Source organism: Triticum aestivum, chromosome 7B (genome assembly GCF_018294505.1).
Source record: "Triticum aestivum cultivar Chinese Spring chromosome 7B, IWGSC CS RefSeq v2.1, whole genome shotgun sequence".
Classification (NCBI taxonomy): domain Eukaryota; kingdom Viridiplantae; phylum Streptophyta; class Magnoliopsida; order Poales; family Poaceae; genus Triticum; species Triticum aestivum.
This window is the reverse complement of record NC_057813.1, coordinates 444,375,848-444,429,836: the sequence shown is the minus strand read 5'-3', so window position 1 is coordinate 444,429,836 and position 53,989 is coordinate 444,375,848. Positions and strand designations below refer to the sequence as shown.

At 46.0% G+C, this 53,989-nt stretch overlaps 1 protein-coding gene and 1 pseudogene across 1 annotated transcript; one reads left to right on the top strand and one right to left on the bottom strand.

Annotated features, from left to right (window-relative positions):
* The first annotated feature begins 1,231 nt into the window (after window positions 1-1,231).
* Window positions 1,232-1,863, top strand: LOC123159025 (RING-H2 finger protein ATL17-like; annotated as a pseudogene).
* Window positions 1,864-32,837: 30,974 nt separating this feature from the next.
* LOC123160013 (RING-H2 finger protein ATL8-like) lies at window positions 32,838-34,130 on the bottom strand. Its single transcript, XM_044577830.1, has one exon. It carries the CDS (start codon window positions 33,661-33,663, stop codon window positions 33,061-33,063), a length of 603 nt encoding a protein of 200 aa, XP_044433765.1. The 5' UTR covers window positions 33,664-34,130; the 3' UTR covers window positions 32,838-33,060.
* Window positions 34,131-53,989: the final 19,859 nt, after the last annotated feature.

The following is a 53,989-nucleotide window of genomic DNA, read 5'->3' as shown; positions in this document are numbered from 1 at the left end:
AGTATTAGATATGTTGAACAAGTATTTGAATAATGTTGAAATGGGTATTAAAAAATGTTGAATGAGTATACGAAAAAAGTTGAACAACTATTTGAATATGTTTATTTTCATTTAAGTGAGCGAACAAACATTTTTAAAACTTGTGAACAAAATTCTGAAACTGAACAATTTCGAAACTCAAAAATGAAACTGTGCATATTTCTAAAAATTTGCGAGCAATTTATTTAAATTGGGAACATGTTTTGAACCGCCTGGACATTTTTGAAATTTGTGGAAAAAATATTGAAAACAGGAATATATTTTGAAACTCCGAACAAAATACAAAAGCACAAACATTTTTTGGATCTATGAACAAAATTTGAATACGGGAACATTTTTGGAAATTACAAACAGAATTTGAAAAAGCGGTTTGGGCCGAGCGAGCGATTACTTGTTGCTCAAACAGATGATATATCAGTGAAATACATGTAGATACGTCCATTTCAGTGACAAGTAATTTGGATCGGAGGCAGTATTTGATTTCAAAATATGTTCACCAGTTTGAAAAGGTTCCTGTATTTCAGAAAATCTACAAATTTTGGAAATTGTTGAACAATTTGAAAATAGCTCTTGTTTTTTCAAAAAAGTTCTAAAATTTTAAAATATATTATCAATTTTAAAATGTTCCCAAAATTTCGAAAGCATTCAAGAAATTAAAAATGGAAAAAATATTGAAGATAAAAACAGAAAATTAAAAATCTGGAAGATAATTGGTATGACCAGAAAAGAAAACACAGAAAAAAATAGAGGTGGCATCAAGCTTTGCTTATAATGCGCCGCATCTTGATGCAAGAGGAAGAAGCCTTCGGCGCTCCTACAAATCTGGATGTAATTTTTTTTAACAGTGTGTACGTATGGACTTGTGATACTCTTTTTGAGCCGCTACTTGTGATACTTAATATACCTTAGTCATTTTTGAAAGAAAAGAAAAAACAGGGCACCACAATCCTTGACGAGATATTATTTGCCTTTTACTGGCTGAAATGTCATGCCATACAATAAAATTGTGTCGCCCTGGTGGCTTCATCAGGACATGTACAATGCATAGCCCCGGGATGATGCCTCGCATGTCATGTATGATCGGATATCTGTAAAGTAGGTTCGGATAGGGAAACGAAATCCTCTATAGGAGGCGAGTGTTTGGAAAGAAGAAATGTGGTCCGGTGTTAAAAGCTAAAGACTTCGAACAGCGATGTCGTCGCTGTCGTCGTCAGCGGACCTCCCGTGGCAAGCGCGCGGCGGCGGTGCCTTCGACATGGGGCAGGGCAGCGCGATGGTGCTCGCGTCATACCCGGTGCTCCTGCTCCTCGTCCTCCTCTCCGCCTTCGTCAGGTACTCCCTCCGTTCCAATTTACTCGTCGTGGTTTTAGTTCAAATTTGAACTAAAACCACGACGAGTAAATCAAAACGGAGGGAGTACGCGTGGATCGCGCTCGCGCTCTACTGCACGATCCTGTTCCTGCTCTCCTGCATCGGCCCCTTGCTCGCCGGGCCGGTAGTGTGCAAGACGACACCACGGCGGCCGTCGAGCGGGGCGGCCTATCACAGGCGTCCATTACGGCCATCCCGGCATTCGTGTACGGCGCCGCAGCTTTAGCCGGTGCCGGCGATGGCGAGGCCCAGTGCGCGGTGTGCCTGAAGGCTCTATCCGGCGGGGAGAAGGCGCGACGGCTGCCGGTGTGCGCGCACACGTTCCACGTCGGGTGCATTGACATGTGGTTCCACTCGCACGCGACTTGGCCGCTCTGCCTATGCCATGTCGAGCCGCTGAAGGCAGGCAAGATGTGGTCGTTGCCGCCAGAGCCGCCTTTGCCGCCGGTGTAGTTGTTGGTGGCTGCACCGCAGCTGTGCAGGACGTAATATTGTATAGATTTAGATATTTTTTCCATGATAATACGTGTCCATTTATACTTTTTTAGAGAAAAGACATATGCCCGACTTTATAAATAAAGCCATAAGGCAGGTTGCAATAACATCGTAGGAAAGTAGCAAACACCCCAAGCCCCAACAGAGGGCATAACTTCATAAGATAAAGTCAGGTACATGGCACCCTTGCTAGTACACGGCACGCATGCCGGAAGAAAGATCAACCAACTACGAGAAAGCCAAGCAGCCAAACAAAAGCCCTTAATCATTTTATGCTTGTCTGCATAGAAGAGACGTCGTCGTTCGGATTTTGGAGGTCAGCACAGAGAACGCCTCATGGTCATCGTCCTTAGTCAATGATTTCCACTGCTGCAGGAGAGCACATGATTGAAATAAGCAGTCAGCAGGTTTAGCAGGAAACACGTGCTTAATAGTAAATTTGTTCCTAGTTGTCCAAAGGGACCAGCAAAGCGCTCCCAAGCCCACCCAAAAGATTCGCCTAGATACGCAAGTAAAATTGTGGGCCAAATTCCGCAACTCAGCAAAGGAGGCAGGGGCCCAAGAGACAGTTAACCATTCCCGAACGCAACTCCAAATGAGTTTAGCCAGGTGACAGTGGAAAAAAATATGTTCCATGTCCTCGACAGCACCGCAAAGGGCACAAAACTGGGAGCCCGAGCCATTTCTCTTACGAATTTGATCAGCCGAAGGCAACCGACGCTGGAAGGCTTGCCACAAGAAGATTTTAATCTTAGGAGGAATGCGAGCCTTCCAGATCTGGGAGAAACGATTAGTGGGCGTGCCCCCAACGAGCTTGGAGTAGAGAGATTTAACAGAGAAACAGCCAGAGGTAGACAGCGACCAGATCACCGAGTCCCAGACCGTCGAGAGCGAAGGGAAGAGGGCAGTAAGACGGTGCCAATCTTCGAACTCTACAGGTGACAAGGAGCGATGGAAGACCAGGTTCCACCCCTGGGAAGCTAACTTAGCAATAGAAATAGCAGGGTCTGAGCAATAAGAGAAAAGAGTAGGGAAGGTCACCGAGAGGGGTGAGTCTCCACACCACCAATCTAACCAAAACCTAATCGAGACGCCGTCCCCAATAACAAATTTAACGAAGGATTGAAAAATCGGGCTGGCTTTGACCAAAGACTTCCAGAACTGCGAGCCGCCACGCGGCAGGGCAAACATCGGGCTAGAGGACGGGAAATATTTAGCTTGCAGGATGTCCAGCCACAGGGGCTGGTCCTCAGCATCCATAATCTTCCACCACCATTTAATCAGTAAGCATTGGTTCATGATAGACGTATTAAGGATCCCTAACCCCCCAAGGTTTTTGGGCCTACACATCAGCTTCCATTTAACAAAGCAATATTTGCGGCGATTGTCCGCCGTATTCCAGTAGAAAGCCCCACGATGTTTATCAAAACCAGCATGAGTCCCGGCCGACAAGAGATAAAAGCCCATCAAGAACATGGGGAGGGAGGAGAGACATGCATTAATAAGAGCCACTTTACCCGCATTCATGTTATATCTGCCCCGCCAGGAAAGGACCCTGTTACCCACCTTTGTGACCACCGGGGCAAATTCTTTAGCATGAAGCACATCCGGGGAGATAGGAAGACCTAAGTATTTGAACGGGAAGGAGCCCAACTTACAATTAAGAAGGTGAGCCACTCGCATGGCTTCCGATTCGTCCACACCCGTAACAACCACTTCACTTTTGGCAAAATTAATCTTAAGTCCCAACATCGCCTCGAAGCAAAGAAGAATAAACTTTAGGTGCGCTAGGCAGGCGTCATTCAGCTCAACCATGATAATAGTGTCGTCCGCGTATTGGAGATGGGTTAGACCATAGGGTATAAGATGAGAACTAACAAGAGAGATATGCCCGGAGGTAGCTGCCCTAGAGAGCAAACGAGACAAAGCATCCGCCACGAAATTGAACAAGATAGGCGAGGCAGGGTCACCCTGCCGCAGGCCCCTACCATTGGCAAAGAACTTGCTAACCTGGCCGTTAACATTAATGGCAGTGTGGCCTCCCGAGACCAACTGCATAATTCTATGGACAAGGGGCCCCTCGAAACCTTTAACCAACAACACCCTACGCAAAAAAGGCCAGTTCACCGAATCGTAAGCCTTCTCAAAATCAAGTTTAAGAATCACCGCTTTCGTCTTGCGGATCTTAAGGTCATGAACGATCTCATGCAAGCACAGAACCCCGTCTAAAATGAAGCGACCTTTAATGAGAGCCGACTGAAAAGGGCTGATGGTGCGGTGGGCAATGGGAGAAAGGCGAGAAGCCAACCCTTTGGCCGGAAACTTGGCGAAATTATTAATAAGGGCAATCGGCCTAAATTGCGGGATCAGATCCGCGCCCTTGACTTTAGGAATAAGGGTAATGACAACATAATTAAGGCGAGAAACATCCACCGTACCCAACCAGAACCCTTGAATAACTTTACAGATGAGATCCCGCAGCTGCGACCAGAATTTTTTAAAGAAAGGGATAGAGAAACCATCAGGCCCGGAAGCAGTGTTCGTGTTAGCCGAGCTAATCACCTGCCAAATCTCCTCGTCAAATAAGGGAACCATCAGACCAAAGTTTTCGTCCGGAGAAATCCTAGACCCCGCATCCCAGAACCCAGAACAAAGATCAACCCCAGGATCATGCTTAGAACCGAGGAGATTGGAGTAAAATCTAAAAATGTGTTCCATAATGGTGGATTGATCCGAGATTCTAACGCCGTCAATTAACAGGGTGTCAATGAAGCATCTGCGGCGCCTGCCATTGGCGATCACAAAGAAGTAAGCCGTCATCGCATCCCCCTTCAAGGTCCAATTAAGGGGCCCTCGCTGGCGCCAGTAAATCTCCGACTGATGGTGAAGCATCAGCAAGGCATCTTCCAGGGCATAACGAGTGGCCCATTGAGAGGTGGAGAGACCAGATGAATCGGCAGCAAGATCAAGATCCTGGATTTGGGATTCAAGGGAGTCTTTGTCTTTACGAACCTCAGCCGCCCTATTTCGAGACCACCCCTTTAAGAACTTACGAATCTCATAGGAAAGTTTATGCCAATCATCTAGGGGACCAAAGGAGCGAAGAGGAGAAGAAAGAAAACTAGAAATCTTAAAACCCATCATATCACAAAAACCCTCGACCATAAGCCAAGACACATCAAACTGGAAATGGGAGGTCGAGGCGAGAGCAAGGATACCCGCGTCAAGGACAAGGGGAACATGGTCAGACCCAACCGCAGGCCTGGCCTTAAGCAGCGCGTGGGGAAATAGTGAATCCCATTGATCAGACACAAAGACCCTATCCAGCACCGACCGGACAGGGGAGGCTTGATGATTAGACCAAGTGAAACGCGCCCCCACCCTAGGAAGCTCACAAAGTGCGCAGTTACTAATGAAATCATTAAAAGCATTGGCGAGAGGCCAAGAGAAATTAGCATTGTTCTTGTCGGCCGGAGAGCGTAACAGATTAAAGTCCCCCCCCCCCCAATTAGAAGAGGGATATTGCAGGCCTCAATCTTGATCGAGAGTTCATCCAAAAAAAGAGGAGCAAGCGAATGATCCGCGGGCCCGTAAACTACATCATATTCAGTTGGCGATGATGAACTATGCAGCTCGCCCAAAAGATGCCATGATCAAAAGCAATGAAGTCAAACATGTCCCGTTTGGAGCCAATCAAGATGTGACGCCCGGATAATCAAGCTACAGTAAACCTTTGCTAATGATGCCACGTCACCACGATTACTGTTGCTAAACTCACATTGGTTCGAAACCGATTCAAATTCAAATTCAAAATAAAGTCAAACAGTTAAAGTTTTCAAAAGTCAAAACTAAAATGTTCTAAATGTAACAAATAATTCATAAGTAATGTTGGTGGAGGAACCACATTTTTATAAAATGTCTAAATGCATTCAAATAATTAAAACTATAGGTAAAACAAATAAATAAATGTGTTGGTATTTTATAAAATACTAAACTATATTATTTGGGGGTTAAACCTTTTTGTGGCAGAGGTATAATTAGTGTTACTATTTAAGATACAACTTTTATGTTTTATAAAACTAGAATAAAATAAAACAGTAAAAGAAAAGGAACAAAAAAAGAAAGACTAGAAATTATAGCCCCCCCTCGCTGGGCCTCGGCCCAGCTGGCCTCTGGGCCAACCAGGCCGGCCCAACCGCGCCCTCTACTTCCCCTTGGATGCCCGAAACCCTAGCCCACTCGCTCACTTCCCCCCCTCCCGCACGACGCCCACTCCGCTCGCTCTCCCCCCTCCTCCCCGATCCAGATCGGATCGGGGGAATGAACCCCGTCGCCCCCTGCGCCCCGACGCCATCCCGCCACACGCCGGACCGCCCCGCCGCCACACGACGCCGCCCCGTCCTCTCCTCCTCCCCGACCAGCCACCCAGGGCAACGGCGCCCCTCGCCACACGCGTGACGCGCCCGGAGCTCGTCCTCGCCGGAGCGCTCCATCGCCGGCCTGCCTCCCCGTCGCGCGTCGTCGCCGTCTCCCTCCTCAACCCCCCGCTGCCTAGACCCCACCATCCCATGGTGAGCTCCTGTGCCGAGCGCGCCACCCCTCTGTCCCGTGTCCGCTCCTCCCTCGCCTAGCCTGTGCGCCCCTCGCACCGTCCCGCCTCGCGCTCGTCGCCACGCCCAACCGTGGCCGACAGCGCCCACTCGTGCCCTCACCGGCCTCTGTGGCCGCGCACCGGCGCCCCCCCGCGAGGCCATGACCTCGCCTAGTGCCCCCCGGACAGCCGCCTCCTGCGACCTCTCCCTCCCCGCGCCCGCTGTCCGCTCCAGCGCCCGAACCCGCCGCCCCTCGTCTCCGTCCTGCCGGCCTCGAACACGGCCTCGCCGGAGCCCGGTCCGGCCACTGCGCCCCTGCCCCTTCCCTGTGTGCGTTCGTGCACAGGAGGGAGGTGGCCTGAGCCACTTACAGGTGGGGCCCTCCCCCTTGTAAATCAGAAAGAAGAAAAGAAAAAGGGAAAGAGGAGAAAAATGAAAATGAAAATGAAAATGAAAATAGTAAAAGAAATAATTAATTAATTAAATAATTAGTGAATTAATTAAGTTAATTAATTGGGTTTAACTAAATTAATTAGAATTAGTTAACCTAATCAAGTAATTAAGCTAATTAACCTGTTTAGTTAAACTCAGACAATGACAATTGGGACCCACCTGTCAGGTTGACCAGGTCAACGGTCAACGTTGACTGCTGACGTCATGCCGACGTCAGCGAACACTATTCTGGATAATGTTGATTTAATTAATAATTAATAAATTAGAAAATGATTTAAAACTTTAAAAATTAATATAAAATAATCCGTAACTCGGATGAAAATACTTTCTACATGAAAGTTGATCAGAACAACGAGACGAATCCGGATACGCGGTCCGTTCGTCCGCCACACACCCCTAACCTATCGAACCCGCAACTTTCCCCCTTCGGCTCCTCTGCCCGAAAACACGAAACACCGGGGATACTTTCCCGGGGGTTTTCCCCCCTTCACCGGTATCACCTACTACCGCGTTAGGGCACACCGAACACCGCGTATTGCCTTGATATATTTTGTGGTGCTTTGTTTGCTCTGTATTCATTATTTCTTCCCCCTCTTCTCTCCGGTAGACTACGAGACCGACGCTGCTGCTGACCAGTTCGACTACGGAGTTGACGTCCCCTCTCTCTTGCCAGAGCAACCAGGCAAGCCCCCCCCTTGATCACCAGATATCGCCTATTCTCCTCTATAGTGCTTGCATTAGAGTAGTGTAGCATGTTACTGCTTTCGTTAATCCTATTCTGATGCATAGCCTGACATTGTCGCTACATTTGTTGATACCTTACCTGCAATCCTAAATACTTAGTATAGGATGCTAGTTTATCATCATTGGCCCTACATTCTTGTCAGTCTGCCTTGCTATACTATCGGGCCGTGATCACTTGGGAGGTGATCACGGGTATATACTATACATACATACATACTATACAGATGGTGACTAAAGTCGGGTCAGCTCATTGAGTACCCGCAAGTGATTCTGACGAGGGGGCTGAAAGGACAGGTGGCTCCATCCCGGTAGAGGTGGGCCTGGGTTCCCGACGGCCCTCGACTGTTACTTTGTGGCGGAGCGGCAGGGCAGGTTGAGACCGCCTAGGAGAGAGGTGGGCCTGGCCCTGTTCGACGTTCGCGGATACTTAACACGCTTAACGAGATCTTGGTATTTGATCTGAGTCTGGCTACGAGCCTATACGCACTAACCATCTACGTGGGAGTAGTTATGGGTATCCCGACGTCGTGGTATCAGCCGAAGCACTTCAGACGTCAGCGACGGAGCGGCGCGCGCCGGATTGGAACGTAAGCCTGCTCTTGTATTAAGGGGGCTAGTTCTGCTTTCGGCCGCGTACGCAACGTGCAGGTGTGCTATGGGCGATGGGCCCAGACCCCTGTGCGCTTAGGTTTAGACCGGCGTGCTGGCCTCTCTGTTGAGCCTAGGTGGGGCTGCGACATGTTGATCTTCCGAGGCCGGGCATGACCCAGGAAAGTGTGTCCGGCCAAATGGGATCGAGCGTGTTGGGCTATGTGGTGCACCCCTGCAGGGAAGTTAATCTATTCGAATAGCCGTGATCTTCGGTAACAGGACGACTTGGAGTTGTACCTTGACCTTATGACAACTAGAACCGGATACTTAATAAAACACACCCTTCCAAGTTCCACAGACAACCCGGTGATCGCTTTTTCCGCAGGGCGACGAGGAGAGGATTGCCGGGTAGGATTATGCTATGCGATGCTACTGGAGATGCTGCTTGGAGATACTACTTGGAGATGCTACTTGGAGGACTACAATCTACTCTCTTCTATATGCTGCAAGACGGAGGCTACCAGAAGCGTAGTCTTCGACAGGATTAGCTATCCCCCTCTTATTCTGGCATTCTGCAGTTCAGTCCACCGATATGGCCTCCTTACACATATACCCATGCATATGTAGTATAGTTCCTTGCTAGCGAGTACTTTGGATGAGTACTCACGGTTGCTTTCTCCCCCTTTTTTCCCCTTTTCCTTTCTTTCTGGTTGTCGCAACCAGATGCTGGAGTTCAGGAGGCAGACGCCACCGTCGACGACGACCCCTACTACACCGGAGGTGCTCCTACTACGTGCAGCCCGCTGACAACGACCTGGAGTAGTTTAGGAGGATCCCAGGCAGGAGGCCTGCGCCTCTTTCGATCTGTATCCCAGTTTGTGCTAGCCTTCTTAAGGCAAACTTGTTTAACTTATGTCTGTACTCAGATATTGTTGCTTCCGCTGACTCGTCAATGATCGAGCACTTGTATTCGAGCCCTCGAGGCCCCTGGCTTGTATTATGATGCTTGTATGACTTATTTTATTTGTAGAGTTGTGTTGTGATATCTTCCCGTGAGTCCCTGATCTTGATCGTACACATTTGCGTGCATGATTAGTGTACGGTCAAATCGGGGGCGTCACAAGTTGGTATCAGAGCCGACTGCCTGTAGGAATCCCCCTTCCAACTCCTTGGCCGAAGTCGAGTCTAGACTTTACAAAACTTTTACTAACATGGCTGTGCGGCCCATGGGCCCACGTCGCCATTGGGTGGTATTAGGATCTTTTACTCCTCGACCTTTACTCTGGGATTCTGAACTCTCTTCTATTCGGGTTAAACGATTTTGCTAAAAACAAAACTAACTTTAGGTTCTCGCAAGTACTTTTTCCCGGAGAGCCCCTCACTTCAGATGATCGCCTGTTACATCAGAAGATTCCGAAGATACTCTCTGATGTTCTCTCGAGACTTTGTGCCCATCACTTTTGCTATTCCTGACCACCGATAAATCCGTATGGATAACTAGTTACACTTGCCATTCATACGATCATCCCCCATTGATCTTGTTATTACAAGATACCCCGAAGTTTCTTTACTGTTCCGAAAATACTTTGTGCCTACTGCCTAGCAGTTCTTTGCCACATGAATACCCCTTCAAATAAATCCTCGCACTTGTCGAGTATCCGCTCATCCCCAGTTGTTCATGTGTTTCACAAAAGTCTTCAATATACTATTCGATCTTCCGAAAATCCTCTGGAGCCTTTGGCTCTTGAAATTCTTGCTTGCTTGCATTATGGTTAAACCCATAAGTCTCGTAGTCTTATTGACATTCCTTGTCATTATCATTTTGAGTCTGTTGACTCAATATGTTTGCGAATGCCCGCAAACATCATTGATCCTTATAAATTACCTTTCCGGCTGAGCTTCCATTCTTCTAACTGGAATTGGTTCTCGGCTAATCCAATTGTCGTTGATTGTACCCTAAGGCTATTCAACTTATCCATCCCTAATCAGAGCATTGCTTTTGATCCCTTGATTTGGAAACCATAATTCCTTTGCATTTGACAATTGAGTTATTCAGTTGTTTCTATAATCTGATCTCCTTGCAATCTTCTTCCTCTAGTTGAGTACCGATACTCGTATCAGATCCGTTGTGGACCACCAAGTCCTTTGTTGGATTGTTATCCGACAGTGTCCTTCACATTTGATCACCTTGTGAGTTCTTCCCTTGATACATAATGCCTTTGTTAAGTTGTATCCTCTGCTTGGCCAACCATGCTCTGCTTTCGGGCTTGTGTTATTTACTCTTGAAACTTGTGGTATATGTTTCTAAGAAGCCCCTATGGGTTGAACATATGCCTTCTCTAAACCGTGTGAACCCGAAAGTTTTCACGAGTCATACTCTTCTGGTGTTTCACCAGATAAAATTTCAACACTGCAACTTCATCGAACGTGAGAAGTGAATGAAAACCTATGCATCGGAGAAGTGGGAGTCGACCTTGAACTTGTGTTCATGCCCATGGACACGATGTAGATCTTATCATTAGAGCTTCTCTTGAATTAATTATTCCCTTGGTATAAGTTTTTCTTATATCAGGGATCTGGCCTTTTGCATCCGTGGTTCCGACCATGTTTGTTCTTCTTTGATTCCATTTCTCGGACAAGTTAAACAATTGTCTTCTATGGATCAATACCCCAGTCCAACCTTTACTTTGATCTTCTGTCGAGTATTACCCCCCTGGTATCTCGAGATTATTATGGAACTGCATAACTTTTTTATGAGTTCATCAAGTACTACCTTCCCACTGATTCCATTTTTTTACGGGCTCTGAGTTATTAAACACTCAAAGACACCGATAACTGAACCGAGTCCGCACTACGGTTCAACAACTCTTGAGTAAGCTTCTATAACTACGAGTTTGTACCCGATCACGCCATTCCTAGCCTGTTTGGCTATATCATTGTCGTGACGATTCTACCTGTGCTACCTGGTCCTTATTCTCGGAGCACCAATTTGCGACGATAGCTAAGCTTACGTCGATTTTCCTCGTCATACCCTTTCACCTTAAACAACCAGCTTGAGTTCGAGTTTGTGTCGTAACTGTGGTTCCAATAACCTCTTGCTTCATCATTCCTCTGACTTGATGTCGTCACTGGTTGATTACATCTGCATGAAACCTCTCGACAAATGTGTCGTGATCATCATCAACCTTATGAGCTCTTCCAGGAATTCAATTGAATTCATGATGGGTAATACCATCCTTTCCCCTCGATGATTCCTGTTCCCATCGACCACTTTATTGCCTTCCGTTCAACACAACTTGTTCGTGTTTTGTGTAAACCTTGAGATCCCTGCTACCCAGCAGTTGATCTTCCTTACCTCGAGAGTATTACCATCTCTTTTTGTCAAGAATGTGGTGAGAATTTCACCACCTCTTAAGAATTCTTGATATCATAATACTTCTTGCCATCTTCGTTCATTCCTTGGTCCCCATATTGTTTTCAACCGGAATACTGACAATTGAGCTATGACGTGTGAATTCAAAACTTCTAGCAACCCTATCGCTTTGAAGTGAATGGGTGATAGATCATTCTAAGTCTTTCGATAATTGAAGCACCACTCTAACATTGGCTGTGCAACCCAACCTATATTTCGGGTGCATCGGTCAACCAATGTTTAATTATGTATGTTTTCCTTGAGCATACAACATTATATCATTTCAATCAACAAGTGTCATCTTCTTGTTCACATTATTGTGGAAATCCATCTTTTGAAAATCTCAATGAATTGTCGCTGAGTCAATCAGCCACCTCCTTACCTCTCCTTAGTTTAATGATGAACTATTGTTTCAGGAACTCGCTCCCATAGTTCATTTCCCGAGAATCTTGCAATGCCATTTCAACGATTTGTGTTGCGCCTTTTTCTTCTCAGACATCCTGAGTCTGAGGTATCATGACACCAATCGGATCTGAATCTTGGTCAGATATGATGGTTGGGACATATTTCCAAGAGTTATAACATTGGTATTTATATGACCCGGTAAGGTGGTGTCATGCCTAGTACACCTGGCCAGAGGACCTATTGTTATAGTTTCCTTGTCAGCAAGGCTATCGATTCTTCCATGAGAAAATTGTAAGACTTATTCTATAAGTTGTTCCTGATGGATCCTTTGTGAATCCAAAGTCCGACCTTTGCTTGAAGACCATGACAATGCTATCTCGAAGCATGTCTGTGGTACTCCGATTTTCAACAAGAACATTTAAAGCCCAATGCTAAATGTTTCTTGATCAATTATCCAAACACCGCTGTGTGGGTAATGTCATAAAAATTTTCTCCCCTACCTAAAGAGTTTTCTACATTATATCCTGACATGGATATCATGCTCTGCTTGTCCTTGGGAAGGATATACCCTTGAAATATGTGGTTAAACATAATTTCCTTTCCACTGTTCTGTTTAATCTGATGATCATATTTTCCTTCCATTGTTGGTTTAACCTTTCTTGTGAACTATATGATCTGAGCAGTAATATTCTCCTGCTGATGTAAACACCTCGTTGTACAATTCTGTCAGTAAGACCCTGTTACTTTTGTTGATGACATTCCGGTAACCACCGATGGACGAGAACTTCGCCTACTGGTCCGCCTCGTTCAACGAGTAGGAAAATGGTTCTCTTCGTCCCTCGCCCTTGGTATCGATGTTGTTGCCGACATATCTGACAGGCTACCCTTTGACACGCCTTACTATCATGACCGTGCAAAATGTCGCCCCCCTTCCTGCTTTCAACGACATGGTGGGCCCATAACCCACAGTTCCACAGGATCGAAACCTGACTCTCCTGCACCCCCTCTTCCCAAGGTTGTTCCTCGCGTGTGGCCTCGTATGTAATTCACGGGCCACCGTCCCAAGTGATCTATTTTGGTAACAGACGCAATACTCAATCTCATTGCTCTGGACCCCTTTCGCATGTTGTTTCAGACATCGAACAATGGCCTAACCGTTTGAAACTTCTCATGGTACCTTCTTACTTTACTCTCGAAATTTTCTTAAGCTCAATTCGAAGGTTACTTCCTACCCCATTCCCTGAGTTATGTACCAGATAGTCAACCTGATAAGGCCCGCCCTTCCCGAGTCTTCCCCCATATCCTTTTCGTAAGTACGATGAAGATCCCGAAGAAAGGATGACGACTTCATCATTTTGACCTGAAGCAGAAGTATGAAGGCATCAATATATTGGATTGACCTCTTCGATGAGAGCAAGCCAGGATGAGAAGACCCGCTATATTCGTTACCAAACCTTCCCCCCTTACTCCCCTCTTAAATCTCGGGACGAGATTTCTTGTAGTGGAGGAGAATTGTGACGCCCGGATAATCAAGCTACAGTAAACCTTTGCTAATGATGCCACGTCACCACGATTACTGTTGCTAAACTCACATTGGTTCGAAACCGATTCAAATTCAAATTCAAAATAAAGTCAAACAGTTAAAGTTTTCAAAAGTCAAAACTAAAATGTTCTAAATGTAACAAATAATTCATAAGTAATGTTGGTGGAGGAACCACATTTTTATAAAATGTCTAAATGCATTCAAATAATTAAAACTATAGGTAAAACAAATAAATAAATGTGTTGGTATTTTATAAAATACTAAACTATATTATTTGGGGGTTAAACCTTTTTGTGGCAGAGGTATAATTAGTGTTACTATTTAAGATACAACTTTTATGTTTTATAAAACTAGAATAAAATAAAACAGTAAAAGAAAAGGAACAAAAAAAGAAAGACTAGAAATTATAGCCCCCCCCTCGCTGGGCCTCGGCCCAGCTGGCCTCTGGGCCAACCAGGCCGGCCCAACCGCGCCCTCTACTTCCCCTTGGATGCCCGAAACCCTAGCCCACTCGCTCACTTCCCCCCCTCCCGCACGACGCCCACTCCGCTCGCTCTCCCCCCTCCTCCCCGATCCAGATCGGATCGGGGGAACGAACCCCGTCGCCCCCTGCGCCCCGACGCCATCCCGCCACATGCCGGACCGCCCCGCCGCCACACGACGCCGCCCCGTCCTCTCCTCCTCCCCGACCAGCCACCCAGGGCAACGGCGCCCCTCGCCGCACGCCTGACGCGCCCGGAGCTCGTCCTCGCCGGAGCGCTCCATCGCCGGCCTGCCTCCCCGTCGCGCGTCGTCGCCGTCTCCCTCCTCAACCCCCCGCTGCCTAGACCCCACCATCCCACGGTGAGCTCCTGTGCCGAGCGCGCCACCCCTCTGTCCCGTGTCCGCTCCTCCCTCGCCTAGCCTGTGCGCCCCTCGCACCGTACCGCCTCGCGCTCGTCGCCACGCCCAACCGTGGCCGACAGCGCCCACTCGTGCCCTCACCGGCCTCTGTGGCCGCGCGCCGGCGCCCCCCCGCGAGGCCATGACCTCGCCTAGTGCCCCCCCCGGACAGCCGCCTCCTGCGACCTCTCCCTCCCCGCGCCCGCTGTCCGCTCCAGCGCCCGAACCCGCCGCCCCTCGTCTCCGTCCTGCCGGCCTCGAACACGGCCTCGCCGGAGCCCGGTCCGGCCACCGCGCCCCTGCCCCTTCCCTGTGTGCGTTCGTGCACAGGAGGGAGGTGGCCTGAGCCACTTACAGGTGGGGCCCTCCCCCTTGTAAATCAGAAAGAAGAAAAGAAAAAGGGAAAGAGGAGAAAAATGAAAATGAAAATGAAAATGAAATTAGTAAAAGAATTAATTAATTAATTAAACAATTAGTGAATTAATTAAGTTAATTAATTGGGTTTAACTAAATTAATTAGAATTAGTTAACCTAATCAAGTAATTAAGCTAATTAACCTGTTTAGTTAAACTCAGACAATGACAATTGGGACCCACCTGTCAGGTTGACCAGGTCAACGGTCAACGTTGACTGCTGACGTCATGCCGACGTCAGCGAACACTATTCTGGATAATGTTGATTTAATTAATAATTAATAAATTAGAAAATGATTTAAAACTTTAAAAATTAATATAAAATAATCCGTAACTCGGATGAAAATACTTTCTACATGAAAGTTGATCAGAACAACGAGACGAATCCGGATACGCGGTCCGTTCGTCCGCCACACACCCCTAACCTATCGAACCCGCAACTTTCCCCCTTCGGCTCCTCTGCCCGAAAACACGAAACACCGGGGATACTTTCCCGGGGGTTTTCCCCCCTTCACCGGTATCACCTACTACCGCGTTAGGGCACACCGAACACCGCGTATTGCCTTGATATATTTTGTGGTGCTTTGTTTGCTCTGTATTCATTATTTCTTCCCCCTCTTCTCTCCGGTAGACTACGAGACCGACGCTGCTGCTGACCAGTTCGACTACGGAGTTGACGACCCCTCTCTCTTGCCAGAGCAACCAGGCAAGCCCCCCCTTGATCACCAGATATCGCCTATTCTCCTCTATACTGCTTGCATTAGAGTAGTGTAGCATGTTACTGCTTTCGTTAATCCTATTCTGATGCATAGCCTGACATTGTCGCTACATTTGTTGATACCTTACCTGCAATCCTAAATACTTAGTATATGATGCTAGTTTATCATCATTGGCCCTACATTCTTGTCAGTCTGCCTTGCTATACTATCGGGCCGTGATCACTTGGGAGGTGATCACGGGTATATACTATACATACATACATACTATACAGATGGTGACTAAAGTCGGGTCAGCTCATTGAGTACCCGCAAGTGATTCTGACGAGGGGGCTGAAAGGACAGGTGGCTCCATCCCGGTAGAGGTGGGCCTGGGTTCCCGACGGCCCTCGACTGTTACTTTGTGGCGGAGCGGCAGGGCAGGTTGAGACCGCCTAGGAGAGAGGTGGGCCTGGCCCTGTTCGACGTTCGCGGATACTTAACACGCTTAACGAGATCTTGGTATTTGATCTGAGTCTGGCTACGAGCCTATACGCACTAACCATCTACGTGGGAGTAGTTATGGGTATCCCGACGTCGTGGTATCAGCCGAAGCACTTCAGACGTCAGCGACGGAGCGGCGCGCGCCGGATTGGAACGTAAGCCTGCTCTTGTATTAAGGGGGCTAGTTCTGCTTTCGGCCGCGTACGCAACGTGCAGGTGTGCTATGGGCGATGGGCCCAGACCCCTGTGCGCTTAGGTTTAGACCGGCGTGCTGGCCTCTCTGTTGAGCCTAGGTGGGGCTGCGACGTGTTGATCTTCCGAGGCCGGGCATGACCCAGGAAAGTGTGTCCGGCCAAATGGGATCGAGCGTGTTGGGCTATGTGGTGCACCCCTGCAGGGAAGTTAATCTATTCGAATAGCCGTGATCTTCGGTAACAGGACGACTTGGAGTTGTACCTTGACCTTATGACAACTAGAACCGGATACTTAATAAAACACACCCTTCCAAGTTCCACAGACAACCCGGTGATCGCTTTTCCGCAGGGTGACGAGGAGAGGATTGCCGGGTAGGATTATGCTATGTGATGCTACTGGAGATGCTGCTTGGAGATACTACTTGGAGATGCTACTTGGAGGACTACAATCTACTCTCTTCTATATGCTGCAAGACGGAGGCTACCAGAAGCGTAGTCTTCGACAGGATTAGCTATCCCCCTCTTATTCTGGCATTCTGCAGTTCAGTCCACCGATATGGCCTCCTTACACATATACCCATGCATATGTAGTATAGTTCCTTGCTTGCGAGTACTTTGGATGAGTACTCACGGTTGCTTTCTCCCCCCCTTTTTCCCCTTTTCCTTTCTTTCTGGTTGTCGCAACCAGATGCTGGAGTTCAGGAGGCAGACGCCACCGTCGACGACGACCCCTACTACACCGGAGGTGCTCCTACTACGTGCAGCCCGCTGACGACGACCTGGAGTAGTTTAGGAGGATCCCAGGCAGGAGGCCTGCGCCTCTTTCGATCTGTATCCCAGTTTGTGCTAGCCTTCTTAAGGCAAACTTGTTTAACTTATGTCTGTACTCAGATATTGTTGCTTCCGCTGACTCGTCAATGATCGAGCACTTGTATTCGAGCCCTCGAGGCCCCTGGCTTGTATTATGATGCTTGTATGACTTATTTTATTTGTAGAGTTGTGTTGTGATATCTTCCCGTGAGTCCCTGATCTTGATCGTACACATTTGCGTGCATGATTAGTGTACGGTCAAATCGGGGGCGTCACACAAGATACCCCCAGAGTGACCCGAAGCAGGAAGAAAGTGCCAGTCAAATATACCCGTCCATTTATACTCCCTCCTTTTCTTTATATAATGAAGTGTATTGTTTTTTTTATAAAATTTTAGAATGTAAGGTGCATTTGTTCCAATTTCTCGTGATCCCATTCTTAGGCCTGTAGAAAACGAAAAGTATCTCTCACCTGATTACATGTATCTTTCCTTGTAGAGAGAAAAATAAAACCATCTCTCTTGATTACGTGTATCTCTTTGTTTTCAAGCTTAAATGATTTACTTGCCGCTAATCAATGAATTAGACAAGGGTAATTTCATCCTAAATTATCTATAATTATGTGTCCACCGTGACAAAAACAATACCCCTTACATAAAAAAATAGAGGAAGTATAGCATAAATATCATAGTACAAGTCATGTACATACTGATAACAAAGCTGAAAAAAAGGAGAACACTAGCATTTGCAGAAAGAAACACCAGTAAGAGGTAAAAATACAAACGAGACCGTAGAATCCTTTGACCATGACAGCAACACCTGTCACCCATCTCTGGTACCATCATAACAGTCACCAAAAGAAAAAATAACAGATCGCCTCCATACCCCGAACTCGACGCGGCTCCATCGCTGATATGCAGCTTTGTGGACCTCCAAGCTGGCTCGTCAAAGACGAAACCATTACCGTTGAACGAATCAGACCGAAGCAACACCCCGGATACACAATCAAACTCCAGATCTGGCACCTCACATGACTAAGGCGTCGCAGGAGGAAATTATACCTGCCATCCATGAACTACGAACCCAACACACGATCGACCATTTTCTAGATGTCGTCGATGCAAACCACAATCTGTATTCACTCCTGGAGTACCTTCCAAGCTCCGCGGTAACGCTGGAGCAAACGTCGTCGCAACGGTGAAGTCCGAGGACACATGTCCACCACGAGGATGATGCCGTTGCCGCATCATCCTTACTTGAACAGACCGATTTCCAAATCCATCCCTAAACATAGGACCAACTGCCTCGTCAGAGTAGGATCTGAATAAACTTTATTCAGCGCCGCCATCCTCGCTTTCAAAGAAAGACGATGTGCATATTTATATTTGAGGTGCCTCGGCGCCTCAGTATCGTCGTCTTGTACTCTGTTGATGATCGAATGTCGTATACTCTCGTATATACATGGTTAATGTGTTACGCTACCCTGTACTCCCTATGTCCCAAAATATAGTGCTCATTTATACTGTTCTAAAGTCAAACTTTTTGATCAAGTTTATGAAAAACATCACTATTTAGAATACCAAATTAATGTCATTAATTTCATCATGAAATATATTCGTACCTATATTGTATATATAGATAATTTTGTTTATAAATTTTGTTAAAGTTTATTACATAACCCCCGCAAAAAAGTTTATTACTCCCTATGTTTCAGTTTACAAGTCCTGGGCGCATACCTAGGTTGTCAATTTTATCACCCTAATATAAACTATATAACAAAAAAAATACCGTTTGAAAATAAAACATCTGAAGTTTATATTGCTATATTTTTTGTAATATATGACTTGTATTAGGTTGGTCAAATTAATGACCTAGGGATACGCGCACACCTGTAAACTGAGAGAGAGGGAGTACATAAAAAAAATACCTAGTCAAAGTTTATGAAGCCCTGCTGTTGCAAAAACCAATGCACGTTATACTATGTGTACCAATCTTTGTGAAATCTTCCACTTTTCTCTAAGATACTGTCAAATCTCTCTAATAGTCGCATTTTGTGCACTGTTAATTTTGATATGAGAAAAAAACTTATGATAACGACACACCTAATCACAAACACCTAAAGGTCAACCCAATCAAAATGCTTTTGATGTTTATTAGAGTAGAGTTGGATAGTTAGCGAGAAAGCAACTTCTTTTGTGAGACGAATAGTGTGATGATATACACACAAAGACTAGTATTCATTTGTTTATGAGGTTGGTCCTAGTATTCTCACTTTTGTTATTTTTAAGTTGCCGAAAATTTATTTTCATGAAAGTTATTTTTTACTCACATTTGGTATTTCCACCCTTTTTGTTTATATTGTCTTTTTTTTTGTCATGAAACGCAATTCATCATCAATGTGTCGATGAACGATTAATCTTCAGTGTTGTTTTTTTGCTCGAATATTGTGTGCAGCGTAGATATATACATGCAAGTCCCATGTAATTTGTGGTGCAAATCATATTGTCGTCCAGAGTACTATATAGTTGTTCTTATATATTGACCGTTTTGCAAGTTTATATTATCATTTGTTTTGAGTTCTTTTCTTTGTTTTGTTAAGGTAATACTAATGCTCTTAATTCATCCGTCTTAGAATAATTTTGATTTATCTTATGTTTTTTACCTTTACTTTATGAATTTGTGTATGGTGGTAACAAAGACGAGCGTGGGTGTCATACATCTGCTTATAAGCCAGTCAACATGTTGTGTTGAGTGTGGGTGTCATTCATCGAAAAGTTTGACAAGGACTAGATAATTCGAGAGTGGGATTTTCTCCTTTGACGATGGAGAGATATTTTTAGGGCCCTCTCGGTGTGACGACATCCATCATCGTCTGGCCAGACACAGGTGACTATGTCACGGGGATGTCGGAATACTTCAACGAGAAAGAAGAACAAAACCGACAACGATGATAACGGTATAGTGAGCATGTCGATGACTCAGGAGGATACCGACGCTCTTCGGGTTTTTGTAATGTATCACAAAGAAAAGGAAACATCACATAATAATCAAAGGTTCACTCGAATGTCATTTGTGTAATGGACGTAGACGGTTCCCCTATCGGTCATTGAGCAAAGGGGTTTCGTTCATAACTCTTATTTACCCAACCTACGGGGTCACACGCTTAAGATAATCACGATCCGTCGAGTGTTTGTAGGACAATAGTATCAAGGATCTATTTGCGAAATTGTTTCATTAATATTTGAAATAGTTTCGAGAGGAACCGGAAGCGTTTCGGGGTCATCGAAGCGTTTCAGAGTTTATCGGGCAATACCAGGTATTGTCGATAAATAATATATAGATGGAAAATATTTCCAGTGATGTTAAATTATATATAATATGCTCTACTAATTGTTAGAAGGTTTTTATATTTAATTTAATATCAACGGGTCTTAAAAGGCCAAGTGATAGAAGGAATATTGGGCCACCATGGCCCAATAAGGAAGGCTCCCCACTTCTTCCAAGTGGGCAGGCCGAATTGGAGTAGGGGGATGAGTCCTACTCCTTCCACTTGTTCGGTGCACCAAGGAGTGGCTTTCCCTCCTTGGTGGCAGCCTCTCCTCTCCCCTCTAACCTATATATACATGAGGTGTTGGCCCTTTCTACACACAAGCTTTGGAGCCTCCTCCTCTAGTTTACCTAGTTCTAGTTGGTCCTAGTTGACTAGTTAGAGCTAAACCCAGCTCCTCTAATCCTCATAATTAGAAATCCGATGTGGTTCTAATCTTCTCCCTCCAATTCCCCGACGATGATTAGCTGTGCACGGCGAAGCGCTGCCGGATCGTGAAGTCCGTATGCTCGCAACAAAGTAGAGAGGTTGTGTTTTTGGTCTTCCGTTCAAGGGATCGTTCGAGGGCGGTTCGCTGGATCGTGATCAATGGTTCGATGGGCTTCAAGTACGATTTACACTGGCTCGTCTACTTCCCCTGCACTCCGAAGTCGGTAACGATTGTTGATCCAAACCCTATATGCATCTTCGTATTGTTCCTAGGTGTTCGTAGGGTAATTTTTTTCTACTACGTCCTAGCAATTTATTCACATATGCAGTTATTTTATCCAAGTGCACGATTGCATCATCTAATACAATATGTTGCCTAATTTTAAAGGCTTTACAATCAATTGAGATCTCCAATTTGAAATTGGATTACCCAATTTTGACCGGGTCAACAATTTTCCAATGAGCTCTCTAATTCAATTCTTTTAATTCACTATGCTCTAATTTTTGAGCTCCCCATTCAATTGAGGTATTCAATTGTTGATTTGGTTCACGATTTTGACCAAGTCAACGGCATTTCAAATCATTCAGCAACGATCGAATGATACTGATTTGATATTATGAATATTGATATATTTTTTCTGCAAATTTGGTCAATCTTAAAGAGGTTTGAGTTTTCAAAAAACTAATACAACTTATATTTTGAAAAAGAGGGAGTAAAAAATTATAAAAATTCAACAACACCAACAGTGTAGCAAAGTGCCCTCAACCCTTCTCGTACGTTAACTAACACTGGTGCAGATTGGACATCATATCAATACTTAAGTAGCTTTTCTGAAAAATAGGTGCATTTTAGACTTGACATGAAAAAAGTTGTGCAAGTCTGCTTGTGGATAGAGAAACACTAATAGTACACAGCCATGACAAAAATGGCTTAGGACGAAGAAAGTTCAGGCAACTTATAAATAGAGGGTTCCTAGCTAGTACTCCCTCTCTTTACAAATAAAAGGTGTTTTGAATATTTTAATATAGACTACATACAAACTGAAATGAGTGAACAAACACTAAAATATGTCTATATACATCCAAATTAAAAAAAAGATGAGAACATATTAACGAATAGAGAAAGTATTGTACATTCAGGTACAACTGTTGAATGTGGATACCATAGAACACGTAAGCCACACACACCATACCATGCTAATCGCGTGAGCATCGGATAAGCTAAGATACGTGCGTAGGACATTCGGAGCTCACTTTCGTGCTGCAAACCTGCAAGAAAGCCGGGCGTGGGGTGTTTCATGTCCTCCATCGCCAAGTCTGTCACGCTGTCAATTCGCTCATATGTACCTTACCCAGATTACTCATAAACATGTTCGTGCAAGCGCAATGGTAACCCTCGAAGTTTGCCATTCAACGCGATAGCTATTAGTCCGCAGATCGATTTGAATGTCCAAAAGCTCACAAACCGGACACAAAATCGGGGGAGTTTTTTCGGCCTTCTAACCGCTACAACACGTATGCGTTTAACACTCCGGATCCATCCAAAAACTGATCTTAGTGCGTATGCCCTTTCCTGTGCTAAGTGGTTGTCGTATTCATGCGGGTCAGCATTACTCCAAAATGTCAACATCACATTCATCCAATTGAAAGCGGACGCGACGTTTCACTGGAGCCGATATTGAAGCGGCGCACTGGTGGAGAGTGTCGCCCTCTCTCCGTGCCTGTTCCAGTGCCTGAGACACGTGACCGTACGAGACTGGATGATTGTGTACCATATTCAAACCGGCTTCCGTGTGCTGACATTAAACAAGCGTGTTGGCCAGGACACCCAGACAACCCACCGCTTGGCCACCGGCACCCACTATTTAAATGATTCCTCATTTCGGCACGACCTGCATCGCCCTACGTCCCTGCCATGATCATCAGCTATAGATCAATGTGGGAGAGCAACCCGCATGGGACACTAGACGTGCCGCTTCTAACCGTAGCTTTACTTTCCGGGGCTCACGACCGATGAGCTTGCCAGACACGGGACACACGACATGGAAGCCGTCATGGCCTACGAACATTTAGACCAGGTTAAAAAAGTGTTATCCGCTTTTGTTAGTTGAAATATGTTAAAAAATGTAATGCATTTGGTTTGTAAATAAAAATCATTCGATTTGCATGAAATTTGATAATTTTATTAACTTATTTTTGAAACTAGTAAGCTTGCACATGCAACGCAAGTCTTAATTGCACATGCAAAGGTAAATAACGACAAACCATGATTAGATCAATGGTGGGCATAGGGTCCATTGATTTCTCAAGAAACAAACTATGAGCAGAAAATAAATGTAATATAAAAGAATAAAGAATTGGTAAGCAAAAAATATGATCCGTATAAAGGTTGCATTATGATGGAGAAAATGTAACGTATGTTTTGGATAACAGTGCCCAGCCATGTTATGAGTTTCGTAGAGGCACTTGAAATTTGGTTGTGGGATATTCTCTATTCCTAGTTGATAATGCATAAAAATACAACTGAAAAGGGGTATAAAAACCAAGCAATAATCAGCTTGGGAAACATTATCTCATCTGCGTTGAGATGTCTTCACCAAGATTTCGTTCTCTTCTTTCTCTTATCCAACTTAATTACTGGAAAGGTATTTAAGTTGCTCATCGGTTAGCACACTACATTGGAGATCAATAATACTACCACTGTAAATCTCTAAAAGGAGAGGACACTTCACAAACATGTCTCATATTTCAGCATACTACTTTAGTACTTACCGCAAGTGTGGGAAGATGACAACAACAATCAAAAGAAGGTTTCTTGTCCCTATAAAATTTGTGAATTATTATATCTAAATCACATATTTGCTCCATTCAGTTGAACTAATTTTGACGAAGATCAATTTCAGGTCTAAAATTTCAGACCTAATGAAAAACAAAATGCAATAGACATAACTAAATAATGAGTACATGATAGTAGGTTAAATAAGCCCATACAACTTGTGGTCTATGGTAACAAGAATTAGAATTCAAGCTCATAGAAGTAAATAAATAGATTATCAAAAAGCTATATCAGGTTACAGAGCAACAATAGTGCTACCATGAGGTTGTAGTGAGGAATGGTGGAAAAGGAATAAAAAAATTGTGTAAGCACGAGGGCAAACTTTTTCCAATAAATTTCATGCCAGTCACATATCAGGTGCATTCCTGTTCTGATTAAATCAGATAACCAATGATGGAATAATCACATTAAAGGGGATACTTGCATTATTGTTCATGTTTTTGTTTTTCTTCACCGAAAAGATCATATATCTGAGTGTAGCCTCTTCAGCTAACTTTCATCACCTCCCAGACCGTCGTGGTAGGTTGTTGATAAAAACAACAGTAACACAATCGCCGCGAGTAAAATGTGTGATGTAGTACAATGGTGACACCAACGCCTCCCGGTTGTGCCCAGCTGCGGCAACTGCCACTGGACAACGCCTCCATCCAGGAGCAGACAAGTTGCCCCACGCCAACTGAGATCTTTCAAATATTCTCTATCATTGTCATTGCAAAAGGACTTTCATCAGTGGCTCGCTGACAATCTCCCCCAAACCCTACAAGAGATTCAAGTAAGTTTAAACTTCCATTTTGCACATGTACAATTGAGTCACTCACCTTGCTAGATTAGGTCAGATCTATTATCCATACCTAAGCCCTCCGAATTATTGTATTTTCCTGGCCAGATAATGGATCAACAAGCTTGTCCCTTCATATTGTCAAAGTCGGGTTGACTGGACCATCTACTTTGGTCGTTCAAATTATAAAACGCAATCATGATGTTGAAATCTCATCTCATTCCATCACGTGAGCTTTTCCAATTTTTTTTGAAAATAGCTTTTCTCAGTTTTGGACAAACTGAATGACGGAGACGATTTGTATATTGTAGCTTTTCCTTTCATACGCTTCACTGGCTAGATGGGAGAGCGCGTTGTGCCCCTATGTTCAACTTCAAAAAACTTGATTCAAGGTTGTAGGTCATAGTAGTTGTCATCACTCGCAAGCTTGCTTGTGCACTTTAAAAACTACATGATGAAGCACATCAAGAGCAGCAAAGGTGCTCTCAAGTTGTTATGCATATCATATAGCACATGTAGGACAACAAAATGACAGTCATCACGAAAAATATATAATTACCAGAATCAACCCCAAATCAGCACTCACCTCTCCCTCTATGTATCAGACTACTTGGAACTGAACTGAATGTAACGCAAGATTTAAGTGTTGACCATTAGTCTTCAGTGTCCCATATGTTCTCCATCTTGCTCCTGACTTTACTGTCCTACTCTAGTTCGTAGTCTAAATTCAGTAACTGGTTGCACTCATCCATAAGTGAACACTAAAAGTTTTAACAGGATAAATCACATAGATATATCATTACCTTAGTCCTCCTCCCCTCTCCCCCAGCGCCGCTCCCTCCTTGGGGCGACACGGGCAGCGACCCCCGCCCCCTTAGCCTCCGCCCCTCCCGCCTCCTTTCTCCCCCTCGCCATCGCCGGTGGCCTCCGGTAGGCAAAGCCTGCGGAGCCGGCGGCGGTGGGGAACTTTTCTGGCTGCTGCTCGCTCGCGGGAAGGGGATTCGGCATGTGGGCGGCGGCTGGCCAGCGCTTGGCTCTGGGGCGGCCCCTGGCTCATGGTGGAGGAGGTCTCCGGCGGGAGGCGTGGGATCCGGTCGCGGAGTTGGGCGCGCCATTGTGAGCGGCGGTCACGGTCGTGGCGCCCATGCGGGCCCGATTTGGATCCTCGCGAGCTGCAGCCGGCACGGACGGTGGTGCTGGGGTGGAGAGAGGCTCGCCCCCCTGTGCACGTCGTGGAGGGGCCCTTGCTGCGTTCTCCCGCTTGGTGTCGTGGTGGTGCCGGCTGGTGTTTCATCTGACGGCGGCAGATCTGGCAGCTCGTCCGGCGAGTTGGGGTGGGGTGGCGCCCCCTCCCTGCTCGGGATTCCTCTTTGGCTGTGCAGCGTGCAGCGGCCGCGTGGTGGAGGCCTTCGGTTGCTGGGGCGGCGGCCCCAGATTTGGTGGTGTAGCGGCTACGGCCGGGGAGGTGGTGTGTGTCTGGTTGCGGTGGATCGAGGGATCCTGCGGCCGGAGTGAGGTTGCTCTCAGCAGGGTGGTGGTTGGTAGGCGGTGGTCGGTGGCGGCTGGTGGTCGGCGCAACTCCGGGAGAAATCCTTGCTTTGATCTCCATCTGAGCCGGTGACGGCGGCGCTCGCGGGTGCCGCGACCTTTCTTGGAAGCGTCATCGTGGAGGTGCTCCTGCTTCTCCCCACTGCTTTGGTGTAACGCCCCGGATTCGATGCGCCAGGTGTCTGCCAGTTATTCGCCGTTGTTGCCATGTCATTTGCTTGCGTGTTGCATTTTATCATGTCATCATGTGCATTTCATTTTGCATACGTGTTCGTCTCATGCATCCGAGCATTTTCCCCGTTGTCCGTTTTGCAATCCGGCGCTCCTATGCCCTCCGGCGTTCCCCTTTTCATCTCCTGTTGTGAGTGGGTATTAAACTTTCTCGGAATGGCCCGAGGTTTGCTAAGCGGCCTTGGTATAGCACTGGTAGACCGCCTGTCAAGTTTCGTGCCATTTGGAGGTCGTTTGGTACTTCAACGGTTAACCGGGTAACCGTAAAGCCTCCTTCTCTTTGCAGCCCAACACCCTTTCCAAAGTGGCCCAAAACTCATCAAACTCCCCTCCATGCTCTCGGTCATTCGATCACGACCGCGTGGCCGAAAACCGCTCCTCGTTTGGACTCTCCTAGCTCCCTCTACCTATAAATATGCCCTCTTCCCCGAAATTCGCAGATGAAACCCTAGCAACTCCTCCCCGCGCCACCGGACATGTCCATCCACGCCGGACATGTCCGCCGGACGCGTCGTCCGAGCCAATCAGAGGCCGCCACCTCATCCTCCGCCGCCCCGCGCCCAATCCCGCTTCGCCATGTGTCGCCGCCGCCGAATTCCTCCGCGCGCCGCCGCCCGGGGCCCAGATCCGGCCCGCCCCGGGCCGAACCGGGCCGCGCCGGGCCCGCAGCCGCCGTCGCTGTCGCCGGACTCGTCGCCCCTCCGCTGCCCGCCGGCGCCTGCGCCGCCGCCTCGTCCCGGCCGCTCTCGCGCCCCCGCGCCGCCAGCCGTCGCCTCCTCTCGGCCGGCTCCGCCCAGCCCGCCGCCGCGGGGCCTGCGCCGCCCTCCGCCGCCGCCGCACCGGATCCGGCCGGTCCACCTCGTCTCCGACCCCTCCGGTGCCTCTCCGGCCTCCTTCTTCGTCTCCGGCGAACCTCGAGGACCGTGCCCGATCTGGATCTGCGAGGTGAAATATGCCTAAGTCCCCAGATTCAGTAATTTTCATGCCCTGTTTGACCTACTGTATCTCTGCATCCGTAGCTCTGTTTTATGCGTGTAATATGTCAAATTGTTCATCTCGACGAGTACATCATTTCGTTCCATTGCATTATATTCATTTGAGGTTATCTTGATGCCTGAATCGTCGTTGTAAGAGTGCTTCGTGATGTTTTCTGTTGTCTGTTAACAGAACGAGCTCTTTTGCCATTTTTGCCATGATTGATGTGTGCATTCTATGAGGTTGATGTCTTCATGTGTTTTGAACTATGCCATGTCTTCTTTACAGAGATGCTTACCATGTATTTTTGTGATCAATATGGTGACTAGCACAAGCATGCAAACTAGGCATCGTGATGTTGCTGATTTTAGTCCCTGTTCTGCTGTTATTTTGATGCCATGTAAACTTGATGCTACAGAGTGATCCATGCATATTTTGAGATACTTCAGTAAGGATGTTTTGAACATATGGTTATGCTCTATCCATTCCTGCCCTTGGTTGCAATTATGGAGTAGTATAGCATGTCATTTTCATGCTCTACTTTTGCTTCAAAATGTTTCCTGGCAGATTGTTTACATGTTATTCAATTTGGCCAAGGTTGCTATAGTTGATCCTTGCATGCTATGAACTTGTTCTTGACTTGGTTTATTTCATAAACACTCCTTCTTGATGATTCTATGCTTATCTTGTCATGCAATGACTTGTGGTGAGTGAATCGAGCTTGTTAAGTAGGGTTCATGATGTTGCTGTTTTGCTAGGCTGAATCTGTTATTTCGTGATGCTATATAAACATGTTGCTACTAATCATTCTATGCATAATCTGGAGATATTCTATAAACATGTTTTGATCTACATGTCATCCTCTATCCATCCATGCCCCTGGTTGCATTTATAGGTTGCTGTAGCTTGTTCATATCTTGCTCCAAAGTTGCTTGATAATGTTGCTGTCAGCCTGTTTACATTAAGTTCACTTGTTCCCATGTGTTTTGCTAGTGTTCCATGCACTCTATGACCTTGCTCTTGCCATGCTTAGCTTCACAATTATGTCTTCTTACTTTTGGTTGCCTTGCCATGCCATGTATTGCTCTGTAGTGAGTTGCACAAGCTCATCTACATGCCTTCATAATTCTGTTTCTGCCATGTTTGAATCTGTAATATAACTTGGCATGTTTACGTGGGTGCCATCATATTTTCTGATTCTTTTTGGCTCATGGCCAGTAAAGGACTTTTGGTCTATGCATTTAGTAGATTCATGCCATGCCTTTGTTTGCCATGATAAGTTCCTGTAATATGTTGTTTGATAGCTCTAAACATTGCATCGTGATGTTATTTTCTGCAAAGTCTGAAATTGTTGTTACTTGCAATCTTACCATGTGTGTTTGAGCATGTTCTAATGATTTCTGGAGATAGCTCAGTGTTCATGTTTTGTTTTGCTTTACCTGTACATCATGCCCATGCCTTTTGTTATTATGTTGAGATGCTGTAGCAAGTTGTTTTGATGTTTGCAATATGCCTAGTTGTTGTTTTGGACAGATTGTTGTTATAACTTGTATAGAGTGTGTGTGTTGAACCGTTGCTCCGTTTTGAGTGTGCTCTATATGAAACTTACTTGATTTTGCATGTAGCTTCATATTATCATGTTGCATCCTTGTTTTGAGGTGTTTGCTTGATGTTTGGGTGCATTTTGCATCAATGCCATGTTTAACTTGTGTTGCTCATATCTTCTAGACCGTAGCTCCGAATTAAATGAACTTCATATGAAACTTGACTAGAATCTCGTGTAGATCATCTTTGTGCATCTTAACTTGATGTTTAACAACTTGAACATAAGGTATATTCAGATCTGGACCAATTTCGAAATATGCATATGAGGACTTATCGGAATTGTTATATGTTGTTCCCGGCCTCATTTAAACTTGCCTTGATGTGTTGCTCTTGTTTGCATCATCTCTTTCCATGAGTAGCTTCATGTAGCCTTGTCATGCATCATACTTGTTGTGCATCTTGCCTTGCTCATGTGTGGTGTGTTTACTATGTTGTGTGCTTCTTTTCGATAGTTCCTGTTTCGTTGCGATCGTGAGGATTCGCTCGTCTACGCTTGGTTCGGCTTCATCCGTTCGTCTTCTTCATGGACTCGTTCTTCTTTCTTGCGGTATTTCAGGCAAGATGACCGCTACCCTGGATCTCACTACTATCATTGCTATGCTAGTTGTTTCGTTCTATCGCTATGCTGCGCTACCTATTACCTGCTTTTCAAGCCATCCCAAATTGCCATATCAGCCTCTAACCTTTGACACCTTTCCTATGCAAACCGTTGTTTGGCTATGTTACCGCTTTGCTCAGCCCCTCTTATAGCGTTGCTAGTTGCAGGTGAAATTGAAGATTTCTCCATGGTGGACAGGATTTTGGTTGGGATATCACAATATCTCTTATATTATTAATGCATCTATATACTTGGTAAAGGGTGGAAGACTTGGCCTTTTTCCTAGTGTTTTGTTCCACTCTTGCCGCCCTAGTTTCCGTCATACCGGTGTTATATTTCCGGATTTTGCGTTCCTTACGCAGTCGGGTGATTTATGGGCCCCCCTTGACAGTTCGCTTTGAATAAAACTCCTCCAGCAAGGCCCAACCTTGGTTTTACCATTTGCCTCACCACCACCTATACCTTTCCCTTGGGTCGGCCAACCCGAGGGTCATCTTTATTTTAGCCTCCCCGGGCCAGTGCTTGTCTAAGTGTTGGTCCGAACCGAGCGATGTCCGGCGCCCCCTGGGCAACCAGGGTCTATGCCAACCCGACGTCTTGCTCATCCGGTGTGCCCTGAGAACGAGATATGTGCAGCTCCTATCGGGATTTGTCGGCACAGCGGGAGGCTTTGCTGGTCTTGTTTTACCATGGTCGAAATGTCTTGTAAACCGGGATTCCGAGTCTGATCGGGTCTTCCTGGGAGAAGGTCTATTCCTTCGTTGATCGCGAGAGCTTGTCATGGGCTAAGTTGGGACACCCCTGCAGGGTATAATCTTTTGAAAGCCGTGCCTACGGTTATAGGCAGATGGGAATTTGTTAATGTCCGGTTGTAGATAACTTGACACCAGATCCAAATTAAAATGCATCAACTGTGTGTGTAGCCGTGATGGTCTCTTCTCGGCGAAGTCCGGGAAGTGAACACGGTCTTTGGGTTATGTTTGACGTAAGTAGGAGTTCAGGATCACTTCTTGATCATTGCTAGTTGACGACCGTTCCTTTTGCTCTCTTCTCGCTCTTATTTGCGTATGTTAGCCACCATATCATGCTTAGCCGCTGCTGCAACCTCACCACTTTACCCCTTCCTTTCCTTTTAAGCTTTGCTAGTCTTGATACCCATGATAATGGGACTGCTGAGTCCTCGTGGCTCACAGATTACTACAACAACAGTTGCAGGTACAGGTTATGCGATGTTCATGACGCGAGAGCGATGCTTGCTTGCGTTGAGTTCTTCTTCTGCTTCTTCGATCAGGGATAGGTTCCAGGTCGGCAGCCTGGGCTAGCAGGGTGGATGTCGTTTGAGTTTCTGTTTGTGTTCATCCATAGTCGGATGATGCTCTGATGTATTGTGATGTTGTATTCATGTGGCTTTGTATGCCTCTTGTATGTATCCCCATCTATTTATGTAATGTTGATGTAATGATATCCACCTTGCAAAAGCGTTTCAATATGCGGGTCTATCCTTGGTGGGACCTTCGAGTTCCTTTTGGATAGGGTCGCATATTGGGCGTGATATTTGGCTCCGGAGGGAAACCTCAGATCCGCTGGATCGAACATGGAGGCGTATTTGCGTCTTTCTCCTCCTTGGGGGCATCGTCTCGGAGCCGGCTACGACTAGGAGACCGGTGGATGGCGGCATCTTCGCCGCGTGGTTTGCGGCATCTTCGCCGCGTAGTTTGCTGAGGCGGCCTTTTCGGGGGCGTGGATTTCTGTTTGGCAACGATGATGGCGTCGAGAGGAGCTTTGGTCGCGGCTCGGGCTTCGGTAGTCGGATCTTCCAGGCATGTCTGAGGTGCTCTTCCAGGCACGGTCGGCGCAAGTCCTGCATCTTTCCCTTGTGATGATCGCCGTCAGAGTCGGAGTCGTCGGTTGTTCATGCGTGTGGCCTTCTGTTGGCATGTGCTGTCATGGTTTTTGTGCAGCTGTTTGCGGGTCGGCTTCGACGATGAAGATCTACGGTGAAGTCGGAGTCGCCCGTTCGGAGGTAGCCGGTGATGACGATGACGCTTGCGACTGCTCGGCGGATGTCTTCCCTCTTTGTAGCTCTATGATCCCATGTCGGTGGCCAGGTTGGCCGGTGGTACCCATTTTATGTGGGTTGATTGTATCGGTTTTAGCCCGGTTTTTCATTAATTAACTGGGCAATTCTCACTCCTTAATCAATAAAAATGGCAAGTCTTTTGCCTCGTTTCAAAAAAATAAAAATCATTATCTTAGTCAAAAGAGTCCTCGAACTGGGTCACAAGATCCTGAGAAAGCTGACCGGAGTTTTCGTAGTTCTCTGTAACTTTTCATGTCTGGTTTGCTACTACTCACAGTTCTTTCTTGGATTGAATAAACCCCATGAAAGCAGACCATTTCTTGGGGTATACGACTGAAAAGAAGGTTGTAAAATTCATCAAAATCATCTAGAACAAAACAGTATGACATATATCTTGCTCAAGTACTGTAAAAACAAGTATTACCTGTCCTAGCCTTTCTTTCTCTCTGGCTTGAACTGAAAAAACAGTATGACATACTCCCTCTATCCCAAAATTCTTGTCTTACATTTATCTAAATACGGATGTATCTAATACTAAAATGTGACTTGATATATTCATATTTAGATAAATTTAAGACAAGAATTTTGAAATGGAGAGAGTATTTTTTTTACTCATACAACTACCTTCGTGATGATCGGAAGAAAGTGTCGCAGACACTATGCACATTTATTTTGAAATGTGTCCGGCCGTTTGATGTCAGGGATAGTGGGCCGACTTCGGCGACACGTAAGCGCCTGCAGACAAATACCACGGCCCTTTTAGGAGATCGCCCTTACCCTGTTATCACGCTCTCGACGCGGGTGCGCCGCGCCGGCCTTCCGCGATCCCGCTACACGCATGTCTGCTTGGGCAAATTTCAGGGCATGTACAATGGTTGATAAGATAGTCTTATCTTAAGTTTTGCATGTGATTTAGAGATGACAAATAAAATTGTCTATAAGGGGCCATTCTTAGCCTTATCTTCAATAACTAGTAAGTCCTAAAAATATGGTGAGACATATTGTGCTAAGAGATCACCTCTTGTCTTCTCTTAAATAAGAGAAGACAAGTCTTTTCTTATGAGTTCTCTCTCATCCACCTCATCATCTATCCTACGTGGCACTCCTAAGATAGCACCATTGTACATGCCCTCAGACGTGCGAGACACTGCCCCGCCGTACGATTTTGGTACGAGTCTCCATCGGATAGATTTGCGGATTATCCCAAGTCGGGGAGTGATCAGTGTCGCTGTGCCAAGCTTATCCCCTCGCGCCTGCTAAGTTCCAACGACCGGATTGACCACCACCTGATAGAATCTCTGCCAGATCGTTTCATTCTTGTCTCACTGAATACACCAAATAAACTGCACGTACGCCAACAGTACTAAGCATCTGGCGTGAAAATGGTAACAATCCTGAACCATCTTCTTTCTCTACTACATTGGCTTAATTGCCGTGTGGGTGATTCGAATTCCCAGAAAGGAAGGAAGGAATGTCGCTACAGCAACATCAGCAGTAGTATGAATCGGTTTCACACCGGTGGCAACGCCTGGGCCGATGACCCCGTGGCGGCCGCGGCAACGGCTTTCGCGGCGACCTTCCGCGGCGAGAGCTCGCAGCGGCAGAGCGGGCACGTCCGGTGGGTGTGCAGCCACATGTCGATGCAGTCCACGTGGAATAGGTGCCTGCACGGCGGTAGCTGCCGCACCATCTCGCCGCCCTGCACGTCCTCCAGGCACACCGCGCACAGCAGCTGGCAGCTCGCGCGCGGCTCGTCGCCGCCCTTGTTGTCGTAAGCGAACGTCGGCAGCGCGCCGATCGCCGCGTCCGTCAGCCCGCACGTGCACCGGCGCACCAGCCGTACAGTTGGCGCGGGCAGCCGCTGGCCGAGGCCGCTCCCATTTCTGTGCGCCGGGACGGTGCCGCGCGCGGGCGCGAGCAAGGCGACGAGGCCGAACAGGAGGACGATGAGGCTGGTGATGGCACAGGCCCTGGCGGGGCTGACGACGGCGAGGAGCACGCAGAAGAGCAGCAGCGACACGAGCGCCGCCATGATGGCGTAGCAGATGTGCGGCTCGTCGTCGTCCACCGCCAGCGCGCCGCCCGTCGCCAGCCTCGGGTACAGGTTCAGCATGAGTGCGGCCCTGCTGTGCGCGATCCTCCTCCGTGCGAATGCTGGCTCGGCAGAAGAGAACCGTCGGCGCTACAGGTATATCTCTCAGAAGGTGCTGTCGCGCTCGCGATACGATGAGTCAAGATTCGCGGCGCCGAGGAAGAGGTAGAAATAGGCCTGGTTATTCTCCACCGTGCGCCGGACGGAAAATGGACAGCGACCGGTTTCCCTGCGTGCCGCCGTGGTGCAGTGGATCGCGCCGCGCGCGCGCTCGGCCGGCGGTTTGAGCGGCCTACGGTTTCGAGCTTCGTTGGCTCGTTCCGGAAGAGTCGTGCCGATTCAGTAGCTGGTTCGAGCGTGTTGCGGTGACCGGCGAGGATTTGGCGGCGTCGTAGAGTGACGTGTCAGGCGTGAGCGCATGGGGGGTGTGGTTGTGGCCGCGCGAAGTGAGGAGGAAGACAAGGAGGACGGGGAGAAGTGCGCACCGAGCGACATATCACACGGTCGTCGTGTCTAGGCAGTTTACGTGATAACGTGATGTCCTCTGCTGATTTGTCCAATTCAGCCTTGTCGAACTGTGTCCTTTGCTCCCTACAGTTCTGGTACGGGTCCCCATCGGCTAGGGAACGGCGATGCGCAGGAGATATCTCGGCTGAGTAATGCTACACGTACAAACGAGTTACAAGGTTTTACAAAGAGGGTTAATTTGATTGGTCAATAGGTGGGGAGGCGGTAGGGAATGAGTCACGTGGAATTCTCTATTTGACGCAGGCGGACCTTTTTTTTTGAGATGACACAGACGGACCTTGGTTTTTTTTTGAGGGGAAGACCAAGTTTTATTCATCAAAAACCACAAATTGTGGGATACATCTTGGATTAGGAGGTTGGCCAAACTAAATGTGGCGCCCCGGACCCAGAGAAAGCGATGACTTGGCTAGACTATGTGCCTCCATATTGGATGCACGAGACTCGAAAATGAAATTACATTGGAATGAGTCTCGCTAATGACAGCTCCAGTGCTGCCCCTACATCCCTTATTGATGTCACTGATAACTTGCTTGGAATCGGATGAGATCACAAAATTATGTAGTTGGAGATCTGCCGCCAGTGCCAAACCCTCTCGGCAAGCGATCGCTTCCAGAGCTTCAGGGTCGTCCAGACCTGCAATCACCAGGGATGAACTGCCAAGATACGCGCCGGATTCGTCTCTGCATACCGCCGCTGCTATCCCCTACTACCCCTGCGGACACCAGCATCCACATTGATCTTTGCATGGCCTTGAGGAGGAGCTTTCGGCCTTCCGCTCCTGATCGCTGCTCCAGCACCAGTCACCTGGGGTGGTTTGACCTTCAGCATATCTAGTTCATCAATAAATCTGGTGATGAAACTGTGTGTAGAGTGAGGGCTTTGAAAAATCCCTTCATGAATCGCCTTCCGTCTCGCTGCCCAGATCGTCCAAAGCGTAACCGAGAGCCTCACAAAGAGCTCGTGTGACATTGACTCCATCAACGTGAACAGCCATTGTTTGGCGTTTGGTTCAGATATAGCTGCAAGATTTTCCGTGATCTCCACGTCCATCAGTGACCAGATACATCTGGACATTGAGCACTCTATTAGGGAATGCCTCCATGAATCTTGCGCGCCACATATGCCGCAAGCACTTGAGTCACTCATATGTCTGTGTGCTCTCACATCGTTGGTAGGGATCGAGTGTTTGGACAATCGCCAGAGAAACATCCTCACCTTGCCCGGCACTTGAGTTTGCCAAAGCTTCTTCCAGGCTCCCTCCTCTCTGGACGTGCTGGAAGGTCCGGCCGTGCTTTCCAACCATGCCTCTCTTCTAGCTCTTGTCGCCACCAGCATGCGGTAGGATGATTTAACAGAGAAATTTCCATTCTTTTCGTAATGCCAGCTCCAGAAATCCAGAACGTTCATGGTGCACAAAGGAATAGCCATTATTACCCGAACGTCCATTGGCATAAAAACTTCCGACACCCTCTGTCTGTCCCATTGGGCTGACGCAGGCGGACCTTGCTAGAGACTAAGGACAAGCAACGAGATATTGGGCCGGCCTCGTAAAGCAGATACTCCTAGCTTTAGGAAACTTCTAGCAGGTTCTATCTGGCTTTACCGGTTTTGTTAACTTTCAAAAAGAATCATTGTTTCAAAATTGTTCACAATTTCAAAATAGCTCCCTTTTGCAGAATGTGTTCGCAAATTCGAAAAACTGTTTGGGTTATCAGATTTTGTTTGGGAGTTCCAAAAAATGTTTCAATTTTTTAAAAAATCACATATTTAAATATTGTTCGTGTTTTCACATTTAGTTACCCATTTCAAAAATTGTTCACAGATGTAAAAAATATTGAGTTTCTATAATCTGCTCACAGATTTAAAAGTGTTCGCTTTTCTAAAAGTATTCACTTTAAAAAAAATGTCCACGTTGAAAATTTGAAAACGTGTTCGGATCTGCCGCCGCCGTTAGTTCTTAAAGATCCGGGATGCTCTGTTGCCAAGGATTCTCAGGAGGTCCTATGGCATCAGCGCTCTCACACGAACGTGAGGCTTTTTCCTATTTCATTTTTATTTTATTTTTTGTTTTCCCGACAAAAAATTGAATTTATTTTATACATTTTGTACATTTTTTATATGCCCTGAATATTTGTTTTGCTACAAATTGAACATTTTTAAGCACATGATGAACAATTTTTTAGATTTTTTTTTTAGGAAAGGGGGTATTCCCCGGCCTCTGCATCAGATCGATGCATACGGCCTCTCTTATTAACCAAATAAAAGGGGTTCTGAACAGGAGTCTTACAAACAAAGGAAAAAAAAGGCAGCCTATAGCTCACATAGAGCATCGACTGTAAGGCAGAAATGAGATAAGCCACAAACCGGCTTGGCATAATATCAGGTAGGTAAACTAGATGCCTATCCTATTACATGATCGCCATCCAAACCGGTTGAAGATATCCCGCGCTACCGTCTCCCACCGGACAGATCCAGTAACCAAATGCTCCCTGGCCTCCGTCGGAGTGAGTAAGGACCAAGTACGGATCAGCGCCGTAGCCCGGAACAACACCTGTAAAAAATGAGTATTTGTTGTCCTGTTAAAAACCAAATCGTTCCTGCAATTCCAAATTGCCCATAATAACGCACATACTCCTACACGAATGTGTCTGGCTATTTCGGGCTCCATCCCAAGCAGCCACGCCCCAAATAACGTGTTTACCGATCTCGGTGGAGTAATATTAAAGGCAATTTGCACGGTGCGCCACAACCCTTGTGCCAACGGGCAGTCCAAAAATAAATGCTTGATAGTCTCATCCCGATCACAGAAGCTACATTTTAAATACGTTTTTAATTTTGTTGGATTCCTAGCGAGGGCATGAATTTCTGCGGATTTCAACTATATTGAAAAAGAAAATTGTGAATCAACTCAAAATCATTAATTGAGGAGTACTCTTTCCAAAGATCAGTTCCACCTTTCCTGGTTGCGACAAGTGGTGCGCTGCATATGCGTCACTGGACGCAACCTCAGAGTCTTTTCATTTCATGGATTCATTTATTCAAAACGTTTTATCTCTTTAACTGTGCGTCTAAATCTTGAACTGTTTTCACCATTGGATTCGTCGCATCGAGATCTTCAAAACTAGATGCCATGTTGGTAGGTTTTGAAGAACTTTTTCTTTCATGAAATAAACCGAACAAAAAAGGACAAAAAAACCAAACAAGGAGCACGATTTTCCCCTTTCTGAAAGCCGCTTTCGAGAGGCACGGTCGTGCCTCTCGCGGAAGCAAAACCATGCCTCTTGCAAAAGCGAAACCTTGCCTCTCGCGGAAGCAAAACCATGCCTCTCGTGAGAGGCACGGCCGTGCCTCTCGGAAATGGCTTTTGGAAAGGGAAAAAAATGATGTCTGTCGCGGAAGCAAAATTGTTGCTCTCACAGAAAAAAATAATTAGAAAACACATCTTTTTTTGTTTTCGATAGGCACGACCGATCCTCTCTCGGAAGCAAAACTGTGCCTGTCACAGAAAGGGAAAAAAAGAGAATTTTTTTTTCCATTTCCAAGCGCTGAGCCTCTCGCCGAAGCAAAACCATGCTTTTAACAGAAGAGAAAAAAAGAAAAAACATTTTTGTCTTCGTTTCCGAAGGCACGAGCCTTTCACGGAAGCAAAACTATGCCTCTTGCGGAAGAAGAAAAAACACGCTTTTCTCGAATTCTTTTTATCCTTTTTTGCCCAAAAGTTGAGGAAAACCGGTGAAAAACGAAAAGCCAAAAGAGCTTCTAAAATGCCGCAAACACGTGCCGGGAAAAAAAAATCCGATGTAAGCGTCTAGAACACGTCATGTGGCGGCGGGTAAGAGCGCGCCAGGTTAGCCCATGTGGAGGCTGGGAACGAGCGCTCCTAGGTGGCTCCCGAATCGACTATGTAGCTCTATTATATAGTACGACAAACGCCGCTCAGCCGGCCAGTCTGTAGGTCGACTATTTGAGGCAGAGCATGTGTTCCCCTTGTTTGGTGATCGATTCCTAGTGAGCGCATGACCTTTCGAAATTACTAACTAAGGAGGATTTTTTGCAAAGTTCATTCTCACCTTCTCAGGTTGCGACAAGTGGCACACTGCATGTGCATCACTTATCGCAACCTGGGTTGTGCGTCACTTGTTGGAACTTGAATTTTTTTTCTTTTCGCGTAGATCTATTTATTCAAAATGTTTTATCTCTTAAACTGTGCGTCCAAATCTTGAACCGTTTTCACCGCTAGATTCCTCGCGGCAAGATATTCAAAACTTGATCTCATGTTGATAGGTTTTGACAAAAAAAATCACGACAAAAACCAGACGAAAAAACCAAATTGAAAGCATGTTTTTTTTCCTTTCCGAAAGAGGCACGATTATGCCTTCAGGAGAAGTAAATTTGTGCCTCTTCCGGAAGGAAAAAAAGAAAGTATGTTTTTTTCGCTCCTGAGAGGTAATACTGTGCCTCTTGCGAAAGCAAATATGTGCCTCTCGGGAAGGAACACGGTTTTTTCGTTTCATAGAGGCCCGACAATGCCTCTCGTGGAAGCAAATCCGTGTATCTCTGGAAGGAAGAAAAAATAAAACATCTTTTTTTGTTTCCATGAGGCACGACTGTGCCTCTCGCGTAAGGAAAAAACACGTTTTTTCATTTCCGACTGTGCCTCTCGCGGAAGCAAATCCGTGCCTCTTGCGTAAGGAAAAAAATATATATTTTGTTCGCAGGCATGACTATGCCTCTACGGAAGAAAAAGAAAAGAAAGGGCATTTTTTCGCACAATTTTTTCTGATATTTTTTCCGTAACATGAGAAAAACCGAAAAGCTGAGAAAAAAGGGAAAATTTTATCGAAAAGCCAAAAATGCGTGCGAAAAAGTAAAATAAATAAAAATCAAAGGGAGTGCCCAGAGCGCGACATGTGGCACCGGCTGAATATTTATTTTGCTACATGTTGAACATTTTTAAGCATATGCTGAATTTTTTTAGATACATGTTTGAATATTTTTTTTGAATATATGGGGATCATTTTTAAGTAAACATTGACCATGTTTAGAATACAAATTAAACATTTTTTGAATATATGTAAAAAATTTCAGATATACCTTGAATATATTTTTAAATGCATGTGTACATTTATTGAATACACGTTGTACATTCTTTGTATACACATGTTGAACATTTTTAAGCATATGCTGAATTTTTTTAGATACATGTTTGATTTTTTTTTGAATATATGGGAATCATTTTTAAGTAAAGATTGACCATGTTTAGAATACAAATTAAACATTTTTTTGAATATATGTAAAAAAATTCAGATATACCTTGAATATATTTTTAAATGCATGTGTACATTTTTTAAATACACGTTGTACATTCTTCGTATACACATGAACATTGTTTTGATATGCATTGAACATTTTCCAATACACAATGAACAATTTATCAAAATGCCATGGACATTATTTTCTAAATGTGTGAACATTTTTTTAATGGTGCGATTTTTTTTCCGACTTGCACGAACACAACTTTTATGCTACATAAACATTTTTAAATGCGTGTTTATTTTTTTGATGAGAAACCTCACACTAAAAACACAATACAAAGACCGTGTGGTGGGCCAGCCCAATACTTGTTCTCACTGAGGCGAGTGATTGCTACGTCTCACAATAGGCACCGAGACATGTTTACCCAATGATTGAGACACGGATGAAGATGGGACAGTGTTATCCATACATGTACATGTCATATAGACATACACCTCACTATTGTTTCTAGAAAAAAATGTACATCGACTAGTGTGCATTATAAACTCTTACTTCTGCGGAAGCAACTAACTAGCGGACACCCCCTCGATATGGATTATGTGAGAACCTGGAATTTAACTTCCATGCCTCCCTATGTATATTGTCAATTCATAATCAACTTGCAAACATAATGAAATGGTATCAATGCAAAACGTTTAAAATGTGTTACAATTTTTATATCTTACAGAAGACATGTATAGTGCAATGTCTCATGACGCTTATTAGATTCAGAGAAGTAGTGGAAAGTAAAAATACGTAGTGACTCTATATCAGCCACAGACAGTCAATGTAGTCCACGTGACCTCACTCCTCAGGATTGTCATATTAGTCATAGTCTGCACCCCCGTCTTCCTAGACCTCTGAAGTACAACAAAAGTAGTGCAATTAGTACATTACGTACTCAACATGGCTCCTTCGAAAGAGAGCCGATTAGCTATAGGTGGCTTCTAAGGAAGGCTGTATGGCTCATTTGCATAAAAATTAGTTTTGTTTGAAATAACACAATAGTTGGGTAAAGCGGATTAAGACCAAAACATGCTTTATCTCTAGCATATCTTTCTTTAAGATGAGGGTCCTCGACCAACTCGTGTTCTTCATCTTGCTTGGGCCCGACCAACTATCGTATACATGCGAGGTGGAACTCAGTCGAGAAATTGCTGCTTGTGATAGGCGTTGGAATTCCCTGAAGGGGAAGGATGATGTAGTATAGTAACAGATAGTATTTCCCTCAGTTAAGAACCAATGTTTATTGAACCAATAGGAGACATACACAAACAAATGTAAGCAGTACCTGCACACACACACACACACACACACACACACACACACACACACACACACACACACACACACACACACACACACACAATAAATAGTTGCACCCAACGTGGGCAAGAGGGTTGTCAACCCCCACGTACTTGTTAATTGCAAGGATTAAACATGATAGTGATAGATAGATAAAATAAATTAAATTAAATTAAATCAATGCAGCAAGTATTTTTAGGGTTTTAGTAAATATAAAGTGAATGGTCCCGGGGGCTATGGCGTTCCCTAGAGACATCTCTCTCATAAGCATACACTAATGCAGGATGCTGCTAACGCGACACTATGATCAGAGACCCTTTGATAAAACTATGTGCGATGCAATAATCGCAAACGGTGGTGTAAAAAGCCCGTCAAAAAAGGTGCAAAACATTTGCGATGATGGATGCATCAAACATGGTTCAAATTTTGGTTGTGTGTGCGATTCAGGGCATACGGTTTAGTTCAATTAACTGTTTGCAATGAGGAGGGACAAAAGAAATGGGCTGCTAGATGAAGGCATGTGCGATATAGAGCATACGGTTCACTCATATGAACTGTTTGTGATGAGGCAGAACAACAGAAACGGGCTGCCAGATGAAGGTATGTGCGATATACAGCATACAGTTCACTCAGATGAACTGTTTGCGTTGAGCCAAGAGAACAGAAACGGTTCAACTTAACAAGATGTGTGTGATACGCGACAAACATGTCTGTAATCGGAAACGTGTGGGAAGAACAATAACAACACAGACGATTCCTGTTAACAAGTCGTGTGTGTTGTGAGCAAACGATTGCTGGTATACAATTGTTAGTGATTGATGAAATCATCACCGACGAGTTCTATTGTTTAGTCCATGTGCGATGTGATTTGCTCTGTCTACAGAGCATCAACATATATACTTAAAAAGACAGCATTGCATAACCAAATTAAGCATATAATTACACAATTGACTACACACATAACATTTTCACACACCAAAGTAAGCAATTACATGCATACTAAACTAGGAGAAACACAGATCTAATCATCTACTTCTTGTTGCGACGACGCTTGCCATTGCTCTGCTTTCGGCTGGATCCCTGGCCGTTTTGGGGAAGGAGGCACTTCCTCATGTCAACGATCCACCTGTACATGTCATAGCACGTGTATGCCTCCATGGACGCATACACGACGTGAGCTTTGTCAAGTTTCTCCATCCAGGCCGAGTGCCAGGCATGCTTGTCCTTGTTGCAGGAATCCTTCATGTCTTTGTAGTAGGGGTCGATGATGGCCTCGGCGAGGTGAACCAGTGAGTCCTTCTCATGCTCCTTGCTTCCTCAGATCTTGTATTGGCCCTGGATGTTGACAAGATTCTAGCAGGCGATGCCCTAAATCTTGAGCACCTTGACATCATTGGTGATGTCCACCGTAGCGAACATGTAGTGGGGGCTGTTGACAAACCTGGCGAAACGCTCGCAAGGCCTTGTGGCCAGGAAGTAGTGGTAGATGAGGACGTGGTTGCACACGCACATATGGGCGACGGCGACCTCGGGACAAGACCCGGCACGAGCGCGGGTGTACTCGAGGTCGAACCCGACCACCTTGTACTTCTCCTCGGCAAGCAATAGCTCCATGATGTGGATGGAGTGCTCCACCCAGACCGGGTTGTTGGTGTACACCACCAAGAGCTCCGTGAACCTTCGGTGGGTGTCCACCATGGCATGCATGGTGAACTACTGCTTGTCGTCGGCAGACGCTCGGAGCACCATTAGAGTCGCGCAGGATACTCTCTAAGAATTTGTCATGGTGGGTGTGCTTCTTGCAATGTTGGGGCGCGATCGAAAGGTTGAATAGACACAAGGGTTAAATAGCCGCTGTAACAAATGGGGGCCAGCTAGCCTATAATCGTCACGTCTTCTCACGATGTTCATAGCAAAGGATTCCAGTACACGCTTGGCAACACCGCACCGCACGCGTTTTGTTTGACCATGTGTGGGCTCGAAGAGGCGCCAAATGTATCGTCGGTGAGCCTATTCCTGCGCTATCGCGCAGTTTACTGCGCAAGCTTCCCGCCTGGCTTGGTTTGCCACGCGCCGGCTAGAAGAGGGACAAATCGTGGGTGTTTATTGGCAAAAAGCTTTGTAAAAACGAAGTGTGTGGAGTGACTTCGGTCATAAGTTTACCCGTGGGTGATGAGTTCAAAGTTACACACAAGGGTGATGATGGACACTTCAGTGCGATAATTAATTCTGCGCTCTACAGAGCACACGATGGAATAAAACAACTGTGCGCAATAATGTCGAAGATCGCAGTCGAGTTAGCTATACAGATCGTGTTCTGTTGGATCGACAAGGTAAACAGATTCGAGAATGGTTAATAAAATCTAAGACCATTGCATATTAAGGTCAAAATAGTTCTACCAATATACGAGTCTCATACGATGCCATTTCAATGATTGTACCACAGTAGCTCGAAATATTACAAGCTTCAGATTCCAGAGTTATATGGTTCAAATTCAAAGATTACAAGGTTCAAACTGATATTAGAAATGAAATTCAGCTCATCAGCTGCAAACGCTCGTGTTGATCCGCTAAACATGGATATCAAAGAGGTTCAAACTAATATTACATGTTGGGGATATAACTATTGGGTATGACCCGCCCAGGAGGGGCCGGGTCATACCACTGGCGGTTCATAATGAGAAGGCCCAAGAAGATGTTGAAGATGGCGGTTCATGAAGCAAGCTTACTGAAGGCCCAAGACCCGGAGGTAACTTGAGGCCCACGGGCATAAACCGCTATATGTTTAACTTGTATGTCAAGGAAAGTTTAGTGTCGGTCACCGAGCCGGACAGGTTGTGTATGAGCCGGCCAGAACTCTGTAAGCCACCGGGCATCAACATGTGTATATAAAGGGGTGACCCGGCGGCGGGTTAAGGCAAGAAAACAACAAGTCGAGAACTAGGTCAAGCGTATTCGCTCCCTGGTAATCGAAACCCAAGCAATACAACCTAAAGCAGGAGTAGGCCTTTACTTCGTTGAGAGGGGCCGAACCTGGGTAAAACTCTCTATGTCCTTTGTCCTGTTTAACCCCTTCAAGCTAACTACATTGCGATGGCTCCACACCTAAGTTCTTTTGCTAGGGCATCTGCCGCATTAATTCCACGACAGTTGGCGCCCACCATGGGGCTAGCACATGGTGGTTTCGAGTTCTTGAAAGGCAACTTCGCAGGGCTCAAGGGATACGCTGTGGGCCGGATGACTAAGAGTCGTCGCGGCAAGATCTACATCAACGACCCGGGATGGGGTCCCGAGGCCGGCTCAATCGAGTACGGGTACCGGGTCCCTTTTGGGATTCATGTCTTCATCGGCAAGATTGGTGAGTCGGATGCTGAGCCGGACACCTGCGCTGACATCGTCGAGACGGCTCAGCGCGCGCGACCCGCCAAGGTTCAAGCCACCTCGAAGCGTGTCTTTGTTGACTGTATTCAAGGAGTGGATCTAGAAGGAGGATCTGTGTCCAGTGGTGAGACGGTTGTCTATTCAGGCGATGAGTCCTCAACCGGCGAGACCAACTCCATGTATCAAGTGCAGGATGGTAGGCTTGGGGGATGTTCCGATGGCGATAGTATTCTGGACTCCTATGAGCCGCCGAGCCGGGTTGCGATCTTCATGGCTGGTACGCAGCTAGGGCAGAACTCTTCAACTGCGGCAACAATGATATCCGGTTCAGCGACTGCTACGGCAGCCAGGGCAGGAGGCCCTGTGCGCCTGCCGGCTCAAGTTTTATCTAAACTGTTGGAGGCTCTGACGACAATGCTAATGGTGGAGGTAACCCTAGCGAACCAAGCGCAACATAACATGGATGTTGCAAAGTTACAGGATGAGATAGCCCAAGCTAAGGAGGATCTTAACGCTGAGAACAACCAGATGGCAACGGAATGAGCTGCCTTGGAGAGGGAAGCAGAACGGATTCAAGTAGAAAAAAATCGTTTGAGCTTGGACTAGAACGCATCAAACGTTGTCTTTAACTGAAGGCATGCAAGTCGTTTACCCCCGGTTTACGATGCGAGAAATCTTTTCAACACGCCTGGGGCAGGAACCAGTAACCAGCCTGTTATGGATCGGGCCATTGAGGCACCAGCGGCTGGAGCACCGGTTCAGCCACGAGCTACAGATCCCCAACATTTGAACTTGACCCCTCCTCAGCATGTTTCGACGCCCCCGGGTCATTATTCTAATCCTCTGGATAACATGATAGCCGCGGCAACTCGATTGGTGGCTCTCCCCGTTCAAGATGAATCACCAGCTGCGATGGAGATACGGCGAGCCGGAGAACTTCTTCAGACGGCTGTAGCCCAGCAGGTGGCTTATTCATACAGTTGTGAACGGATCCACTCGACCCTGCGTCCAAGCCGGAGTTATAGCAAACACATTGATGAACCGGCTGTATCGAGAAGTGAGCGGCACCACAATCATCCCCGTAGGCCTGACCCGCCGCATGTTGGTAATGATGCTCAGGCTTTGGTGGACCAGGGCAGAGCGCGGCATGAGGCTGAGCTGGTGGCTCAGTTGGCGGCTCAACAGCAATCTCCGGCTTATCTGTCGACGTCTGTAGAAGCAGGAGTGACCTCTAGAACCTTGGGTGTGCCATGTTTAGTGCCGGCTCTACGTAATGAGCGCTTGCCTAAGGATTTCAAGGGCCCCCGTAAGGTGCCTAACTACACGGCGGATCAACCCCCAGAGGCTTGGATTGAGAGCTATGAGATGGCTATGGAGATGTTGGATGTTAGTGATGCTGCATGTGCTAAGTATTTCACCATGATGTTGGATGGGCCGGCTCGTACTTGGTTGAAGGGGCTGCCCGCTAACTCCACTAGATCATGGGAGGAGTTGAAAGCGCCTTTTATCCAAAAATTTAAAGACACATGCAAGTCCACTATGTCGATTCTGGATTTAGACTCTTGCGTCCAAGGTGAGGGCGAGTCAACAACCAATTGGGTGCGCTGGATCTCAGCTGTCATACACTCGTCGGATAGTATCAACGCTGGTTCAGCAGTCTTGATGTTGGACAAGAATTGCCATTTCCTTCCCCTAAAACAGAAACTAGGGCGGCTTAAGCGCAACTGCAATGATATGGGGGGAGCTCATGGATGCTCTAGTAAAATATGCCAACTCTGATAATACTAAAGACCCTGAGGCTGATGAGGAGAAAGCTGTCAAAGGGAAAAAGAGTGGCAATACAAAGGGACATCATAATACGGCGGGTCAAGGTGGTAATGGTAAACGCAAGGCTGACGAGGTTTAGACTTTGTGGCTAACACCAATACGCAGAGTAATAATCACCGTCGTAAGGGGAGACATCAGTGCCCCGGTTTGGAGCGACAAAGTTCAATCCTGAGGCCATGATGAATCAGCCTTGCCCAAAGCACGGAACCCAGGAGAAGCCGGCCAGTCATCTGTGGAAGGATTGCTTCATCATGAGGGAGTATAGAAACTCTAATTTTTTTTCCAGAATAATCATGGCCCGCATGGCGGTTCAGGATCCGGCTCTCATGGACCTGGGTTTGGAGGTGGCGGTTCAAGCTCTCGTTTTCAAGGCCAAGGCAATCAAGGCGGTTTTCATCAACAATTTGGCCAAGGGAATCAGCAGCAGCAGTCTGGTTATCAAAGCAATCCAAAGCAATTGAATAGTGGCCAGTATCATGTATTCACCACAAGTCTGTGCAAATGAGATCAGAAAATCCATAAGTGGGCGGTGAACTCAATTGAGCTGGCAATACCTCGTTATTTTAGGTGGTCTCAGTAGCCTATTGTATGGAGCCGTGAGGATCACCCTCCCCGAGTTGATAATCCGGGTCAATTGACATTTGTGGTTGCTCCTCAGGTAGGAGGATATAAGCTTACAAAGGTGCTCATGGATGGGGGCAGTAGTATTAATATCCTCTACTATGAGACTTTTCGTCGTATGAATTTGACTGACAAAGATCTTAAGACGTCTTCTACTGTTTTCCATGGGGTGGTGCCTGGTAAGTCGGGCGTATCCAGTGGGTAAGATAACCCTGGAGGTGGCCTTTGGAAATGACCATGATTCCAGAGCCGAGAAATTGACCTTTGAGGTAGTCAAGATCAAAAGCCCATATCACGCTTTGTTTGGGCGGCCGGCTTATGCCAAATTTATGGCACGACCCTATTATGTTTATTTCCAGCTTAAAATGCCAGGTCATAAAGGCATCATTACGGTGCATGGTGATAGGAAGATAGCTCTGGATTGTGAGGAAGGTGATGTTGCGTATGCTGAGTCGGCTTGTGCCACCGAAGAGTTAAAGTTTTATAAAGATAATGTTGGCCCGGCGGATATGACACCTTTGAAGAAGCCAACTACAGAGAATGACCCCCTGTTGAAGTTTAAGTCGGCAGATGATACTAAGATGGTTGATTTTGTTCCTGGCGACTCGTCCAAGCAATTCAGTATCAGTGCTAATATGGATCCGAAATAGGAAAGCATGCTCATCGAGTTCATCCGTGAGAACCAGGACATCTTTGCATGGAAACCTTCTGACATGCCAGGTGTACCGAGGGAACTTGCCGAACACACTCTTAATGTTGATCCAAAGTTTAAGCCGATCAAGCAGTTTCTTTGTCATTTCAATGAAGAGAGGCGTAAGGCCATTGGTGAAGAGGTGACCCGACTCTTGGCGGCTGGGTTCATCATTGAAGTTTTTCATCCTGAGTGGTTGGCTAACCCGGTGCTGGTGCTTAAGAAAAACGGCACTTGGCGTATGTGTGTGGATTATACAGACCTTAATAAGGCATGTCCGGCTGACCCTTTTGCTCTCCCTCGTATTGATCAGATTATTGATGCTACGGCCAGTTGTGAGCGCTTGAGCTTTTTGGATGTTTATTCTGGTTATCATCAGATCAAGATGGTAGTTAAGGACCAGGAGAAGACAACTTTCATCACTCCCTTTGGAGCCTTCTGTTATGTGTCTATGCCCTTTGGGCTCAAGAGTGTCCAGGCGACTTATCAGCGGTGCGTTCAGAATTGCCTCCATGACCAGATTGGACGCAATGTTCATGCCTATGTGGATGATATTATTGTGAAATCCAGGAAGAACGAGACTTTGATAGATGATTTGAAAGAGACCTTTGACAATCTCTGGGTCTATAAAATGATGCTTAACCCGACCAAGTGCGTCTTTGGCGTGCCAGCAGGCAAACTATTGGGCTTCCTGGTTTCTGAGAGAGGCATTGAAGCTAACCCAGAGAAAATCAAGGCTATCACTTCCTTGCCTAAGCCGGCATGTATCAATGACGTCCAGTGTTTGGAGGGTCGTATTGCGGCTTTGAGCTGGTTTATAAGCCGCCTGGGAGAGAAGGCTATCCCTTTGTATCAAATGATGAAGAAGACATATAACTTTCTTTGGAGTGATGCTGCTAATGAGGCATTGAGGCGCTTAAGAGACAGCTGGCTGAACCATCGGTTCTTGCAGCTCCTATCGAGAAGGAGCCCTTGTTTTTATATGTGGCTGCTAATAACAGAGCTGTTAGTGTGGCCTTCGTGGTGGAACGGAAAGAGTCTGGCAAGGAATATTCGGTTCAATGACCGGTTTATTATGTCAGTGAGGTGCTCATTGAGTCTAAGCAGAGATACCCACATTGGCAGAAATTCGTTTATGGCGTGTTCATGGCTAGCTGTAAGTTGAAATAATATTTCCTTGGTCATCCCATCACTGTGGTTAGTTTTGCTCCCTTGGGGGATATTATTTAAAATAGAGAAGCCATGGGTCGGGGTAGCCAAGTGGGCCATTGAGCTTGGACCCCATGGTTTGAAGTATATTCCTCGGACGACTATAAAATCTCAAGCACTTGTGGATTTCATCAATGACTGGATGGAATTGCAGATGCCTGAGGATAAACCGGATAACACATATTGGACTATTCACTTTGATGGATCCAGGCAATTGGAAGGCTCGGGGGCTGGAGTTATATTGACTTCCCCGCGAGGTGATAAATTTTGTTATGTTTTAAGGTTGATGTTCCCTTGTACTAACAATGCAGCTGAGTATGAAGCCTTACTCCATGGTCTTCGGATGGCTAAAGAGATGAATCTAAGCCGGGTGAGGTGTTTTGGTGACTCAGACTTGGTGGCTCAGCAAGTGTCAGGAACTTGATATTCAAAGGATCCACTCATGGCGGCTTATCGCCAAGAGGTTGATACTATTGCTGGTCATTTCAAAGGTTATCAAGTGGAGGATGTTGATCGCAGGAAAAATTAAGTTGTTGATGCTTTAAGCCGGCTAGGGTCTCAGCGTAAGCCGGTACCCCCTAATGTTTTCCTCGATGTTTTGCATAACCCATCAGTTAAATTGCCTACGGAGGAAGATCTTGCAATTCCTGACCCGGAGGCACAGTTGGTGGCGGCTCTCCATGTTATTCCTGAGTGGACTATTCCATATTTGGCTTATATGACTCGGGGCGAGTTACCTGATGATGAAATTTTGGCCAGGCAAATAACCCAGAGGTCTAAGTCAATGACTATTGTCAATAGTGAGCTCCACCGATACAATGTTACAGGGGTGTTTCAACGGTGCATTTGTCCTGAGGAGGGCCATGAAATTTTAAGGGAGATTCATGAAGGCGGTTGTGGCCATCATGCCGGCTCTAAATCTCTCGTTGCTAAAGCCTTTCATCATGGGTTTTATTGGCTGAAGGCTCATGCTGATGCGGAAGATCTGGTCAGTAAATGTGATGGCTGTCAGAAATTTGCAAGATGAGCTCATGTGCCGGCTCAAGAATTGAAGATGATTCCAATTACTTGGCCATTTGCAGTATGGGGGCTGGATATGGTTGGGCCTTTTAAAAGGTCCAAGGACAAAAAGACTATCTCCTGTTAGCTGTTGACAAGTTTACAAAGTGGGTTGAAGCTAAGCCGGTTAGCAAATGTGATGCAGCAGTTCAATTCATCAAAAAGGTTATCTTTCGTTTTGGATACCCTCATAGTATCATTACTGATAATGGTACTAACTTGTATAAAGGTGCAATGAAAGAGTTCTGTCAACAAGAGCATATCCGACTTGATGTGTCATCTGTGGCTCACCCCCAGTTTAATGGTCAAGATGAAAAAGCCAATCAAGAAATCTTGAGAGTTATCAAACCCCGGCTTATGGTCCCTTTGCAGAGGACACCGTGTTGTTGGGTGGAAGAGTTGCCCTCAGTGCTTTGGAGTATCAATACCACCCCAAAAGATCTATGGGTTACACGCCTTTCTTCATGGTTTACGGAGCAAAGGCGGTTCTCCCTAGTGACATACATCACGACTCGCCCCGTGTGGCGGCTTATGTTGAAGCTGATAATGAGAAAGCATGTCAGGATGTTTTTGACCTTTTGGATGAGGAGCGTGACCTTGTGGCGGCTCGTTCATCAATTTACCAGCAAGATCTGCGTCGTTATCACAGCCACTGGGTTAAAACCAGGACTTTTCAAGAAGGAGATTTGGTGCTCCAGCTCATCCAAGATCAAACTGATATGCACAAGCTGTACCCACCTTGGGAAGGGCCTTTTATGGTCAGCAAAAATCTAAACAACGGGTCATACTACCTTATCGATGTTTGGGACCACAAGGACTCACGCATGTCGGAGGAGGAGACCTGCCGGCCGTGGAATATTGCTCATTTTTGGCCTTATTACACCTGAGCCACCGTCTCTTGTGATGTACATACTTCTACCAATGTATATATTATGATTAGTATAATAAAGCCGACATCCCTGATAATTCAGGGCCTCTATCGTTTCATTCCTAAGAATCTGAGTCTTTATTGTCACTTCATAAGGTCACTTGGGGGCTTCCTGCTCATTGAGCATAGCTATGACTACCCTACTGGTCTGGCTTGTATGCCTGGATTGAAATATTACTTGGGGGCTCCTTGTTAAATGAACAGAGCTTTGTTGTCCCTCGTAATAGGCTTGGACGCTAGGTGTATTCACCAAAAATCTGGGTTATCCTGACTTTGTATGCCTGGCACTCTAACTAGGTAATCCTGGAATGACTCGCCGTACTCTTGACAGTCAATCTTATAAAGACCCTGAACTTGTCAAAGTTAAAACAGAGATTGGTCATGTGAGGCCCGGCTTGCAGGTTTGAATTAAGGAGTAACTTATTGGCTATGCAGCCTTTCAATAGCACTTGATGCTGAGGCTTGGCCGCCTTTGAATGCCTTGTTTTTCTGGTTTATATTGACTTTGAATCTTTTTGGCGATTTCCATTTGTACCATATTGATATATGGTTGAAAGTTGATTCGGGCCATGTTGCCTTGATCTTTATGATTCATATTTGAAAATATCTGGTGTTTTGCTAACCTGGCCTGGCTTTGGATGTTAAGTCGCCAGTGTGTGATGATTATTTGCTTGGAGTTCTGTACTCTTAAGTTTTTGGGATGTTACCCTTTGCTGTCTATGGCGTTGTAAGCCGGCAGCATGAATAAATTGCATAGAGCGTTGTGCTGAGTCTTTGGGTTGTTACCCTTACTGCATGTGGCATGGTAAGTCGGCACTATGAAGAAGTATCACATGTATGATATTTACTTTGTTACGATTATACGAGGTTTTGATAAACTGGCCCGGGTTATGGACAAGGCAGTCACGAGTAGATTTTATATGGGGCATCATGACCCGCCTTGGTTTAAACCACCAAGGCACTTGTTCTTTATTTGTATGCAGGGTTTATGACAACATGGTCAGCTAGGTTAACAATGATTATGAGCATAAACAGTGGATCTTCAGGTTAAATAAAACGGCTCATAAGTGTTATGCAAATAAACACGCATGATGGTGTGGCAGATCATGGTTTTTTTAACTAGCCTATTACAAGGCATCCGACAACCCAAAAGAATAAGTGTTTTGGTGCACAAAGTATCTCAAGTGGCAGATGCTAAGCCGGCCTCTGTGTTAATGGTCTTGACCTTGGCGGGTAGAGGATTCTGGGTCATCTTACACCGGTTCATCTCCTTCTTCTTCACCCGTTGGCTAGAAGTCAGAGGTGGCCCATTTGATCCCAGTCAAAGCTTTGAACACAACTTTGTCATAAATAAGTGTTGACAGGTCAATGTCAGGGGCAAAGGTGTGCTTACGAGTTGGCTCAATAAGGACCTGGACCTCATGAATCGGAGCCTTTACCTTCTTGTTGTCAGCATCGTAAACTGCTTGATAGTGGGATAGGTTAGTGTCTTCAGCCAGTTTGCTTGCTAATGGGCGCATTTCTCTTGCTATCTCAGCAAAGTCATCAGCACTGAAGGGAGACCCGTCCTCTTTAACACTTGGGAAACCATTGGCCAAATCTTCTGGATCCAGATCTGCTTGCCACGCCTTCGCCCGGGTTAACGCAGTGATTGCGCCGGCTCTAGCAGCTGATCGCTTCAGATCCTCAACCCTTTGGGACAGCACATATAGCTTTTCTAGTGTGTCTTTGATGAGAGTTGGGGGTTGTTTTTATGAGAGGGCGCAGAAATAGCTCTTTGCATGCCAGTGTACAATTGCTCTACAAGAGTATAGGCGGCTTCCAGTTTCATGCGCATGTCTGAGCCAAGATGGGCGATTATGGAACCTGCATTACCAAATAAATCGGTAAGCCGGATGAATGCTTATTCAACTCCATTTATGGTAACATATTGAGATAATGTTACTTACCAAAGATAGCGACGGTCATGGTGTGAACTTGATGCTTTAAGTTGGAAAGCTCTTCAGCCACCGGCTTAAGGGTCGTTTCTGCTTCCTCTGCTCTTTTCAACAGAGCTGTTTTTTCAATTTCCTAGCTTGTCCTATCGGCCTTGAAGTCCTTCTTCAACTTCTCCATCTCTTCCAAGGCGGTTGTCAATTCTGATTTGGCCTTGGAAGTTTCAGATTGTTGAGACTTGATATTTTCTTAAAGATCGACGACTTGGGATTCTTTCACATTGAGTTCAACCTGTAGTATGCAAACAACAGGCAGTATTACAATCATTTTATTTAAAAGTCCCAAGCAAAATACAAGTATTTCACTTGGCACTTGGGGGCTAATGCACATTGCTCTTTTTTGAAGACAATTCTATGATAACCGACTATACTACTATGACTATAGCTGACTCATGGGGGATACATACTTGGATTTTAGTGACAATTATGGTGATAAGTATCGACTTAGCCATGTTGATTAAGCCGGCCCTTGGGGGCTACAGGTGCAAAGTTGTTCACTATTATTGAAGTCCTGACTTAACTTGACAGTTTAAGCCGGTCCTTGGGGGCTATAGGTGCAAAGTTGCGCACTACTATTTGAAGTACCGGCTTATCTTGACAGTTTAAGCCGGCCCTTGGGGGCTACTTGTTTTGATCTACATATCTATAAGGCTATCTAAAGTCTATAGTACATTCAATTTTATCATATCTAGTAGACTTTTGGCGGCTGATAAAAGTACATTTATATGAAGAAGGCTGTAGCGTTTACCTCAAAGCGTTCCTTCATCTGGTTGACTAAGCCGGCTTCAAAGTCGCGGCTTGTGTGCAGACGGTTCAAATACCCATAGTGGATCTCTTGAGCACTATATTGGGCATAGTTCTCTAAGTTCACCGACCATTGGCCTTTGTCAGTGAAGGATAATTCTTCTTTGGCACTGTGCTTTGACAAGACAGTGGGGTTGCCCGGTGCCGTGTAGCCAAGCCCAGTAATGGTAACCTCATTAGCCTTTGCTTCAGTAGGCTTGATGGGACTTGGCAGCTTGATAGTGGCCGGGTCAACATCCATATGACCAATGGTGACATGGTGTTCTTCCAGTGGCGGCTCATCAACTATGGCCTCAGTAGCATGGAGGGAAGTTTCTGTTGACTACTTCTCCGGTTTAGGAGGGTTTTCAGTTGTTTTTGTCACCTTCAACTTTTTGCTGGGCTTTGCCATAGCTCTGAAAATGAAGCACAAGATGAGGTTAACACAATAATTGAGTACATGATTGAAAGGAGAGATTTAACATTCTTACCCAGGCATAGTCTTGAAGACTGGGACGTGAGTCCCCGTTGAATCGCCAGAGGAGGAATGAGATGATCCCTGGTAATTTGAGTTGGAAGGATTAAGAGGTTGTCGAAAAAGACCTATCTTGGGATAAGGTAAGTCGGAAGTTGGTGAAACCTCTGGACGACGCTTGCGAGGAGCTGGTGTGTTTGGTAAGCCGGAGGAAAGGATCCCGCCTCCGTTGTTCTGGGTTGTACGACGAG

Coding starts and splice junctions, on each gene's coding strand:
- LOC123160013 (XM_044577830.1), bottom strand. CDS start 33,663: ATGCTGAACCTGTACCCGAGGCTGGCGACGGGCGGCGCGCTGGCGGTG.